General features: G+C 39.6%; 2 protein-coding genes across 5 annotated transcripts; both read left to right on the top strand.

The window, feature by feature from the left end:
* The first annotated feature begins 2,140 nt into the window (after positions 1–2,140).
* On the top strand, positions 2,141–27,088 carry VPS39 (VPS39 subunit of HOPS complex). 4 transcript variants are annotated; one of them, XR_009933273.1, is made up of 25 exons: positions 2,141–2,216; positions 3,889–3,954; positions 5,197–5,261; positions 6,070–6,112; positions 7,105–7,199; positions 8,325–8,423; positions 9,104–9,196; positions 10,712–10,895; positions 11,429–11,549; positions 11,901–12,021; positions 12,781–12,910; positions 14,082–14,224; positions 15,077–15,220; positions 15,793–15,934; positions 16,209–16,295; positions 18,234–18,307; positions 18,879–18,977; positions 19,227–19,344; positions 19,805–19,933; positions 20,401–20,503; positions 21,436–21,481; positions 21,801–21,950; positions 22,108–22,242; positions 22,319–22,918; positions 24,188–24,242. XR_009933273.1 is itself a non-coding variant. In XM_062494201.1 (25 exons), the coding sequence occupies exons 1-25, from the start codon at positions 2,144–2,146 to the stop codon at positions 24,261–24,263; spliced, it is 2,628 nt and encodes an 875-aa protein (XP_062350185.1). In that variant the 5' UTR covers positions 2,141–2,143; the 3' UTR covers positions 24,264–27,088. The 4 variants fall into 4 exon arrangements, 2 of the variants coding, with proteins under 2 accessions (XP_062350185.1, XP_062350186.1); XR_009933274.1 differs by lacking the exon at positions 24,188–24,242 and having other exon boundaries at positions 22,319–22,407; positions 22,827–22,863; XM_062494201.1 differs by having other exon boundaries at positions 22,827–22,918; positions 24,188–27,088.
* A 2,481-nt stretch (positions 27,089–29,569) lies between these two features.
* PLA2G4F (phospholipase A2 group IVF) lies at positions 29,570–52,585 on the top strand. Its single transcript, XM_062494383.1, has 20 exons — positions 29,570–29,680; positions 34,006–34,078; positions 35,400–35,536; positions 36,830–36,958; positions 38,361–38,401; positions 38,963–39,005; positions 40,196–40,262; positions 40,554–40,723; positions 42,398–42,511; positions 43,020–43,057; positions 43,938–44,073; positions 44,604–44,740; positions 45,820–46,042; positions 46,587–46,701; positions 47,881–48,018; positions 48,494–48,601; positions 49,515–49,709; positions 50,022–50,188; positions 51,238–51,424; positions 52,057–52,585. Exons 1-20 carry the CDS (start codon positions 29,570–29,572, stop codon positions 52,284–52,286), a joined length of 2,559 nt encoding a protein of 852 aa, XP_062350367.1. The 3' UTR covers positions 52,287–52,585.
* The last annotated feature ends 2,122 nt before the right edge of the window (positions 52,586–54,707 follow it).

Raw genomic sequence — 54,707 nt, 5'->3', positions numbered from 1 at the left:
TTAGTTAGTTAGCAATTTTTGTTTTTTCACTTGTTTAGCAGAGTTTCTGTATTGTTGGAAAGTAGCATCTGCTTCCTAGCCTACAGCAGGTGTGTGCTGGGACTTGACTGCAGTCGTTGGGGGAAGCCGTGTGAGAGCCCAGCTCCCACAGAATGGTGTGGGCTATGGCATTGCAGGAGAGATGGCAGTGGATGAGACGTGGGTGAGGAGCAAAAGGTGTGTTTGCAGGTTGCAGCAAGGTGGCCTCTCCCTCAGGAGCATGTTTGGTCGGGTGTGCTGGTTGTACTGAGGGATGTTTGCCTCTTTTGAAACTCGATCTCGCTCCTAAAGACATATTGGCTCCATAACTTGGAAAAACTCAGGAAAACTTCAGTGAGCTAGCTTGCTTAAATGCTGGAAACCAGAAATCCTGCAGGTTGTTATCTTTTATTATGTAGTCAGGGAAGACAATTCAAATGCATACCCCTTCTTTTAAAAGAAAATCATGCAAACTGTTCTGAAGACTTGGTAAGCTAGAGAAAAACAAGAGAGAAAAGATTTAGTCTTAGGTCTGGGGTCTGCTAGAGTTCTTCAAAAGCTGTTTGTAATAATGTTCTACTTGCAGAAAAAGTAAATGTCTGACAGGAGTATTTTGGAGTTCTTGTGCCTGATTAGTTCTGTATGGATTTATTGTTTATTTGTGACAAGTGGCTGTTGGAATTGTAGCATATATCTGCATACCATATAGAGAACTGGGAACATAGTGAAGAAGATGATGCTGACCAGCTTTTGGTTAGGGTGAAAAGATGTCCCTGTTAGGAACTCCAAAAGAGGGACTGAGTAAGAGATCACATGCCCTGGTAAAGAAATGCAAGAGGCTTGATAGGCACAGCGTGAGTCAGGATCACAAGACCTAGGGAAGGTTATGTTTATCTTACTCTGGGGATGTAGGGCTGTGTGAGTTTGTGGGCTTTATTTGTCCTCGTGTTCGCTTTATATGGAATTTTGTGTTGTTTGCTACATCTTAAAGTCTAAAGAGGGTAATGCTTCACAAATCATTTGCTCTCTGGACTACAACCATGTGAAGTCATTATTACCCAGTGCTATTGAAACATTTCATTAAATCGGTGCCACGTCTCTTTTCCTTTTGTAGGGATCCTTGATTAAAAACACCATCTATATGCCTGGGCCATAACACCTTTGGCAATTTGCAATTTTGCTATCTGTGAAGGGAGGTCTGACTTAGCACAGTTTTGTGCTTTAGCACAAAATGTTCATTCCTTAGCAGGATGCAAGTTGGATGGAAGAATGCCAGGCTTATTTTCCCATTCCTGTGCTTTGGTCTTCCAGCACAGAGCATCCTCAGTCCCTGTTTTCTAAAACTGGTCTCTTAGTAAAGATACTTGAAGAATTTTGTACCATTGTTCTTTTTTAGTTCGGTTTAGTTCGTTTTGTTTCTAGGTCAATGATTGTGAATGTTGCACCTCTCTATGACAAACATAAATGCAACCGTGGCCGATTCTTGAAAGGACAAACTAACAAGTAAAGGTTTCCTCCTGGAGACTGATATTCACCGGCCAAGTTCATAGGATAAACTCATTAAAGTAAAACTTACGACCTCAGAAAATGGACATGTACTTGCAAGATACGCCTCGCTGTTCTCATCTGGTTGCCGCAGGTTATGCAGGTCAATTTTTGCCATTGCATCCCGGGTGACTTCCCTACTTTCTGAGGTTTATGGTAGCCAATGGCAACCGGACACCTCCTGTAGTGACGTTTTGGGCAGACGAGTGTCTCCTACAGCCTGTATGAAGATGCACAAGGGCTCTCTATCAGTGCCGTGCCGCCCCGCGTTTCCCGTTCACGCCCGAGCCCCCGGGCCGGGCTGTTTGATACCGGCGCGGAGCCCCGTTTGAGGGGCTGGGACAGCGCGTCCTTCCTGGGGGAACAGCCCCGGACAGTGCCGGCACTGAGGGACGAGCGGGGCGAGCGGGGCGGAGCCGGGACCGGCGGGGCGGAGCCGCGGTGCGGAAGCGGCGCCGGGCGGGCGGGGCGGTGCCGGAAGGGGCGGGAGCCGTGGGCGCGGGGCCGTTCCCCCGCCCCGCCGGTGCCGCCTCTGCCTGGGCCGGGCGCTGCGGCAGCGGGGGCCGGAGGAGCCGCCGCCATGCACGACGCCTTCGAGCATGTGCCGATCCTGGAGAAGCTGCCGCTGCAGATCGACTGCCTGGCGGCCTGGGGTGAGCCGGAGGGGCCGCGCGGCAGCCCGAGGGGCTCCGCTCTCCCGTCCCGGGCGGCGTTCGTGCGGCTGCGGCGCCTAACCCAGCCCTGCCCGGCCCTGCCCAGCCCTGCCCGGCCCTGCCCAGCCCTGCCCGGCGGCACCCTGAGCGGCCGCGGCCCTGCCGCCCCCGGGCCTGTCCCCGGCCCCGGCGGTGCCGATCTCTGCTCCCGGGGCCCTGCCCGGCCCGGCCCGGCCCGGCCCGGCTGTGGGGGAGGCTGCCAGGACTCCCGGGGCTGTAACCCTGGGCTGCCTGCTTTCTTGCTAACAAAGCATTCGCTGTGTTTTGACTTAAACTTAATTTGGAGGGCCGGTGATGTGTTGACATCTTACATTTCGAATATGTTTGCACGTGTTAATGATATGTAATTGTGGGTTATATTTTTGGGCATAGTTGAGAGTCAAGATTTTGGTCAGGTGACTGCACCAGCTGTCCGGACGATTAGGCTTGATAAGGCTTTTCAGAGCTGTGAGCAGGTGCCATCGGATGTAGTACTATCGCGCAAAATCGGCAGTTTGAAAAGCTCCACTCACTCTGGAATTCTGACCCCGATTAATTGTTTTAAGAGTTATATCCTGAATGATAATGCTCCTGTTATACATGGATTGTTTACGATGGAGTTATGTGGTGGAGAGGATGTGATGATAGTTTATTCCTGCAACGCAGCTTTTATCTTGTTCTCTCTTTGAAAGCATTTATTTTGCTGAACTAGGGAAAAAAGCCTAATCATACAGACTTAGAGTGGCACAGCTCTGTAAAGAAGATGTGTAACCCTGTCTCTACAATGTTTCTACCAAGTAGTAGAAGAGAGGTCTTGCAGGAAATAAGATTTTATTAAAATGCAAATTTCTTTGGTGATGAGGAAGTACTAGATGTAGGAGGAAATATTCATATGTGCTGCTTTCCAATATGATATTCAGTGAAGAAGAAATTCAGTCATATTTCATGAGCCTGTAAAGATTCTATGCTTTTTGTGTGGTGTCAGTGCTGTAAAGAAGAAAGAGTTTGTGCCACAGAGTTTGTATATAAAGGCCTTCTTTTATAAATATTGAATGATTCTTGGTTGTCCAACCAGTCCAAATGTTATCTAAGCAAATCTGCCACTGTCCTTTCAAACATAGCTGACTATTCCAGAGAGACATTTTAAAAGCCAGACTTTAAAAACTAATCATCAATCAAACTCACGTAAACTCCTTGTTTTTCTTTCTTGCAGTGCTTCCCATTATATAGCACTGTTCCTCTGTGAGAGATAATAATGTCTGAAGAGTAGTTTGTTGCCTCTTTTGATTGCACACAAGATGCAATGGTTTGCTTCTTTACTTTTACGTAAACTAGTGGAATGTGGTGGCCAGGCTGTTTATTCTGTTTTACTGCCTCATCTTTGGCTATCCTCTCTTGAGAGCTGAAGTTACTTCTGTGCACTTCCACTTAAGAGATGATAGGAGACCTGTATAGTCACTACATAAAGTCCTTTTTGGAGTTTGAAGCAAGTTTCCAAATGTTCTGATAAATGTAACGTAGCTCCATAATAGACACTGTGAAGAAAATTAACTGTACCCCAGCCAGAACCAGCACAGCTGTGAAGGTCAGTATTTGTTGAACTGATTAGACTCTTTCTCTCCTGTCTTTGTAGAGGAATGGCTCCTTGTTGGTACCAAACAAGGGCATCTTCTGCTTTACAGGATCAAGAAAGATGTAGGTAAGTTGATTTCAAGAATAGCACAAAAAAGTTGATTGTTACTTTTGTTTCCTGCGCTTTTTAGAGGCTGTAGTAATTTTAACACTAGTATGATTAATTGCTGATTTTTTCCTATGTAGAATTTAATTTATGTGAAGTATGTTTTATTTCAGGTTTCTCTCTGTTTAAATTTATAGTTAGTGACTGTAATTTTAATGAATATGGTGTACAAATATGTATAAAAGCAGTGCAGCGGGCAAGTTGCCAGAGCTTTCATGTGTGTCATCTTTTAATGACAGACTGGATTAGTGAGAGAGCAGATCTGTTCAGTGGGTCCATGAGCATCATGGATGGGGAAGAGAGGGATACATACTAACTAGTTTTGTCACGTTTTTCCTCTTTCCCTGCCTCTTTGACAGTGCTAAGTGCTCATACTCTATTCTAGAAGTGCCACAAATAGAACTGTTCTATTTTAGCCGTAGTTAAAATTGATTTTCACTAAAGAGGTTTGTATTTCACACTGCCGACTATTATGTAGAAGCTAATGTTATTGAATGTAGCAATATTTTGTAGCATGGCACAGGAAAGTAAACACCAAATGTAAGTTTCCAAGTGCCTCAGCTGTTGGAAAGATACTCATTTGTAGCTACTTTGATTCTGGAGACTGAATTCAGATTGATTTTTCTGAAACTTGCAAGATGTCTGTCCAATTGGTACATGCTGGTCTTGAGTTGTTAGCGTCTTATCTTACCTGGTAAATTTCTCCCCCTTTTTTGCATCAATGCCAGGAGAGGTTATGTCATCAGAAAGTGTCTGTAAGTCTTTCTCCCTATAACTCCTTTTAAACCTTTGTGGTGTATTGTTTATTCCTTGTCTATTTTGCAGTGATGTGCACCCTAGCAATTAAAGTTGCTGATATTTGATTAGTGTGGATAAAGTCTGTATGGGTTTCTCTGTATTTCTAGGTTTCAAATTACTTAAATACGCTTGTAATGTAAAACTTAGGCAAGGCAGAAATGTAACTGGTGTTGAGGCCTTCAGCTGGCTACAAGAAGTGTAATTTACATTTTCACCTGACTATGTAGAAGACCCTCTGATGTATTTAGCTGTGATGTAAAAGTTAGCACAGATATGTTAAAGTCTCATTCTTCCAGTGATAAGTGGCCAAGTTTGCTTTTATAATTATTTGTAATTTACTTAATGTAAGATATACGCAGTCATGAGCAACTTCAGTTTATATACCTTCTTCAATCTTTCTGATAGGTTGCAATAGGTTTGAAGTGACATTAGAGAAATCCAACAAGAACTTCTCAAAGAAGATTCAACAGGTAGGAAATGCCATCTTCTTGACATGGGGACAGTTTTCAGCCAGTAAATGAAATACCATATGTACATCTGTTATCTGTAATCTCTGCTGTGTTTAACAAAAGATTTCCCAAAGCTGTAGATTTTCTTAGAGGTGTAACAGCTAGATGTTTTTGCCCACTATTCCCATGACAGGAATAAGCTTGGTTTGATTGCTAAAGCAGAAACCAAAGAATTGGAACTTGCAGGTTTATTTTGATAGTAATAGGTCCTTGGTTGTTCTGACTGAGAATATTTGTAAAAATGGTGGTAATACATCAACAAACTGTAACATATTATTTGACTCTCAGATGATATCCTATAGGAATGTGGTTGTAATTCCACTTACTTGAAATGTAGAAGTAACTGCCAGTCTTGCTGGGTTTTTTTTGTTTTGTGGTTTTTTTTTGTTGTTGTTTTGGTTTTTTGTTTTTTTTTTTTTTTTGTTTTTTTGAGAACTTGCACTCAATGATTATATTGATTACAGGAAAAACACCTGAAAGATTATGCATCCTCTTTCAGGATGCAATACTCTATGTATGCTTTAGAACTATTTTTGTACTAGTAGCATACCAATGTTACAGCTTTTTTTACTAGCTTAGGTTGCAAGTGCTGTGTACCAGCTTGAAAAAAGTGAGTGTAACTGAAAAGAGTTACAATAGCTGAAGGAAGGTTGTGCATGGAAAGCTGCCTTGCTGTTCTCAATATTTTGAGATTTTGTTAGGCTATCTATAAGCCTTGTTCAGAGTTTTAGTTTATGAATGGAGTCACTAACAGCATTCTCCCTTTCAGATCCATGTTGTTTCTCAGTTTAAAATTTTGGTCAGTCTATTAGGTAAGTGAAGAAAAGTGTTTGATATTTAATGAGTTCTTCTTGATGCAGTGACTTGTCTGAATGGGGCACCCTTTCCACACATCTGCACGGTAGTCTGGTTGTTGAGAAGTCATTGTGTAAAAGTTAGCTTTGCATTTTGCAGAGGAAGCATTAAGCAGCATAGATTGAGTAGCAGCTTTGCCAGGTTGGAGAATAAACATTAATGCTGATTTGTGATTAGGAACGAAGAAGTACATGTATGCTCTAAAGTGTCTGTGTAAAATAGAGTTTGTATTGACATCTGTATGTGCACCTATATGCGTGCATGTGTATGTCTGTGTATTGTATGATAGGAACTAAAGCTTCTGACTAAATTAGCTTGATGTATCAAACTTGCCATTGATATATTACAACAAATTCACTTTATATGCAGATGTGATCTTTTAGTGTCTCATGGAATTTGCTAAGTTTGCTTGGCTCTGGCTTTCTTTAACTTAGGATCTTCTGATGGTTTTTTTTTGCTTATGTTACTACTCCTTTCTTTATGATCTCCAAGTCCTGGCTCTTCCAGCTCCAGCATATGTAGATTTCTGCTGCTTGCATCCTCGTGCATACCAAAACTTGACCACACTACCCTACATTTTCAGCTGTTCACTTTCCACTAATTTCAGGGGCCAGTTCAAAATGATCTTTGTTCATGCCATCTTCCATCTTCAACTTGGTCTGTTCTGGCCTGCTTGCTCTCCCTCCCACTCTGCCTTCCCCTGCTTGGTTAGCAGTACCTTCCTGTGGTTTTACCAATGCTGGTGTTAGTCTTCTTTTCTGCATTTGTTATATTTGTATGTGCCTTAGCATTTTTCAACTTTTGAGAAAACACTACTTTCCTTTTTTGCAGCTATTAGTTTCACAAGTTTTTTTTTATTTAAACATAAAATGCAGTAACTTGTTTGAATTAGCTATGACTCTACATATATTAAATATTAAATAATAATTGGAATTTTTGTTTAAAACAGAAAATAACATTTACGTCCATGACCTATTGACGTTTCAACAAATCACCACAGTTTCCAAGGCAAAAGGTGCATCCCTCTTCACTTGTGATCTCCAGGTAAGGGGGGGAATACAGCTGCACAGATCTTTCTGTTTGTAATAAGGATTCCTTTTTCATGTGGCTGTATAGATGAGGTTTGTTAATTTTGTGTCAGATGAAAATTTCTTGGGTACTAGTGCTTTTTAAAATTAACACCTACTGCATTTGCTTAAGGCAACAGTTTTTAATTATTTTTCTTACTCTGCTTCACAAGGTATTTTCCTGTGACTGTTGTGATTGTAGCTTTTGATACAAGACTTCAAAGCATTTTTGTCCTGTACTAACTTTGACTCTTCTTTTTTGAAAGGTCCCCTTAATATAAAAGCTATTTCCTTTCCTTGCATTGCCAGTGTACTAGCTCACTGTGGTTTCCTTCTGCAAGCAGTTCTGTCACTGGGTAGTTTTTATATTTTTGTTTCTCTTTATTGGCCCAAGGAGTCCTAGAGCAGTTGTGGTAAATTCAAGCCCTATAATGGTTCTGTAAGATGTTGCAGTTCTCTGTTCATATGCTCTAGTTCATTAAGTGACTAATTTCTATTCAAGTGAGTTTCTTGGCTTGCTCATGTTATTCAGACACCCTCTTCATAATCAAGAGATGGTTTAGTGCGCTTCATAATTTTTTTGTCTTTTTGCCCTGTGGGAGCTTAGTGTTAAATATTTCTTAGGAAGTACTTGGGATTTTTCTTAACATGGAAACTAGTGTCTTTCAAAGCACCTGTACAACAGGTTAGAATATCAGATTGTTCATGGTTTTATCTGTTAGGATAACACATTCTTTGTGTTATTCCATTTTTCCCCACCCCTCCTATATTGCATAGAGTTCCAGCTATTTATCCTAGTTTCAGGGTTAGCTCTCTACTTATCTTCTGTTTGTGTGTATGTGTGTATGCCTTTGGTGCTTTCTTTTTTTTAATTTTTTTTTTTTATTTCCTTGATATCACAATCCCTATCCAAGTTTGTTTCTATGTATCCTGCCACCTCCCCTGCCATGCTTCCTTTTTTAGGGAATGCTGTTCTGACATGGATGAACAAAGCTGCTCTTCAGTGGATAGCTTTGCTTCTAGCAGAGGCTTCTTCTGGCCTTGTCTTGCCTTACTTGCCTCTCTGTGAGTGCCTGAGAGTTAGGCCTGTCTGTTTTCACAGCAGTCAGATTCAGGGGAAGAGGTGCTGAGGATGTGTGTGGCAGTGCGTAAGAAGCTACAGCTTTATTTCTGGAAGGACAGAGAGTTCCATGAACTACAGGTGAGTTGTGTTCTTTCTGTAGCCAGGATGTCTCAGCAGGGAGGGTAATTGCTCTTTAGTGCTTGCCATGCAGTCCCTGTTACTCAGAGGCATTGCTGGCTTTCAAAACATTGATGGTTGGTTCTGCAAAGTTTTAACAATGAAACTGCAAATAGAAGTGAAAATGTTTGAAATCACAGTCTCATTAGTTAAAGTAAGGGCTGTGTCCTATATTTTAATATTCTGGTTGTAGTACACTTTTAATTACTTGACTTTTAAGTCAGTGAAATGTATTTGCATGCATACCTTACAAAAACATAATGGAAGTGGGTGCACTTCTACTTGAAGTTTTTCAAGCATGTCTTTAAGTCAGAAGATAGTTACTGAAAAGTGTAGAGAGCTACAGTTGTGAATACTGGAATGAGAAAAATAACTAATTGAAGTGGCTAGAGGCTTTTCAGCTACAATGCTCTACTAGAAAATTTTCTACTAGAAAATTATCAGCAAATTCAGAGCACACCTCTTTACTGTACATGATTCTAGCCTTTTTGCTTAATACTGCCATTCCTTGAACAGTAGATGCTGGGCACAGGTGCTGGGGAAATTTGGTGTGGACAAGAGAGCAGCCTGTTATGCTCTGTGTTGCCAGATTTGACTTTTGCTTTTTGTTCATAGCAACCAGTTTAACCTGTTTTCCTCAGGGGGACTTCAGTGTACCTGATGTGCCCAAGTCTATGGCCTGGTGTGAAAACTCCATCTGTGTAGGCTTCAAGAGGGACTATTACCTGATACGGGTAAGATGGGGCTGTGTAATAGGGTTTGAAGATGATTTGGGTAGCAGTAGTCACTATGGAGGCTCCTCCTGTGCTCAGGAATTTAGCTAACATGAAAAACATTTAGCTTTTATGAAGAACAGCATTTGGTACTCCTGCTATTTGTGGTTTTGGAAAGGACAGCGTAAGCCTGTCCTTTTAAATGGTATTTGTCAGGAAGAGATCTTCTCTTTGTTGCTGTTGAGACGAGTGTTTGCAGGTCTTGCAGAAAAAAGAAATTGGAGAAGATACATTTTGTTTTGGCAACAGTCTGTGTAAGCTCAGTTTGTATTTTATTTAACGTATTGAGAAAGGAGATTAGCTCTAAAAGGACAAAGAGACCAAGAATAACTCATCTGGCATACAGTGAAGCTTGACCATTCTTTTCATTTTTCATTCTCTAGCTGAACTGTTAATGGAAAGTCTCTGAACTTACTGTTAATTTAATATTACAGTTTCCACTTAGACTTCATTTACAGCTATAGTTTATTCTTTTTTTCTGCCTTTACAATTGGCTTCTGCAGATAATATAGGAAAATAAGATGAAGATGAGGTGCACCATGTATGTACATGTACATACATGGGTGGCAACATTGATCTGTAATCAAAAGGAAAACCACGCATAATTTTTACAGACACGTAAAACTGATGCTGCTCACAAAATAAGGGGGTGCCTTTCTGCAGTAGTCTCCTAGATGTTGATTCCTGCCATTCTAGTGATGGGCGTAGTTGTGCAGCTGCTCAAGCAACCTGGGTGGAGTGTTTACTTTGGGCTGGCTCTGGTGCTTGACTAACCTGTCCTTGAATAACTTAATTTTACGGAATAGGCAGGAAAAGTACATTTTTTATGGTGTTATTTTCTGGCTAGCTGTTGATGTATTTAAATGCTTGAGCTGTAATGCAAGGGAAGTAGCAGGAACATGTAGCTGGAGTTGAAGAAGTGTTCTCTTGGGTTTTGGTTGTTACATCAGCTCATGAAGCAGCAATCTTTTGTGTGAGTTCAGTTCCTGCTTATAGCAAGTGGCCAAAATAATGGGTGGGCAGGGGAAAATGGCTAGGCAGGTTTCTAGGCTTTTAGTTAGTTTTTTGTTTTGTTTTGTTTTGTTTTTGTTTTTTTTGTGGCGGTGTGCACTCATGCCAGAATAAAACAGTGTTAAAAGTTTTGGCCTAAATGAAGTGTTTGGACACTTCAGCTGATTCTGTTCTTCTGCTATTATACATTTTATGAATTGGTATGAATGATGTGGTCACCTACTATCATCATCTCAGACATAAATGCAGTAATTTTTTTTTATTTCAGAATGATGCTAAGCAGGATAAATTATGATGTGCAGATGTTTTCATTGATTGTCTTTAAATTTGCACTCGACCTGTTAGTGATTAACCTGGGCTGCAAATTCCCTTTAGGGGTTTTTGCTTTAGTTTTACGTAGCTTTGAAGAAAAGGTTATTTGGCAAAACACTTTTTTTTTCCCCTTTATGTTCTTTATTATCCTAGGTGGATGGAAAAGGATCCATCAAAGAACTGTTTCCCACAGGGAAGCAGCTGGAACCACTGGTAGCTCCTGTAGCAGATGGAAAAGTTGCAGTTGGCCAAGATGATCTGACAGTTGTTCTTAATGAAGAAGGGGTCTGTACTCAGAAATGTGCCTTGAATTGGACAGATATTCCTATAGCCATGGGTGAGAAGTAGCTGTTTGTTTTTTGCTTAAATTTACTTATTTACTCTTGTATGCATGTGATAAAATCATTATGTCCACAGTATTTTGAAACCATCAGGATTTGGAGTGTGACACTTTCTACAGTGTTCTAAGTTGTACTCTGGGGAAGATTTCCCACATTTGTTTTTGCTTCTTAGCCTTCTTTGCTTGTGGTCTCTGGGTCTCTCTCCTCATAAAATAGATGTGTTCCATATCTTTTATAAAGGGACAAGGTCTGAAATGGAAGGTAGTGTGTTAAAGCACTGTAGTTCTGGGCACCTGGGTGCTTCAGAGTTTTCCTTATGGTGAAGGATGAGCAAAAGGTTTGGTAGTAGTCTGTTAGCAAATTGCTGTCAGTGTCAGACACTGAATTTTGTTTTGTTTATTTGTTTTGAATATGAAAAATGGCACATTTCAAAGGGATGAAAAATTAAAGAGAAGCCTTAAGTTCACAGCTTGTTTCAAGGAATACTTGAGAACAATCAACTGAAAATTTTCACTTCTTTCATAAATAGAACACCAGCCTCCCTACATCATTGCTGTTCTGCCAAGGTACGTGGAGATCCGCACTTTCGAACCCCGGCTGCTGGTGCAGAGCATCGAGCTGCAGAGGCCACGCTTCATCACCTCTGGAGGGTATTGATATAACTCATTATCACTGCTCTCAGGCTGGCTGGCTGTGTGTAGCACTCTGAATAACTGGGAGAAGAGCAGTTTTTCTAGCTCTCACCTTAAGGTGTAGCACTGCAGCAATCTGTTGGGTTTTTATGGAGATTGGTGGAGGCCATACCTTGAGGAGGAAAGGATGGAGTTGAGGGTCTTTAAGAATTTGTGACACTGAAGATACAGTCTTCTTTCTGCTTTGCAGTTATGCTCCAGTTGCTCTTGGATGTTTGTATTATTGGATTTGGTTTCTTTTAAGATAGGGTTTTAATTCTTTCTGTGCATTGAAACTTAATAATTGACTTTTTTTTTTCTTGTTTACAGCACAAACATTATATATGTGGCAAGTAATCACTTTGTTTGGAGGCTCATTCCGGTGTCCATAGCCACACAGATCCAGCAGCTTCTGCAGGACAAACAGTTTGAGTTGGCTTTGCAGTTGGCCGTAAGTATTCAGGAACTTGAGTTTGCAGTGGATAAAATCGTGCAAAAGTACACAAAAGGATGTTTGCCATCTGCTTAACTGTAGTGAGTCCACTAATCAGTCAGTCACTGTAACCTCCAAGCTGTCCACTTTGCATAAGCTGGTAGACTTTTTTTAAGTTTTAGTTTTGTGCTGCTTTTATTCCATATTTATCTACTGTAATGTGGATTTTTTTAGATTATTGTAGATGAAAGATTCTCTCTCTTAGCTGTTTAATTGGTTACCTTTTTTTAGAATTTGAAATCATTTGGACTTCAGAGTCTTCAGACTGCCTGTAAACAGTGTATTTTGGAGTTGTGAGTTTTGTCACAAGACCTTTTTTGGGGTAATAGTAATCCTGAAGCAGTATTGTGTTAGAGATACTGATGCAGTATCTTTAATTATACTGTTCATACTGTGTTAGAGTTTTTTCTGGAAATTCCCCCAAACTGCATTTTGAATTGCTCACTTGGAAGAAACAGTTTGAAAAGGCAAATAAGTGAAGAGACATTTGCTGTGAGGGAGCAGGTATACAGGTAACCAGAGGTAGCTTTCAGACCTTTCAGGTTATCTCAGTGACACAATAAGCATAGACAGGCACCATCAGTGTTCACTTTGAGAGAGTGTCTTTTTTCTTCCTACTCTCTCCACAGGATAATGCTCCTGTTAATTCTCTAGGGTGTTTCACTCTCATGTACGAGGCCTGGAGCTTTTAATGTTTGTTAATTTTTATGTATGCAGGAAATGAAAGACGATTCAGATAGCGAGAAGCGACAGCAAATTCACCACATAAAGAACCTCTTTGCCTTCAACCTTTTCTGCCAGAAGCGTTTTGATGAATCCATGCAAGTTTTTGCCAAGCTTGGTACAGGTAAATGCTTGGGTTGGCATTGAATCCCTTAAGTTAGGAAGAATGAAATCAAGTTCACTGGCTATTTTATGGGTTTTTTTTGTTTGTTTTCTGTTTTGTTTTAGTTTAAAACAGTGCTATCTGGTGCAGATCAATCCCCTTTAAACAGCATCAAGCCTGGGCAGCTATTCAGTTATTTTTTTGGTGGAGCTGGTGATTAATTACTTAATAACTTAATTAACTACACAAGTACAATTAAATAGTTAGTTAACTACACTTAGTAAATTAAGTTAAGTCAGGTGATTGCCCTTTTTACAGAATATGTCTGTATTCTAGGGTATTTTAAAGCATGCACAGCATGTCCACAGACCCTTTGAAGTTGAATGTTTCAGCAGCTGTGAAAAGCCTACTTGTAGCTTGGAAAAAAAAAAAAAAAACGAACATCTGTAGATTTGCAAAATCATTGTACTCAGATGAGGACTCTTAACCTTTGGTTTACCCAAGATGCTGAAACCAGGAGACTTTCCTGTGCTTTTTGGAAGTCACAGTAGTCTGATACTAAGTCATACTAGGGCTATTGGAAGAATGCTTGAAGACTGAGCTGTACTGTGGAATAGTGCTTAAGACAGATTCTTTTTACTGGTGACAGAATTCTCATGTGCATTTAAACCTAGAACTTACTTTCATGGCATGTAATTTTTACTTCGGAAAACTACAGTGAAAGACAAGGACTGAGAACTCAAAGTATTTTGAGATTAATTAGAGGATAGTAATTTTGAGTTTACTTAAACTCAGTGAAAACAAGTGTGTGTCAGTTACAGATGGTACTACTTAGTTCTTGTTTCAAGAGGAAAGTAAATCTTCTCTTAAAACATTGCTTGTACCTAGAAATCCTGTCTTACTGTCAGAGTGGTTAATGCTAGGATTGTGCAAGAAGAGCAGCAAGATTGTAATAATGGCTTGTCCTCCAAGTGTGCCAAGTGCACAGGTTGGAAGGGCCTGTGCTTGGACTTTGAATACGTTTTACTCTTGTTTCTTTTGCATTGTTACAGCTTCTTTTTTGTAATGAGCAAATTTTATTGAGCCTCTAGAACCTTGTGGATGTACAAGAAGACTAAGGACTGCTCTGTTAGAAAGATAAGTTTGCAAAAATAAAATGAATGGTTACTAATACCAGTTATTTTTTGCGTAGATCCCACTCATGTGATGGGTCTGTATCCTGACCTCCTGCCCACAGATTACAGGAAACAGCTACAGTATCCCAACCCCCTGCCAGGGCTTTCTGGGGCAGAGCTGGAGAAGGCACATTTAGCTCTGATAGACTACCTAACTCAAGTGAGTGCTTCTCTACCTGGTTTTAGGGCAGCGTTATTCAGACCTAGCATGCTTTGTTGGTTAACTTTGATGTGCAGCAAGCAGTGCACCTAGTCCTGCTCTGTCATGCTAGCCTTGATGGGCTGTCTTCATGGCTGGAAAATATGGCAGCAGCTCCTGAGTGAGCAGAGGAAGCAGAACGTGTGAGATACCCCACACATACATGGAAAACATCATGTATGACTGGGCAAAATTTCCTTATGGATTTGATCTGAATACAAGTCCAGTATGTTATTTCTAGTATCCTGCTGAAGAGAACTTGAGCAATGTTTCTTTGTTCTTGTGCGATGATTATTATTAAGGGCACTCTGTCCAGGGGAGAGGTTGAGGGCATGTAGTAAAAGGTGGAATGGGAATTAATGGCATTGTAAATTCCTGTCCTCTTTATTTTGTCGTAACTGGAACCTGAATTGTTTGATTGCCATCCTTACTAGAGTAAAAGGAAGCTTGTGCCTGAAGTAGGATAGGTTTTATGCCTAGTAGTGCAAAATCTAAATTGCTTTCCAAGTGTTTTAAATGTTTCCTGACTTCTCTAAAATTTCTGTTTAGGGTAACAGAATTTCCTTGTTAAAATTGTTACAAGACTCTGGACATTTTGCATAACTATAAATGTGCAAAATAAATATATATACTTGAATACGGTTGTTAAGTTGGTGTTGAAGTTAGTGACAATAAAATTTGGGAAACAGTTGATTAAGACAAGTGATTAAATTGGCTTAATTTGGTCTTTGTAGTTGGTGGGTTGTATATGCTGAGGTGAGATGTAGAAATCCATGGCCTTTTCCTGTTAAAATTTCATCTGATGTCCTGCAGAAAAGGAGTCAGCTAGTGAAGAAGCTGAATGATTCTGATCATCAGTCCAGTACCTCACCCCTCATGGAAGGAACGCCCACCATCAAATCCAAAAAGAAGCTGCTACAAATCATTGATACCACCCTATTAAAGTGTTACCTGCATGTGAGTTTCTGTCTGACCTAGAGGCCTTGCCATGTGAGCTCTGTTGGAGTTTCAGACTGAAATATTTAAGATGGAGGATAAGGGGCTACTTCAGAAATGCTCACACAACTGTCATTCTTTGATCCAAAAATAATGTGTAAAATCTGAGCATTAACTAGCTTCCTCACTGGTCAGGAGGCAGTTTCAGGGAATGAGGCAGATATGTCTGTTCCTGATTGCTGCCTCTGTCAAAAGAAAGTGGCTCTGGCTGTGTATTTTGAAGGTCTAATGAATGCTTTTATTGCCTTATACTGTTAAAAGCAGGAAAGTATGATTTTGGCTGTTAAGATGTTTTTCAAAACCTGACCTTTGTTGTTGAAGGGGAGTAGCTTTGATGTGTTCTTTCCTTTCTGTCCTCAAAATTATGGAAATTAACATCCTACTTACTGTGAGATGTTAAACTGTCATTTCTTATTTTTCTTAGACTGTGAGGCTTCCTTCCTCCCTTGCCCCCACTTCCAACTTGTGTTTTGTACTGTACACTTAGAAGGTGCTCTTCCAAGGAAGTTTAAATGCTCCCTTTTTGCTTGCAGACAAATGTAGCATTGGTGGCACCACTGCTACGTCTGGAGAACAATCACTGCCATATTGAGGAGAGTGAGCATGTACTAAAGAAGGCACACAAATATAGTGAGCTGATAATACTGTATGAGAAAAAGGGTCTGCATGAGAAAGGTAAGTATCAGGTTGGAAGAGGAGGAGTAGAAGCATGTGTTCTTTGCACTGTGTTTTGACTTCAGTGAGCAGGCAGTATTCCGAAGAGGCTGTTTAATCGCTATCTTGTGATTAAATCTGTCTTTGTTCCTGTTACAATTTAGTAATTTTTGTTTTGTATGCTCAAACCAGAACTTTGTTTTGTTTTCAGTAGTCTAACAGGAAAAATATACTTTTTTGTGGCTCAAGTTGGAAGTAGCAGTTACAAAGGAATTAACTTCTTTTGTTTTGAAAGCATTACAGGTACTGGTGGATCAGTCAAAGAAAGCCAACTCACCTTTGAAGGGTCATGAGAGGACAGTGCAGTATCTGCAGCATTTGGGTGAGTGTGAAGAAGAGCAGTATTTTTGTCAGGTTTTTATTCTTGTTTGGCGTAGTAGTTATTCTACTGTTAGGCAGCTTTCTGGAGGCTATCAAGCTGAAAGGGTATTTGTGTTGCCATGTTTGGTTTCTTGCATGATGCAACATTCAAGTGTTAGCTTAAGGGATTCAAGTTTTGTTGAAACTTAAATATCTTACTGGAAAACATTCCTTATTTCTGATTAAAATAGCCACTGTGAGAAAATGGACCATAGTAATTTGAATTTCTTCCAGTGATGGTTTATCATTCTGAGTAAAGTAGAAAATCATCTTTAGTTGACTGTTTTCTATCAGTTTTTAGGCATGTGATGAAATATTCTTAGGTAGTTCTCAAGTAATTACTAATTCCTCCAGCCTTATAGCTGTGGTCTTTTTAACTCATCAAGTATGTATTGCTGAGGAGTATTTGGTACTTGCCTTGTGACAATAGAGTAAGCATTTGTTTATTGCTTCAAAGCAAATATTAATTGTGTGGTTGGCCATCAACAGTGTGCTTTATCAGTGTGCAGGAGAATTATATATTTACTGGGGTGGTAGGTAGTTTTCTGTGTTGCATTATTCTTTTGTCTTTTAAAATAGTGTTATGCAGAACCTTTTTCTATTGTAGCTCATGTTTAAATTAAGGATTTGTTGCTGAGGAAGTTTAGAAATTCCCTGCCTGTGGTCTGTGTGTATCCCCATGCAGATGAAATGTGCTGAGGGAGCCAGTTGTTCTGTTTTGTGGTGCAGTGTGGTGTTTACCTTTTAGTATACTGATCAGTAAGTTTTGGTAGTTACTTAATGAGCTCCTCCTCTCCTCCTGACATTTTCACTATTTTGAGTAGGTTTTAACTTCATGTTTGATTTGCTTGGGATTTCAGCAAAGACAGCTTGATTGAGTGTTTTGGCAGGGAGTTATTAGAATATTGGACTTCTTTATAAGGAGTTAGACTCTGTTTTATATGGAACTTACTTCCATGACTTGTCCTGTCTTTTTTAAACATTTTCTCTGTGAAGCTAGCATGCTCTGTAAATTCAGAAAGTTAACAGAGTTCAGCAAAATTCAGACCCACAGGTTTATTACCATTGCCAAGTCACTTTTGTTACTGAAACTTTGAGATTGGCTCTTCTGGGACCTGTTTCCATTGTTCTACTTCACAGTGCATACCATCTGCATTTTTATAATTAATTTTTAAAATTCTGCTAATATGAAGATACTGCTTGTTTTAAATATTGTGGGATGGAGAAAAGCAAACAATGACTTCCATATAAGGTTGCTTTGTTTCTTGTATAGTTGTGTTCTGTTCTTCAGGCAGTGAATGCCTCAATGATTCTGAGCAGGAGGGTGAGGGCAAAGTCATGTTTTCATAACATGTTTTATTAGCATTGTGCACCAAATTGTCCTAACTATAGTATTCTTTTAAAAAGGGGTAAGTCCTACATTTTTGCTGAGAAGCTGTTACCTCTCATGTAGTTTCCATGCCAGTTTCTTCAGTACTATGATGCTTCAGTACTTGTTATAAAGTATTTGACCATTTGCTGTAGAAGTCATTAGACTGACAGGCTGGAAGTGGACTGGAGGAAGTTACACAAGTGAAAACTTGACTGCCTTCACCCTAATAAAAATAAGTTGAAAGGAAAGACTTTTGGAATGTGGTTAAAACAACCAATCTTGGTTTTGGGCTGAATTCTTTACATTTGGTGACACTTAGTATTTGAGTTAATTTTTTGTTTCTGTTTGAAATTATGTTTGTGAAGAAGTGAAACTGTGGCTTTGGAATGAGCAATTTGCTTGACTTGAGCAACAGCTGAATTCTTCATATAAATTAAGCTTTGCTGGCTCTGGAAGCATCTGTTTGTGTTGTGAATAGATAGATATTTAGGATTTTAACATTGAGCAGTGCTGCTTTTTGTATTCCAGGCACAGAGAACTTGCACTTGGTATTTTCCTACTCTGTCTGGGTGCTAAGAGATTTTCCTGAAGATGGACTGAAGGTAAGTGTGTTGAAAGAGGGACCTTGTTGACATTCTTAGTGCTGTATATGGAAATTAGATAACTCATTGTAAGAAGCTGATGAATGCTAAATCCAGTTAAATACATAATTTGTATTTTCTGTGTTCAGTACTGTGCTAATGTTAGCAGTAGATAAAGCAGGTCAATCTCACTTTTTCTTACACTTTTCCATTCTTGTAACACCTTATAATAAATAGCTAGGAACCTTTGATACAACATGTCATGCTAGTGATGTCACACTTTTGCACAAGTTTTTAAATGAGTATTTAAATGTCAAATGTTGATTTGCCTATAAAATTGTGTCCCTTTATTTGGGAGGTGTTGGGCTCTGTAAGAGAAGAGTGTTCACTCGGGCAGAAGTGGGGGTGTTTGTTAGTCTTTTCAGATATGAAATAACTTCTCAGTGCCTGAATAAGGTGCTTGAATTTTTTTTATACTTCTTGTTCTTACTCTTTGGACACATGATGATATGCTGGGCTTCAGTGCCTCAGAGAAAAATATACTGTGGCACTTAAAGAAAATTACCAATCTAAATATAATTTTATTTAACAGATATTTACAGAAGACCTCCCTGAAGTGGAAGCTTTGCCACGAGACAAAGTGCTCAGTTTCTTGATAGAAAATTTTAAAAGCTTGACTATTCCTTATCTGGTAAGAACTCAATCTCTACTAGTGCATTTTACCTTCAGTAGAAAATGTTACCTGTAAGTTCTCCAGGAGTTGAAGCCTGATGCTGTCTCACAGAATGCTAGCTGTGCCATAAGTTGTGCAAAGAAAATGTAATTAAAATACACTAAATCCTGAAGTCAAGCTTGGTAAAGGCAAACATGGAACTGTTGCTTATAAAGAATTACTTCCCAGAGGAAGTGTCTACAGCTGATCCTTAACATGTATTTACAGGAACACATCATTCATGTCTGGGAAGAAACTGGTGCAGACTTTCACAACTGTCTGATCCAGCTGTACTGTGAGAAAGTGCAGGGCTTAATGAAAGAATATCTCAGTTCTTTCCCTGCAGGTATGTTTAGCCTTTTCTGCTGGGAGGACCAAGGGTATTTGGGAGCCTTCATATTCACTGTTGTAATCCTTCCCTGTTGAGATCCAGCATATGGAATCTTAAGTGATGGAGGGAACTGGAAAACGGAAGTTGTCACTTTGTAGGGCAGTCTAGTTTATTGCCTCTCAAGAAATCTTGACGGACCAAGCAACACTTGGTTCATAATTAAGTGGAAAGGCAGCTACTGCTCCCTGACTTCTGCATGTTAAGGGTAGGGAAGAGTTTTGAATAACTTGAGTATTGCTTTAACCAGCCATGTGATGTGTTTCTAGGAGCTGAAATTAGTTTGACAGTCCCAACACATGTTAACAGTACTATCACCATTTAGTTCCTCTTCATAATTATTTGTTTATCTTCTTCTATGTACTAGTGTAGTGAAATAGTTGTAATAATTTTGCTTATGTTGTTTTCTTTCGTGTAGATAGAGCTCCAGTGCCTGCTGGGGAGGAAGGAGGAGACTTGGGGGATTACCGGAAAAAGCTGCTTCTTTTTCTGGAGAAGTCTAGCTGGTATGAACCTAGTCGACTTATTAGTGACTTCCCCTTTGATGGTGAGTTCTGTTTCCATAGGTTAACTAAACCCTAGATTACTGCATTGTACAGCTTCCTTACTTAACATAAAATCATGGTAACTAGAAACAGAGAAGATGACTCTATCTCTAGTTGTAGGCCACTGGTGTATATACCACCAGCTCTGTTTCTGCTGGCACAGTTGGTTTTACTAGTTTCTTCAGGATTCCTCTAACTGTTGACCTAAGACCTTGTGGCATCTCCCAGCTATTTAGCCTAACTTTGTGATGATCCTGAATTGCTCAATAGATCTGAAGGTTGTTGTTTCTTAAGGTGACTTAAGAATTCATAAAAGGCTTCTGAGACTAGTGTGAAATGTAGACTTAGAGTGTCAGTGTAACTTATACTGTAGCCTGAGCACAGATTAATATTCCCATCTCTTAGTCTGGTCACGAATTTTGTAATTTCTCTGTGTAACTATTGATTTAATCCTTCATGCTATCACTAGGTCTCCTAGAAGAACGTGCTCTGCTCTTAGGTCGAATGGGGAAGCATGAGCAAGCTCTGTTTATTTATGTTCATATTTTGAAGGACACCAGCATGGCTGAAAAGTAAGGGTTTCTTTATTTTATATTTTTGCATTTTTGTAAGACTTATTTTGCTGACTGCTGTGTGGATGGGATGTGTAGTGAAATGTTGCTATATGTGGAGCATGAACATTGTAAGTCTTCAGGATCTTCTGGGTTTTCACATTTGATTGAAAAAAAAAGCCCAGCTGGTCTGAGTGTCTGTTTATTACAGATGCTGCTGCTGTCCCCTTGAGGTTTGCCTTTTCATACTCTTCTGTCATTGTGCTTTAGAGCAATATCACCATGATAATAAATTACTACTTTCCGCCCATCATTAGTCTGTGATCCTGTGTGTTTTTCTGCTTCTTTTCTGTTAGGAGAGATGTTCACAATCCTCTTTAGTAAAGATGTAGCATTTTTTGACGTGTTTGTGCCAGGGAACCTCCTGAGTGAATTAGACGTACTCAGGTAAAAGTAGAATTACCTAACACTGGCAGATATATCTGAATACTGGGACCTGTTCAACACAGTTGCTTTTAAATCTGTTTTCAGCAGAGACTTGTTGGAGGCGTTCAACCCTGGTATGCAGTGTATGCTAATGAACAGCTTCTTCCTGTGATTCAGATATACTAATTAGATATATCTACACATAGGTTTTTATGCCTTAATAAAATATCTTTCCCCCCTCTTTTTCTTACACAGCTAAATTAAATTTGGCTTCTGCATTAAAGCTTTTTAAGTTGATTGGAAGTGGGAGACTTGCACAAAACTTTACTTCTCTCAGCACTGTGATGCAAAGTAAATGGTGTAATCCTGCTGTGCTCTGTTGATGAATTGATCTGAATCAGATGTACAGTCATCTAACTTGGATGACTTCAGTAGTCAGAGCACTTAAATGTTAATTTCAGTAAACTGATTCTTTGGGTCTTAAACTGTTTCTGTATTTGACTTGATTCTTCTGTTGATTCTTCTAGCTACTGCCATAAACATTATGACAGAAACAAAGATGGCAGCAAAGATGTAAGTAGCTTCTTGTTCAGTACCTTGTTCGACATTTGAAAGTTCTTGCTCTGTATAGACTTTTTCAGGGTTTGTGTAGTGCATGAGTACTTATGTATGATCTCTTGGAATTTAGAAATTACTAGATGATCATGGGGTGTTCTTTGTTGAGAATGTTACCATATCATTGGATTTGGGCCTATGTTAAGAGCTGTTTAAACAAGCAGTTCAGAATTGTGGATGGCATCAGTACAACAAAAGTACCATTGCTGGGTTTTGCCAGCACTGTCAGTTGTGGATACGTGCAGCAGTTTTAGAACTTCCCTCTTGTGTGCTACAGGTGTATCTGTCTCTGCTCCGCATGTATCTCTCCCCACCCAGTGTTCATTGTCTGGGACCCATCAAGATGGAAGTGCTGGAGCCTCAAGCCAATCTGCAGGCTGCTCTGCAGGTTTTGGAGCTGCACCACAGCAAACTGGATACTACTAAGGTAAGTCAGACCTGTAAGTACTCAGTTTTTGCTGTTGGCAGGAGATTACAGAAGGTAATGGAGTAGGCAGGTGAATGGATTGTGTTAATCTAAGCGTGTCAATTTCTATTCTGTTTTGGTCTCTATTCCTTTTTAACTTTTTTAAACTTTGTTCCAGGCAATAAACCTACTCCCAGCAAATACACAGATTAGTGAGATTCGCATCTTCTTAGAGAAAGTACTTGAAGAAAATGCTCAAAAGAAAAGATTTAATCAAGTGCTCAAGAATCTTCTCCATGCAGAGTTTCTGAGGGTAAGCATCCACCACCTGTTATTTACTGGAATAATGTTTTAAAATACGTTCAATATTGAAATTTACTGTTTCTTAGGGGGAGATGGGTGTCCTCTAGATGGTGCTGTAATTCAACTGAAATTAAATGGGAGCCATGTAGCTTGAACATCCTTCCTGCAGGACATGGTGTGTACATTCATTTTAGCTTGGATGAGGTGTTTATCTTTGCTCGATGTGCTGTGGCGTGCACTGCAGAACCATCTCAGACAGCTTGGACTGGATTTCTTTCAAATGAAGTGAACCAGAGGAAGCACTTCAACTGTTCATCTTAACACCCCTTTAGCAGTTGAACACCTTAGGCTGTGGTGAAGGTGAAAGTAAAACCCTGCAATTCATATAGTGTGGTTTTTGGGTGTTCAAAACCACTTGGTCTGCTCCACAGATCTTCACAGACATTTCCAAGTTGTTCAGCTTCTTCTGTGCTGCACAACTTGGTAATGTAGATACAGCCACTGACAGTTAAATGTTGTGATGGTTTGCAGTTTTATCAGACCAAGGTGTGGCATCACTTTTTGAGCAGCTCAGGTTTTTTTATCTTTCTTTAGGTCCAGGAGGAGCGGATCTTGCATCAGCAAGTCAAGTGCATTATTACAGAGGAGAAGGTGTGCACTGTTTGCAAAAAGAAGATAGGTAACAGGTGAGAGAGCTACACTGTGGGTAAACTGAACCAAATATTATATATATATATATGTATGTATGTATGTATGTATGTATATATGTGTATATGTATGTATATATGTATAGCCAGAGAGAACAGCAGTATGAGGGAGCCATTGAAGAGTCTTTGAATTACAAATTACATTTGTTAGCTGGATGGTTAGGAATGCTTTAAAGCTTTGGTCAGTGAATTTGCTGCAAGAGTTTAATCCTCCTTCAGAAACTCCCAAGAATTCTTATTTCACAACTCTAGAAGGCATAAAATCAGTCCTTATACTGAATTTTGAAAACTTTGTAGAGCACTGCTTTTCTAAGAACCTGCTTCTTAAGTAGAATTGGGGAGGAGGATAGAAAGAATTTTAAGGTAAGTTACATGTGTAGTTTTCTATCTCTGATGGCTTTATGGCTTCCTGACTGATATGTTTTGCAGCCTAAATGCAGTAGGATGTTTAAAAGAAGAACTAATTTGCTTGATGATTTGGATGCCAGTGTGACCCTGGGATGAGTTCAGTTCGTTAGAGCCTGGTGCTGATAACACCAGGATTGTGGGTTCAACCCACAATCCACTCTACTGGCTGTTTACTTAAGAGCTGGACTCTAATCCATGTGGGTCCCTTCCAACTAAGAATATACTGTGAATCTGTGAACTTTTCTTCTACATTCCTAGTACCTAATTTTGCATTAATATAGAATGCAGATTTTCTTTGCACTTGGGTTTTTTGTCTTTCAGCTGGAGGGAAATGCTCCATGACTTAGTCAGTATTTTCTTCTTGATGTGAGGTTTTCTGTCACTAGCATTAACAATGATAGGGAAAGTTCTTTCCCCAAAACGCTTTAATAAACATTAGTCTAAATATTACTACGCATTAAATTTTTTGCTCGTAACATGCAGCATGTAGCATCAGAATTGAAATTTGCATATGCAGTATTGTTTTGGTTGTCTAGAATTTTTCTAGTGCTGTTAAGTTCAGCAAGATGTTGAAGGGCAAGCATGTCCCCCAGTCTTTAACTTGTTACCAGTGACTTCAAAGTAGAATGTGCCTACAGAAATGAAAATATATTTTAAAAACCTCTTAAAAATACATAGAATTCTTTTGTCTGTTTTTCTTTAATTATGTTCAGGCTATATTTTAAAAAAGTATCACTATCACATGTCTCTCTCTGATTCTGCCCAACCTGGATGCTCTTGTTTGAATATGGAAAACTGTTTGTCTTGATAGCTGATATTTGTGTTTTGTTCTCTTCACAGTGCATTTGCTCGATACCCTAATGCAATAGTCGTGCATTATTTCTGCTCCAAAGAAGTCAGCACACTGGACACCTGACCTTGTCATGGCAAATAATCCTGACATTCATATGAAATTCAGTACTGATGACTGAAGAAGTTGGTGTGTCTCAGATTTTTAAGACTTGTTGCTAGGTTCTCATACGCTGGGTAGAAGTAATTTGTATCTGTGGACTGACTGTACCTACCCAGCAATATTGATTTACTAGAAAATGACTTTAACTGTGTTGTTACAGTGCTAGCAACTACAATGAACATCTCAGTCCTCAGATGAAGAACAGAAACTGATTTTTGTAGTGAGTTTTATAATACACTCCAGCCTTGCAAATGAACCATTAGACAACTCTTGGATGTTCACCACAAATCAAGTTTTACAATAAAACGTACTTTCTTAGGGTGGCAATGTTGTGATTTGGCCTTGCATGTAAGTATTTATACAAAAAAAAGAAAATTCCCTGAAAGTCTTTGCAGCCATATCAGTGTTGCATGGAGATCACCGGGTGTTTGCCATAGAGAAGGCTTCTCTGTCTGTTTCTAGATATAGGAAGTGTAACTTCTATCTCAGTGACAGAAATTACTTTAGTGTTGGCCAAAGGACTCTCTAATGATATTCAGTGTTTTTACCTGAACTTCTGGTAAGTTGTTTCACAGGAGATAGTCAGATAAATGGTAGATACCACTAAGAAGCTTTTTTTTTCCCGCTTTTTGTTTGCTTGAGAGCTATAAATTGAATTAACTTGTGTGTTGTTTGCACTGACTATACTCACTCATAGCGTGAGTGGAAGATTTGAAGAAGTTAACATCTGCATTCAAAGAAAAAAGCAGAGAACACCCTGTAAAGCAATTTCTGGAAGAAGTGAACTCTAGTTACTGCTTGAGCTTCTGGACTATGCTTGAGACTTTTGTATATAAATTCTTTAGTCTCTGGTTCACTTTCTGACATTGAAGTAAAATCCAGACTGTTTCAACATCTGTATTTTAAATCTTGTAGAACTGTATTCTGCTCAGGCTGGTACTGTTCTTAAATTACTCTTAGGCTAGAAGTCTTAAGAGCTAAATTGTACCATACTCACTCTAGAATGTAGTATTTTTGTCTAACTTATTTTTTTCAGAAACATTAATCAGTAGCAGACTGGTATGTGGGACAAAATATTTCTTGCAGAAAGAACCCGTGGAGTGGTAATGAAAAGGCAGCAGTAGCAAAAAACCCAACAGAGTGGCTCCCAGCATCCTGGTCTAGCAATACTTATTTATGCAGTATAGATCATGACATATAACTACCAGATATCACATCTTAAAGAACAAGCTGATAAATCTTATCCACCTAAAGTGTAGTTGAACCTCACTTAACTTCATAGGTTTACTTACATCATGTGTTTTTTAGGAACAGATCTGCTGGAGGCTGACAAGAATCTTAATTCACTTTCATTTGCCAGTGTTAATAGTTTCCCCTGATAACTGTGGTTTCCTTGTTCATATGCGTTTGTATTTATTGTTCATGCGTTCTTCTGGATTTCTTAGTCCAGTGTTTTGCTTGGATGTCTTGGGCAGTATTGCTACTGAAGTCTTTCTGCAGAGGCTGGATAGAGGCAATCTGTGGTGTTAATGTTTTTAAACTTGTATTTCTTCTGTTTGAAGAAGAGAGCCTAAAAATACTTACACTAGATTTGCACATTCTGTATAGATCTTTATATACTAGTTCAGGTACAGAGGGAAGATGGTTTGGGAGAGTTGTGTTTACAGATCATAGAGAATGGAGAGGGTATTTAAAAAGACCCTACATTCTTTGTATACAGATATAACAACGCTATATTGATTTTTACTTATCTTATGTTCAGTACTGGTAATATGATTTTTATTTACCTTCATTATCTGTTAACCAGGATCTTCATTGTGCTCTTACTTACAAGACTATAGTTGTGCCTCTGTTCATCTCTACTGGATACCTTTTACAGAGATGTGGTTTGTGCTGTACTTTTTTTTTTTTTTTTGGTTCGTATAATGTGCTTTGGGTTTACTAACCATACAGCAGGTTTGTCTAAAGCAATAGGTTGTAATAAATATTGTGAACCAGTGTGTGTTTCAGTCACTGTGCAATTAAGCTTCTCTGGGCTGATGTATATTTTATTTTTTAGTTGTATATTAGACCTAATTTTCTCCTGGGCGTCAGACCCAATGCAGTATCTCAGTATCCCTCTTGCTTTAGGATGTGTATATCAAGTATGGCCACGTCATCAATTCTCAGTGTAGGTTCTTAAATCTACACGTTTATACATGCTTGTGAATGTTCTCAAAATCCTACTAAAACTACTTTTGTATTATCTCTTTGAATAATGTTTTTGCAAGTCTTACACCATTATATCATTAAATATGTACTTACTGTATAACACTAAAATTACTGACAAATTTTTTGAGTGGTGATACACTATTTTGTGTTGGGGAGGGATGTTGAGTTCTGTCTGACCAAATCAGGAAATGTTTAGATTCACAGGTTTGCACGTGCTTGGGCTGTAGGTCATAGTCTGGTGTTAGAAGTCAAATACAGATCCTCCGTTTTTCTGTTCTGTAGTTATGGAAGCACCAGCACAGAGGAAGTCTTTTGTCTCCATGTTCACAGAATCATGGAATGGGTCAGGCTGGGAGGACCCACAGTGAGTCAGTGCAGGCTCCCTGCTCAAGCAGGGGCATCTCCAGCAGGTTGGCCCCCAGCCTGTGGTGGTGCCTGGGGTTATTCCTGCCCAGGTGCAGGACCTTGTGTTTGCCTTGGCTGGATTTCAGACAGTTCTTCCCTGCCCACCTCTCCAGCCTGTCGAGGTCCTTCTCAAGGGCTTCACAGCCCTCGGGTATCAGCCACTCCTCCCAGCTTTGTGTCATCAGTGAACTTGCTGAGGAGGGATCTGCTCCTTCAACCAAATCACTGATGAATCAAGTGAACAACTGAGTATTTTGGTGTTTCTGGAGAAAACTAGAAAAGTCCCCAACAAACACAAATCCTATCCTTGATTGCATCCTTTCAAATTTTTATGTCTTCTAGTTATATACTGTATCTCAGTTCTCCTCTTAGTGCTACTAATGTGACCAAAAGGGGTCCCTTGTGATATCTACACACATTTTAAATAATATAGTTGGTGATTATGTCATTAAATGTTTTCTGACAAAAAATGCCAAAACTGCAATGTAGATACACATCTACCTTTACCCCTGTGGGCATGCATAAAGTAAGATTACCAGGTGGGAGGTTTTCTTTGCCTCATCTTTTGATGCCATCGTGCTTGCTTGTTTTTCTAGTCTGCTGGGAAGTAGCAAAACCAAGTAGTTTCTCTTTGGATATTAAGTTTGCTGATAAGAGTGTATGTAGATGGCTAAAACTGCATGCAGACACTGCTAATGGGTGATCTGTTGTTGACAAGCATTTCTAAAGTATATGTTCTAAAGAGCTTTCAGTTTTTCTTGGGAGATTCAAGAGAAATTCTGTAAACATGAGATGCCTGTGCTGAGTGAGATTTCGTTGGAAGAGGAGAATGTCAGAAGGCAGGTAAGCCAAATTTATATGCAGTTGGGCACTCGACAGAATGGAGGGCTTATACACTGCCTGTAATGAACTAGAATAAGGTGATTTCTCCATGCTACTGAACTGTGAGGCTGCCTTGATTTTCCTGTAATTCATAGTCAAACTATTAGAATAAATGTAAAAAATAGCACACTTACGGTTCTACAATCTTTTTGAAGATAAATAAAACCTAATATAATCATAGAATGGTTTGGGTTGGGTGGAAAGGAGCCCTAAAGCTATTCTGGATTCAGCCCCGGAGCCCCAGCCTGGCATTGAACACTTGTAAGATTAAGGCATCCCCAACTGCTCTAGGCAACCTGTTCCAGTGCCTCACCATCTTCTAAGTTAAGAGTTTCTTCCTACTATCTAGTCTAAGTCTACCCTCTTTAAAACCCTTCCCCTTTGTCCTATCACTATCTGTTAGTGTGAAAAGGTACTCTCCCTCTTCCAAAGCCCACTTTAAGTACTGGAAAGCTGCTATGAGGCTTCCCTGGAGCCTTCTCTTATCCAGTCTGAATAGCCTCAGCTCTCTCAGCCTTTCTACATAGGAGAGGCACTGCAGTCCTTCACGGTCAATGCAGTGGTGAGTAGAAAAGCATAAAAGAAAATAGAAAAGAAATAGGTTTTTCAGCCCAGTGTCTGTTCCATTTAGTAGGACACGAGGGCTTTACAGCAGTTGCTGGCAGTTTCACAATGGCATTATGTTTGCTTTTTGCTTGTGTGTTACCTTCTTTCTGTGAATTCACCACCTAGTGCTTACTTGTTTGTGTTTGAAATGTCAGTGCTTACGCTTTTATTAATTTTCTTGAATTCTAGTCTGGTGACTGACGCTAATGACAGGAAGTGATTAATGAATGGGACCTTGCTGAGAATGTGACACATTCTCACATGGAGCTAATGACATGCTGCATTACTGGCTTTCATACATTTTCTGCCACTTGAATTGTTGTAACACTGAAGTTTGGTACTTGGTCTGCAATTCTACTTTATAAATTTCAGCACTTTGGTAAAAAGCTCCAGCAAGACAACTGTCAACAGCTGCTAATTGCTGTTAGTGAACTACTTCCTTCACTACTTCATTATCTTTTAAAGTGTGATAGACCCTTAAAAAAATCTGTCTCTTGTGCAGTTTCTTGAGGACCTTTGGTGGAAGAATTAAGACTCTAGTACATGGAAATGAGCAGGAAGGGGAGACCTGCAGGCCCCTCAGAGAGGGGAGATGTGACGGGGAGTTGATATTCCCTAAGGCATCCTGTGGCAGACCACAGGAGAAACCATTTCAGTGTGAAATATAAGCCAAATAATGAAATACAACATCTCTGCTCTGGGCTCCCTGAGCTGCTTTGAACAGCTACAGTCAGTGACAAATTTTGGGATACTTCAGGCTTGTAAGATGGGAAATTTTTTCTATTTTAAAATACTGGTAGGTTGTGCTGAAGCTCCGAGGAGGATTTTAAATGGCCGTAGTTGTACATCAAGTTGCTGGAACTCTCAAAAAAAAAAAAAATCTGGATTGGGGATTTAGGCATCGTGGCTGGATCACAAAGTGGTGCTTCCCTCTGCCCAGGGCGTCGCTCTTGGGTGCCCTTACCTTGTAGCAATATTGGAAAAACCTGCCAGCGAGGCTCGGAGCTGGCTTGTTTGGCAAGTGCGGGCCACACCTCCGCTTCTCCCAGCGGGAGCACAGCCCCGTGCTGCGCAACACCCCGGACGGGCCCAGGCGTGTGGGTGCTCTCCGTGGTCTCGGCGATTGCCCGTCGCATTTCCTGCCGAGACAACGGGACGGTTTTCCCATGTTCCATGAGGTGCTGCGGGGCCCCTTCCCACCCAGAGCGCTGCCTTTTGTGGCAGCGGTGCTTTTCCAGAGGAAGGAGAGGAAGGACGCCGGGCTCCCTCAGGGGCGGGTAGGACAAACCGCGCGGCTCCCTCTGCTCCTCCGCCCGGGCGATTCCCATCCTGCCCTTCCCCGGGAATTGGCACACTTGCTGTTGGACAAACCGCGATCGCGCTAATGAAGATTTCGGGCTTTTATTAAATTTAGGGTCTGCATGAGGAAATCCAGAGTAGGTCCGTGCTTCCTTAGGTTTTGGGTAGCAGAATTGAGCTGATACCGAGTACTTTTTGGGGAGAGAGTCCAGAATACTGCGCTTTTCATCAGTAGAGACAAAATCATGCTTATGCGTTTTCATGCAAAATAACCTTCGCCACCACAGTTGCCTTCTGTTCTGCTTTCTGTCTTATCCTACAGGGATTAATGATCTCAATTACACGGAGACTAATGATGGCTTCGGCTCCCGTTCGTAAGGCAGTGCAACCACAACAGATAAAGTGGTTTCGACGTGTTTGTCCTTTAACTGGAGCAAAATAATTTCATTCTATAAGACGGTCAAGCTAATAACCTCAATTTTGAATTAAGCTAAATGCTTATGAAGGAGCTTTTAATGGAGATTTGATCTATAAGCTGATCACCCTTGTCGTGTCCTGTCACGCCAACTCCTCAATATACAACTTAAAATTGAGGTGACTATTAATTGTCACAAGATAACTTGCTGCTTGTACAGCTTTCTGCACTTCTGCATGCTCTATGATAAAAGTAAACTTCTTGACTTTAATATTATTGTTTAGTACTTAGGAGATCAGGTTAGAAGGGGCTCATGTTAGCCTCCATTAATCTGTAAACCACTGAATATATTTTCACTCAGGCATTTGTTATTTAATTTTTTTAAAAAAAATTAGCATTGCTTAACAGAATTTTTCTGGCTGTAGGGAGAGATTTTTGTATTGACTAGTTGACAACAACTGAGCAAGGGGTGGGGCAGCAGATCACCCTTTTGGCTTTGTAGGTAAATTTAACATGATGAGACTGCTTTAGTTTTCCCGAGTTTAGCCTTAGATTCACTTCTAAAGGTAAACAGCAATAAACTGAGAGTGAGCCTGGTGTTTGCCACTGCTGTTGTGTTACTGAGCTGCTGGCACTGCTCATGTCCTGGCTAGCTGTAAATCCTGCCTGCCAGACCATGGTTCCTAGGGCTGGCTCTGTAGGTCTCCTTCCACAACTACAGATGTATACTCCCGAGGGAGGAGGGACGGTGCAAGGGGTACCCAGGAAAGCCAGGGGTTTGCTCTGGATTTTAAAAGCAAACTTGTGATACTTTGGTTGCAAGCTAGGAAAGGAATGATGTGCAGCAGTGTTTCTTTGGGAGCAGGAATGAGATGGGGAGAAAGTGCTTCTTTGGTAAACCAGACATTTCTTTGAGCTACGTGATTTTCCCAATAGCTGTGAATAAAATAGGTCTTAGAAGCTGTGGTTCTATTGGCCATGACAGCATTTTTGTAATGAATCTGGCAGGCTTATGGTGAGCCTTCCACATTTACTGAGACTTGTGGAGTAGGTCCCACCACTTACATCCCACTGTCTAAAGGCAGGTACCCTGGACTATATGGCAGTAAAGACTGCTGGGTCCCGTAGCTGGCATGACTTGTTTTACAGTTGCGTCCTGCTGCATCAGCATCATCAGTTTAGGTGAAAGGTACAGACACTTGTTCGCAAAGTTAAGTGTGTGAAAATTCAGCCTTGAACCCTCATTTTATGATTTAAATGGGGCTTTTTTTTTGCTTCAGATGCACTCCTGAGCTCTGGAAAAGCAGTGATTCTGAAAAATCATTAAAATGCAAAGCAGAAGTTAGCTGCTTGTGTCAGTCACGTACATTGGTGTGCTGTCATGTACAGTGGTACAGGCAGAGCTGTCACCAGTATTTGTTGCCCCTTGCCCATACAGATTTCTTGCCTGCCTTTTCCCTGACCATTCAGATAGGGCATATTTGATATTGCCATGCTTCATGACTCTGCAAGCTCACCTGGCAGCGTGTTGTGACCTTGCTGTGCCTTTGCTAAAAAATAAGCACAAAAAGCAAATGAGGAGGTTCTGGTATAACTGATGGCACAGGTTTGGGAGCGTGGTGAAATTTCTGTTGAGTTATATGCCTTTAAATTATGATCTGGGTGTGGAATGTGTATCCTCAGCTGTGTAATGACTGGCTGCAAATCAATGGTGTTAGAGACGTTTGGAAAGAACTTTTTTTTTGAGCACATAAGTATGTTTTTGACAGATGGTGTGCAATAAAAGAAGGATAGACTGTCTTCATGGTGCTCTGCACTTGCTCTGATAGTGTCTGATTTCCAGGCGGCAGCCATGCTACGTGAGTGAAGGTTTGCTTTCCCAGCCATGGGGGTGTGATTATGTAGCTTCATGTCTCAACACACAGAAGAGTTGCAGGAACTTTAGGAAGTTGGTGAGAATAACATAACACAACACAATCTTGAATTTCTCTCTGTAATCTATTCCCCAACTTGATGAAGTAGAAGGGTGGTCAGCCTTTGCCTGAGAAACTAGTGCCAGGGATTAAATAAAAGAAAGGTGATTAGGAAAGGTTTGAAGAGGAAAGAAACTAGCATCTGAAGTGTGGAAGTTGTGGTGAAATTTGCTGTGAAGGTGTGTGTTATACACAGAAAAGAATAAAGGAATGAGTATCTTCAGTATGTCATTTGTATAAATAAGTGTCTTTAAGATTAGTAACAGTATAAATGGAGTTTATTTGCACAAATTTAATTTTGTATCTATGTGTGAGAAATCTTAGGTGACACATGTAGTTTTTGCTTTTTGGTTGTTGGTCAGGATGGATGGTCCCTGCTTAATGCAAAAATGTTCAGTATACTGTGTGTGTCTTGATTTTGTTGTGTTGTTCAAGCCCTGTTTTGCAAAAGCTGGTAAGTATCTCCAAGAGATGAAAAATAAGGAAAACTCACCAAGCATGTGACTGTTTAACAAACATAGTATAATTCCATTTATCAGATAAGGAACATTCAAGAAGAGTTCAGAGTTCACTGGTTTCTGTGAGATCCCAGTCAGTGATAATGTAGACCCTACGTTTTTATCTAATATTTCGCACATCATAGAATTAAAGAATGGTTTGGGTTGGAAGGGACTTTAAAGGTCATCTTGTCCCAGCCGCCCTGTCATGGGCAGGGACACTTTTCACTAGACCATGTTTCTCAAAGCTCCTGCCTGGCCTGGAGCACTTCCAGGAATGGGGCATTCACTGCTTCTCTGGACAACCTCTTCCAGTGCCTCATTTGTCAGTCTGAGGTATTTTGTTGTAAGTGAAGATCCTGTTGAATTTAATTATAAATGAGTACTTAGCATAGCCAAAATTGAACTCTGGTCTCAAGCCAGTGGTGTTGAAAATTCTGAATATTAAATAATGACCATTTATGAAAAGCATTTTGAAAATGTGATTTAAGAAAAGGTAAAATTCTCAGCTGGCCAGGATTGTGGGATTTCATCAGGATTTCATAACTGGTGAAAATGAGGAAAAATCCTGTTCTGTTCCTGAGCCTTACACAATTACTTCTGTGCAGTCTCCGTACTAAATCACCTCAAGCTTTTTTTTCTTCTGCCCTGCCTTCCCCCCACTTCTCCTTCATGATATTCTAGGATCTAGTCAGGCTTTTTTTTTCTCCACTTCATATCCTGGTATTTAGATACTAATATTACTTTCCAAAAATAGTCTCCCAGAAGCTTTCAAGAGTAAGGATTACGTTTTTATCTGTGCTGGTGAAGCGACATGCATGTTTAGAATGCTGATACCACTTAACACTCCAGAATGAAAATGAGTTAAAGTTTTGTCTTTTCTAACTCAAACTGCCATGAAATGTTTTGGCAAGCAAGCAATTTGTTTTTTTTCCCTCATTGTAAACAGTCTGTGCCTTTTATGTCTTTAGACCCTGCTGTTGAGATTCTTGCCATGTCTGCGTTTACTCAAACATTTGTGTGCCCTTGGCCAGTAGTCTTAAACTAGCTGTCATGAATGTGTTAGTTAGAGCAGCTTTAGCATCTGTTCTCCCTCAGCAACAATGTACTAAAAAAGCAATTCAAAACTGATCTGTAATTAGAGGAATCCTGAATAAAGGACTTAATTTCTGAAGTCCATGAGGAGTTACCCTAAGACATAGCTCATTGCATTGCCAAAAGGGAATTGAGTTTCCTTCTAGGCTGTTTTTAATCATCATCCAGAACACTGAAAGTGCTGTGTGAATTACCAAACTGATTCATTAATAGCTTATTTTGGGCTGCCTGGTTCTGATCCACTTCTCTGGTCTAATACCAGTGTGGTTAGAGAACAGGCATTCCAACTGAGCTAAGTGCTGAGCTTTTTTCTCTCTTTTCAGTGGGAAAAGCACCCTTACTACAACCTAACAGTAAAAGTCCTTCGAGCCAGAAACATCAAGGGTACAGATGTGTGTAAGTATTTACTCAAGGTATATGAAAACATGTTGGTTCCTTGGTGCATACCTCTAGCACAGAGTGGATTGTTAAGGGATCCTCTTATCTCCATATATTGCATTGCCTTTACATCTGAAAAAAAGCTTCTCATGTAAAACATCAAATTTATAATATAAAGTATATTAAATATATTTCAAAGCTTTATGTGAGGCCAATCTTCAGATTAGGCTGCAGCTGTTCTTAATTTGCAGAACAAGATCAAATAAGTCCTGGTAATGTTTTACTTCCCTGCTCCTGTACCTGTTCTACTGTGGCCCATTCTGTATTCCTTTCTCTGGATTCAGCCTTATGGTTATGGCAAGTTTCACCTTTGCTCCTGCTGAACAGTCTTCCTGAACCTAGAACCAAAAATAAAGCTTTAACTCGAGCATTCAAATATTTATTTTCTTAGTTGTAGTATTGCTTTGTTTCATGTACGTGCTATTTGTTTGTCATTGCGGACTTTAAAGGAAGTAGACGTTTGATTCCAAGATAAACTGCTTTTTATCTGTTCCTGGGTTTGATAGCATGGTATATATTCCTGTCCATTTACACACCTGTGTAAAGGTCGCAGGGCTGTTTGTGGCACTTGGATCTTTAAAACTAATTTATATTAAATTATTCCACATTAAATCGAGTAAGGTAATCTGCCTTAAGTTTATATCTGGCATCCAGCATTGAACAACTTGGAATGCCAAATAGCTGTTCAGGGAACAGAAAAGCCTCCTGAGGGGCTGAGGGCTAGAATCATGCTGTGAGGAGTTCTTTTCTATGGCCTGTCTCTTCAGCTGAAGTGAACAATGGTCCCTATACTGACATTGTTGAAGGGGCCCTAGATAGAAGAAAGAAGGACTCCGAGACAATAATTTATTTTCAGGGAATGGAAAGAGGCAGCCCAGCTCCTGGCCAGACTAAACAAGGGTATAGCAGTGGTGGATGTTGTCTCCTTGGACTTCAGTAGGCTTAGGCTCTTTCAGTGGTGCCTGGTGACAAGACAAGAGGCAATAGGCCTGGTATGAGCAGTAATCTTTTTTTTAGAGTTGGTCTTCTTCGTTTTAAATACTAGCCTTTTTTATTAAGGGCTTTATGATTTGATGAACCAGAAAAAAATAAATATAGGCACCTAATATTCAATTTGCTTCTGTTTAAAGACATTTACTTAAAGGCTTTTGCTTTAGAAGTCCAGCCTAAAATTTGCACTTTTCTATGATGCAATGAGATCTAGAAAACGAGGAGCTCATGGGAAAGGATATGTTTGAATAAAGTTTTTCTGGTGCCTGTCTGTCACTGTCTGCTGTAGTGTCCAAGGCAGACTGCTATGTGGAACTAAAGCTGCCCACTGCATCGCCCAGTGTCTCTCGAACTCAGGTGGTTGACAACTCTGAGAACCCAGAATGGAATGAAACTTTCCAGTATCGAATCCATAGTGCTGTCAAGGTAAGGACACTGCGTGGGGTGGGTTGGACTTCCTGTATTTTTGTACTGGCTTGCTTTTGATACTTCATTCAAAACCAAGGGTTCTTTATTACGCTCTAAACTAGTGTTGTTTGTAAGGTGTCAGTTGTCTTCAGTGATATAAATAGCTGTACTGTGCATGTTCAGTGATACAAACTGCTGTGGTTAATTGCTCTCCCATGTCAATTGCAGCTAGAATTTTCCATAAACATCCTTGTGAAGCTCCTCAGGAAATGGAAGTTATGGCACTACCTGGTGGAGTTCAAGGAAATTCCTTGGTTAAGAAAGTTTCTATTTGATGTTTGCTTCTTCCTTCACAGGAACTAAATTTCTACTCACTGCCACATAGTTGATTCAGTCAAGTTTTACCATCAGTTCCAATGATTGAGAAAACCTAATTCATACTCTTGGATAGAGACTGTACATCTACTGTCTCTGTAGGACCTAATACGGTATTTAACAAAGTCTTCAGGTTGTCAGCATTCATTCTCAAAGTAGACACTGATGGTAAGGGGAAGGGAACTATACTTTAAAAGATCAGTTTTAGTGGGGCACTATGGCTTTGAATAACATCCCAGGCTTTGGAATAAGGTGTCTCTTATTGCAAGAAACTTAGAAGAAACTATCCCCCTCACTGGAGTACCTTCCCACAATGGTTGGCGATAAATGTGGAGTGGTAATTGTCTTGACTGGTAAGGAAATAGAAAGCTAAACTTTAGAGTGTGGGATCTTTTTCTTTCACTCCAGGCTCATGAGACCTCAGCCTGGTTACTACTGGAGACTGCCAGCAAAATTCTAACTTCAGTCTTGTCTCCTTGAGAACTTGTTGCTGCAAAGCTATTGTTTGGGTACCATATGTCCTCACTCTATCTCTTCCAGTTTCTCTTGAAATTACCATCTCTGAGACAGTGCTGAGCAGCTAGTGATTGGTCACTATAACATCTTGGACTAAATCATCATGAAGGAGTGGAAGTTGCTGTTGCTTCCTAGGGCAAATCTGTGCTTAGAGCTGGTGGAGAGTACTGCCACATGAGTTCAGCTGGAGCCTCCCTCTAGTTGGGAAGCTCAGAAAATACTTCAGCTAAATGGTGTCAACTAGGAGAATTTTTTGCTTAACTATGCTGTAAGCCCTGCTGAAAATACTGAATTTTCTTTAGGACTGGGAAAGGGGAAGGGTGTTGATTAATGCACAAAGCGTTTGTTGTATACAGCTACCCAGGTTTGCCAGTGTTTCTGCCCCTTCATCTTAGGCTGTTTGCTCCTGTTTGCTTCTAGAACATTCTGGAGCTGACCCTCTATGATAAGGATGTCCTTGTCAGTGATGAGCTCACCTCTATTGTCTTCGACGTGGGGGGCATGGGGCTGGGCCAGCCCCTGCTACGCACCTTCAGGCTGAACTCTGAGGTGAGCTGGCAGGGCTGCAGCTCATCTGCACACATCTGGCAGTGCCTGCTGCTTGGTTTGTCTGTGTGGGAGTATCCAGAAGGGAAAGATGAATCAATTGGTGCTAACATCACTTAGGGTTTTACTGTCAACTGAGATGCTTCTGACTTCTCTAGTAACTCTGTGTGTTTTCCACATTTGTGTGTGGGATGCTCCAATTAAACAAAATTTGGGATTACTGCTGTCTTTCAGGAATATTAAAGCATCTTTAAGTGGAATTAGTTTTTCATGAGACTTAAAGGAACATAAACTGGTTTTAAAATGAAAGGCATTTGCAGTCAGTAATCATTGTGGGGACTGTCTTATGTAGTTTGGCATCATCAGTTTGCAATAAACAAGTTTATTGCTGCGAAGGTTACCTCTATATCTATTAAGTCAAAAGCTTAAGAGAAGCTTATTTTCTCTGGACTATGTTCAGTACATTTAACCTCTGCTTCATGTGGATGATATTGGTGATCAGCTGCTCTCAAGCCCTGTTCACCTGTTTATGGATTTACAAAACAACCTGTTTTATGTGGGTAAAAGCCACATCACCAGACTGATCTATTTTGTAATGCCACAAACACATTGTACAGTAGGTCTGGATTAAAGGTGAGCTAATGATGTGTTTTCTTGAGGAATTGGGCTTCAGTACTGTTGTTGTGGTCAGAAGCAGACTAACTGGTGTGCAGTTCACAGGGAGGTATTGGGCAGTGCCACAGGCACTCCAAATCATTTATGGTCATGGAAAAGAGGCTTAGTAATTCCATTGTGCCCACTAGCTCTAGCCATTTGCTGAATGCTTAAGTCATCTTGATCTGTAGTTAAAGAGACTGGAAATTTCAACTTCGGCAAATAAAGTTGCCCAAACGAGCTTCTGCTTTGTTATTTTAAAAGTTGTGTTAGGTCTGGTATCAAATATTTACTGTGTGCTAGGGGAGGAGAAAAGACTTTGGCTGGAACAAAGTCTGTAGAGGACAAAGACAGCAAGGAGCTAAGAGTGCTGGATGCTGAAAAAGAACTGGGAAGAAGCCCAAAGCCTCATGTAGAAGCTGTTTGCAGAGGTTCTTGAGCCAGAGGAGGTTTTTTCCTCTCATTAGCAGAGTAATGGATCTGAGAGACAACTCTCACTTCTCTGCGCTTGTGTCTTCAAATATAGATGTGTCTGGTCATACAGGTCATGTCCAGGATAAGAGGAATATTGAAAGGCTAAAGGCTACATTTAACCATTTCAAAGTTTAACTGGAGCTTTTATAAAAGGAACAAACACAGTTATTTTAACCGGCAGTTAGGAGGAGGAGAAAAGCTTAATCTCTTGGGAAGATGTCTCTTAATTGTATATTCGGGATCAAGAGTTGCCAATATCCAATTTTTATTTTCAAAGGCTAATGAAGAGCTGGATGTAGAGTTTTTCTTGGAGAAATGGTGAGTCTTACCTGAAGAGTTGAGTGAATTTGTGCTCTGCAGGTATGATGTCAGTTGCTTTTTCTGTTCGGGGGTTGTCTTGCTCATAAAAGGATAATAATATTTCTCTGTGGTGATTGGCTTGATTCACTAACAACTGACCAAAATTATCCTTAATACTCTAGTCACCAAAATTTTTGGGGTACCAAAAATAAATAAAATTTTGCTAGACTTCATGGGAAATAAGTGAACACTTTATGGATTAGTTATTTAGGAGTGAAAAATTTTCAGTTAACCTTGCAAAATACGTAAGTGTATACTTTATCTGATAGTCTAAGTTCACCTTTTCTCTAGGTTATCAACTGAGATGGGGAGATCTTACAGCACATGTTTATATTTGTAGACAAATTTTTTTCTTCAATTTTAATAAGCCCCCTTTATTTTGTGAAGGGAAATACACTTGGTGTTCTCCTGGATCTCCCACACTGAGGACCTTTTCACCCCACTGCTTATTCAGCCAGTTTGTAAAGTAGGATGAAGCAAAATTAAAACCAGTCATCACTAAACCCCTTGCTTTCACAGCTCAGATGCCCCTACAGAAGTGTTGACCAATGGAGTCCTTGTGGTGAGTACATGGAAGCCAGAATCATGTGTGTTGTGATTTACTCCTGATGGTAAGTTTTTAGTAGAAAGAGGGGAAGGATTGTTGCGTATTACAGTCCTACTTCCAAATAGCTCCTAATCTCTCCAAGATCTGCCTCTCTTTTTCAATTAGTTGATTTAAAAATCTTCCTCAATTTTTAAACTTGATGCTAACTTACAGAAAGCTGCAGTTTTTTTATTTTGGGGTTTTTGGTTGGTTGGTTGGTTTTTTTCCTTCTAAGGTTGCCATAAAAATTGTAAAAAATCTCTTTAGGAGGCAAGTGAGTCCTGAAGATTGTACTGTGTTTTCTAGACTTGATGCTGTCCAGGAAGAGTTTCTCTTCCTGTTTTAACACATATTATTTCTAAGCTTTTATCAATGCCATTATTAAGTAGGGGGAATCACTCCTTGTTCTTTTGCGTTAAACAATCTAAGAAAGTCAGTGTGTTATACATTAAAAATAAGTGTTACTGGCTCTTTTCTCCCGTGAAAGAAAAGGGACTGGAGTCATGTTTCTTTGTACAGAGATAAGGGTAATGGTTGAAATGTAGAGTTTTAACTTTTTCTCCCCTGAAAAATAGGTGGCATTTAACATCACAGTTCTGAAAACTGTTTCGTAGGAAGAGTTCCAAATTTCCAAATTTCCCTTAGCAAGTCAGTCTTAATTCAAGCAGTGGACTAGTTTCTTATCTTTTAGGGCAATTGGGTCAAAATCAATCTCTCATCTGCTGTCTTAAAGAGAAAGCTGATGGCTGAATGGTGTGAGAGACTAAATTTCGTGAGGACATAGACAAACTGGGACAGATGTTTATGAAGTGCTTGCTTGGCCCATAACAGGTTCTGAATAGGTACTTACACATACTTTTAAAAAGGGCAAAAACCCAGAAAAACCCCAGGTGTTGATAACTTGTTACTGTGAAGTACTAGTTGTAAAAAACCCGAGTTCCTGGATTAGAAAGGGTGATTTTTATTTTGAAACAAGAACTTATTTTCTTGTCCTACTGAAACAAAACTTGGTCTTTATTTGAAATAACAAAACATTGCCTGTTTTTTTTTTTTTTCTTTTAGAGTTTGCAACTGTAAACCTACAACTAATATAGTAGGTGAATTGAACTTAAACTAATAAATGAACTAAAAATTTTATGACCAGAGTTGGTTTCTTTTTTTCACAGGTTCATCCTTGCTTGTGTCTGCAAGGCACTGTCAACAAAGAGGAAAGTACAAAAGAGAAACAGCAAGGTAGGGCTGCCTGAAGAGTTTAAGACTACTCTTCAATATATTTGTTCCTTGAGAGAGAGGGAAGACTTGATTCTCTGTCTATACAGTGCATTTTAATTTACTGACTACAAAATTGACTTTTAAAGTAAATTTTGTTTTTATTTTCAAATAATCAATAATACTGGGTATTTTCTACTGGGTATCACACAGTATAATTTTTGCTTGTGTTTTCATGGTCTCAGCTACACTTAATAAGTACTTGATTTTCAACAAATGGCCCCTGTGGTCTAAACTTCTTTTTCTAATGCACAGGATGCTGTGAGGTCAAGGTGTCTGTCCCAGGGGCATATCAAAAGCAGTTGTCTATTCCTTGGACACCAGGCAGTGAGAAGGATTATGGAACCTCGTTTGTCTTTCATGTGGGTAAAGAAGTATGTCCAGAACTGCAAGTGGAGTTGGAGCAAACCATATCTGTCCTACAGGTAAGCATCCGTGCTGATTCCACAAAGCTTACAGAGAGAGAAGTTTTTCTCTATTGTTTTTTACACACTACCATATTTTTTTTGGTATTCTAAAGACAGACTGTGCATTCTATCTTTGGCATTGTGTAAGAAGGTGAAATTATCTCAAGAGGATATGCTCTCTGAAGATTTAACATCTGTTCAAACTCAGGGATTAAGAAAATATTACTCTGCACATGCTTGCTACATGTAGACATCTTTAGTTTCACCTCTTAAGATACTCTGTATGAACTCTTTTCTATTAGAAACTTGGAGATCAGTTGCCACTTGCAGAGGTTTATTTAGCTTTGTGTTTTACTTTGCAGTTTCTCCAGGTACCCTAGTAGTGACTGAATATTCATTTTCCAAAAATGAGAGGAAGGAAACTCTTTATTCTGTGATGTTTTTTATCCCAACAAGCAGTTGGGTAGCATGATTGCAAATGGTGATCTTGACTACTATAGAGGCAGCTGTGGAGAAGAAGATATAAAAGGATATGGAAGAACAGCTTTGCCAGGGAGTTCCTTAGGCAGCAGACATGAGCTGAAGAGAGAGACCTGGGCTTGAGTGGTCAAAAACTCGGAGCCAGGCAAGCAAAAATGCTGTAGAGGTTAACCGTGGAGATTGCCCCAGGTGGTAAACCTCAGCCAAACAACTCTGGTAGCTAGCAGAGCGTACTCCTTCAGCAAGTGGCATGGACCACAAAATTCTTCAGTCTGACCTTTTATCAGATATAGAAAAGTGCCAGGAACATTGCAGTGTTGCTTGCCCTGTACCTGAATGCATGTTATTTGCCCCTGGTAGGAGGAGGACAGTGAGCTTAGAGGGACATTGGACTCAGAACAGCAGTTACTGGTCAGAAGACATATGTGAAGTCTGTGTGTAGTTCCTGGTCTGACTTCAGCTCTTGGTGTGAGAAGGGTGACAGCCTGTTTTTTTCTCTGAGGTGCAGCCCCCACCCCTGAGGGCTGAGCCCTGTGGTTGGTGTGTGGGCTGCAGCCCACCTGGAGGCTCTGTAGGCTTGTGTGACCCTCTGATACGAGGGTCTTTTAACATTACATCCAGGAATCTGCACACAGCTCTGTGTTAAGAGATCTTGTCATTTGCTACATGGCAGAAAACTTAAATATTTGCTGGCAAGCTTTAATTTGCTCTGCTTTTTGAGGTTTTTGAATTATATACTGCTACATGTCCCTAAGGTGATTATCTTACTTATTGTTTTGGAGAATTTTTTTATGTATGTCTAGTGCTGCTGCCTTTTTTGGTATCTTTCCCAAATCTTGCTTGGAAGATGGAATGCAAGTTTGTGAGTTTTCTGACACATGCCAGAACACAGTTATTTGAGGGGAAAATTTTGTACTTGAAGATTTTATAATTGTGGCAGACAGGTGTATTAAAAAAATCCCAATAATAACAAACAAAATCTGCCCCTAAAATTAACCAAACAACAACAAAAAAGAAACTATTTGAGAGAAAGAAATACCCCTGCAAAGACCTGTCAAGCAGGTACCAGTATGCCCTCAAAAAGCCTTGGACTTCTGGTAAATATTTAGCTATTGTGATATTAAGAATTGTTTGCTGTTGCAACGTATGAAGGTCATATATTTTTAAAACTTTCTAATGTGAATCTCAAATAAGATATTTTTTTTTTATTAGGATGGTGTGAACCCTGATATTGAAAAGCATACTACAGTTCTGGGACTGGGGACTGTACCAATTAATTCCCTTCCTATTGGAGAAAAAGTTGATAGAATCGTTTCTTTGGGAGAGGTAATGTCAATATTTTGCCCTTGCTTTAATGTGCATGAGATAACCTTTTCCTCCATTGCCTCTAGGTATTTGGAAAGTTAGGCAACATGATTCTCAGGAGTGCTGTTTTCTTGGATGTCTAGAATGAAGTAATGAGATTACTCAATGCAATTCTTCCAAATATGTTTTCATGGTTGGGTCTTGCAAAATAAATTATGAAGGAAGGAAAAAAAATTTTCTGAAGTAAAATCTTTTCAGGGTGTGAAAGAAAAATATCAGAGATGGAAAAAGCAAGACACTAGTAGGAGAAATAATTTCTTTCACACTGCCCTCTTGAGTACGTTTTTGCTTTGTGCAGAGACTGATAAAAGTGTCTGAAATAGGTGCAGGGAAAGGTGTTCCAGAGGTGTTTTGTTGGTCAGGAGCTGTTCTGGATAGTAAATGGTGACTCTGTAGATGTCATAACTTTTACTTTGTAGTTCCACTTGCATAATTGCTATTGATTTCATGATGTATTCTGTCTTCGCAGGGAAAAAGTTTGGATATGAGTTTGAAAGCTGAAGAGAGGTGAGTGGGAACCCCAGAGTCCTTTGAAAATCAGCAAAGGCCTTTATTCTCTGTTCACTCCATTGACTTCTTGGGATAAAGAAAAATAATTTGATTTTTTAAATACAATTTTATGAAGGCTGTGACTCTTCACTTCACAGATATTTTCTATTGGATGGACTGGTGTTAATCGTGCTGACATCTCTACAAATTTTGTGTTCCTATTACTTAAATGTAAAATAGCTGTTGTTAAATATTAAGTAGTTTTGTCAGACACTGGCACTTCCCAGAATATGTGCTGTGATGTACTGAGAGATAGGAAAGGACATCTTTGTGTGTGAAGAGCTTGAACTATAAAATGGATGAAGGGTCCAAGAAAGGAGTAAAAAGGAAAAAGAGCAACAGAAAAGAAAGAAGCTGGCCTGAAAGTTGGTTGGGGTCATTTGGTATCTAGTCATCAACTGCAAATCCTGCTCCTCTTGTACAAATTCATAACAAGTTAATTGTATTCAGTTTCTTCCTTCTGCCTCTTGGGTTCAGAATCTTCTGTTTTAAAATCCCTGTTCCCCTCATTTCATGTTCATACAGTGATGTCAGTTGCTCCTTACACAATCTTCTTCACCTTCTAAGAATCTTTTCTTCCTTTGTGAAATTCCTGAAGCTTAATCTGAGTACTGTTTGTCAGAAGCTTCAAATTTAAACATTAAAGGAGAAATGCAACATGGAGAATTCAGTTTTTAATTCCAAAAGGTGTTTTACAAAATAGCTGGTGTATACCCTAAAATTTTACCCGTTCCTGTTCAGATCTGCGCCTAGATTGTGTGTTCCCAGAAATTGCTTTTCCATACTGATTACAAATCCCCCAAAATTTTGAGGTTTTTTTGCTTAACTTCTATTTCAGCACTTGGGATCTTGATATACGTCTGGGTTTCGATCTCTGTAAAGAGGAGAAAGAATTTTTGGACAAAAGGAAGAAAGTAGTTTCTGAGGCACTAAGGAAGATTCTTTGCTTAAAGGAATCCCCTCCAAAAGATGAGGTATTGAGCACAGTCCTGTGGTGAGATTGGTAAAATCCTTTAGGATTGGTTGATAATTTCAGAATATATGTACTTTACTGGAACTCTTATATCCTGAGCTTTGGGCTTGGAATTGTGATGGGAAATTTTGTTTCAGAATGTTTAAAATCAAACTTGCACCGCAGGAATAGATTCTTAGTTGCTTATTTGAGGAAACTTATATCTACATATCCTGATACCTTGTTCAGTGGTATTTAGCTGCTGTTACAAGAATAATTGCCTCTTATGTGTGTATTAGTATGCATAACCATTTCAGTAAGTGACTGTCCCTGAGATGACCATGCTATGCTTTACAGCATGCATTATATTTCAGTTGCAAAATAGAGAAGTTCAGCTTGAAATCAAACTCAAAATTACTAGTAATGTAGCTAGAAATAGAAGTTTGTATCTCTGTTTTTTTTTTTTTCAAATGAGACTGAAATGGGATTAATTCTGTAATTTATTGGCAGTCAGAAGCCTGTGTTTGTGACTCCTGAGTTTGCTGTCTGCAGGTTCCTGTTGTGGCAGTACTGGGCTCTGGAGGTGGGATGAGAGCACTGACATCATTCTATGGCAGCCTTGCTGGGCTGCAGCAGCTGGGCCTTCTGGATGCTACAGTATACGTCTGTGGGATTTCTGGCTCTACTTGGTAAGCTACATGCAGTTTGGATTCAGAAACTAAGAGGTTAAATGGTAGTGTTGATGCAGAATAAGGCCAAAATTACATTTGTGCCATCTGTAGGCAGCCAGCAAATCAAGTATTTTACCAGTTTTCACCTGTGAGTTCTGTTGGGGATCCTGAAGCGTCTAAGAGGTCCAGTATCATATCATACAGCTACTAGCTAAAATTATGAATCTGCTACTTGTGCAAGTCTGACTGTTGAATATTAGAATGTATTACACAAATAAAACTGCCTTATAGTACCTCAGAGCACTGACTTAAAAACCTTCCTCATTCCCCTACTCTTGCCAAGAAGATAACTGAGGTGGTGCAAGTCACTGGAAACATTTCCATGCAGGCCACTGTGTCATCACCTTCCAAAATGGCATAGAGGCTGAAGAGAGGCATAGCACTGTCTTCCCCTTTCGTGGTCTGGAACAATGTGCTGAAATATTAGACATGTCTAGAATGTCTCAGTTGCTCAGTTCTTGGAGTTTGTGATGAAGTCATTGCTTGTTTTTGTGGAACAAAACTCCTTTCATAGAGGAGTTGTGCAACCTGACAGCGTAATCCTTTGTTCCAGGCTTTGTGTGTTAAATTAACTCCTCTGTACCTTGTTCTCCTGCCCCTTTTGATTCAGACACACTTCCAAACAAGTGCGGTCATCTCTTTCCAGGGATAGTCAATGATCCAAACTAGCTTCTCCTTTAATCAGACCTGTCTTCTTGTGAAGGCCATGGCCTCTATTGCTGCACGCTGCACCCTTGTCATCAGCCAGCATGTCACGGCTGTTTTGTTTGGGAGTTAACATATGTTCATGAACTGGTTCACGGTGCTGGCACAGGATGCTTGGAGCATCTTTGGAAGGCAGGTTAGCAATCAGGATGATGTCCTGTAAGTGTCAGGGTTTTCAGCACAATTTAGAGTTCAGAGATACTTTATTTATGGATTCTTCACTCTACTTTTGGCTAGACTTCCCAAGTGCTGCAGCACTAATTATAACTAGCTAAAATTATTGTTTACATGAGGGTCTTTATTACTGATGACAATAACAGAGGCATTTTCAGGTGTTTATCAACACTCTATCAAGACCCTGACTGGTCACAGAAAGACCTTCAAGATGCAATCAGAAGAGCTCAGAGTACTGTGTCCAGCAGCAAAGCAGGGGCATTTTCCCCAGAACGACTGAAATACTATTTCCAGGAGCTTAATGCCATGGAGATCACTGGACGGAACGTCTCCTTTACAGATTTGTGGGGCCTTATTGTGGAATATTTCCTGCAACAGAAGGTAAAAGAATTCATGTTTGGATGTGTACTGCTGTTTGTCTTTCAAATGGGAACTCTACGGAGCCATGTATTTAGAGTCAAGAAACCAAATACTCTCCACCTTTGTAGAGGTGGTGCTGTGGAATAAACACAGTATCTCCTTTAGTAAAGAATTTTTAATTCATATAGATCAGTGTTTCAGGAAAATGCAGTGCTTATTTGGAATGACTATTATTAAAAGAATAGCTTTTGTACTGGGCAGGTTTAGCCTGACAGAATGATGTTGGTTTTGCAGAATGGAGTTACTGTGCCATATTTTTTTATGTAATTGAGATGGAAAATCAGAGAGATGGCTAGTTTATTAATAACATTAGACATTGTAAATATACAGCTGCAGAAATATCTTGGACTAATCTAACCATATACTTGGACAATAGAGATGAAGAGGGACTTGGAATTAGTAGTGTTGTTAATCAGAAATGCTAAGCAACAGCTACCAGTTATCAAACTATGGGTACAGTATATACCTGTCTTAAGTGAGCTCCTCCTTTCTTGCTTGTGACCAGGAAGATCCATCAAAGCTGTCTGATCAGCAGGAAGCAGTGAAATGGGGCCAGAACCCTTATCCTATCTATGCAGCTGTCAATGTGAGACCCAATATGAGCAGTGGTGACTTTGCAGGTATGAATGTGGAAGTTTATTTTTGTTTGCTGAAGTCCATAAATTTATTTCATCTATCCGGTTGCTTGGGTAGTGAATAGCTAATAACAGGAAATATGGCTCAAGCAGCAGTTGGTAGTGCAAGAGGCAGTAGGAAACTGATTGACAAAATATTATCATCCTGATAGCAAATGCCTTCATCATGGCTAAAATGGTGAAATGAGATTCAGAACTGTTGACCACTCCACATATTTTGCTAGAAACTGCCTGAAATTTTCAGGATCTGAGAAGATTTCTGTAATACATGTGTCTCTGTCTGAATCAAAGAATTATGATTCCTTGGTGATAAGGAAACCACTTTCTTCTATAGTCTCAGATAAAAAAAAATCTATGTAGGATTCATGTAGAATGATGGTTTGGCCACCTTATAATATGCATCATCAGAATTGTATGTTTTAGTGACCTGAGTTCTTATAGTAAAAATATGAAGATCAGTCCTTCATTGAAACTTTAAATATGATGCAACAAGTGGGGATAGATGAGTGAGAGAAGAACACAAATGCTTGTGTCCATCTGTGTACCGTTAGGGGACTTGTTTGTTTTATTCTGGAGGAGTGTGTGTGTATGGCAGTGAATTCAATTTGATCCAACCTGCCAGAGTTCAAGAAGCATTTGGATAGATCTTGCAGATGCATGCTGTGTTTTGTTGGGTTGATCTGTGCAGGCCCTGGAGCTGGACTGGATGACCCTTCTTGACCCTTTCAGTTCTTTGTGGAAATATTTCAAGCGTGAGGGGGCACTTTGATAAGCAGACAATAAAGTCTGATGCAGTGGGTCAGTCGAGTTTTCAAGCCAGTAGTGTAGTAGTTTCTGGGAGATGGTTGGTAGTGCAAAAAAAAGCTGAGAAAAATAATGTAGCTTCCATCTTGGATGGAAAAAGGAGCCATCAAAATGGTTTAAAGTCAAAGTAAAGTAGGCAGGTTATTTCCATAGTAACGAAGTCAAGATGGAGTGAAAGCCTTCACAAGAGTTTTTGTTAATCATATGTACATAGAAACTAGAGAAGAAGGGCAGAGAAATCCATAGTGATTGTGAAAAGTGTGGGGAGAGTCCCTTCTGTCTCCCCTGCGTGAACAGATATAAATGTTTTCACTCATGTTTACTCTGAGATGAGTAAATATCCTGTTGGCTTGCTCTTAGAATGGTGTGAGTTCACTCCCTATGAAGTTGGATTTCGCAAATATGGAGCTTTTGTTCGAACAGAGAATTTTGACAGTGAGTTCTTCATGGGACGGCTTGTCCAGAAACATCCAGAGCCCAGGATTTGTTTTCTACAAGGTATGGTCTTAGGAAAATTACTAAATTATCACATAAGAAGATGGAAAGGAACTTTGCTGCTTTGGGGACTTAGGAACTCCTGTCCATGTCTTTTTTCCCTTCCAGAAGAACTTGAAGAAGTGAAATGTGTCCAGTGTTTCTCCAGGGCTTTAGGTTTATAGTTGGATCATATTGTTACAGTCTGATGTCCTGAGTCTGCAAGATGACTCTGTTATATAGCTGCCTGTCAAAAATGTCTACTGTCAGTCTCTTCTCTTATTTTCTTTTCCATGCTTTTCTCCTGGAAAATTTTCTGCATTATATTGTAACATCATGATTTGTCACATGATCAACACCAAGGTTTTAACTCAAACTGTCAATATAGTAGGGATCAAGATACAGCCCCCTCCCATGAAAAATGTCAGGTGAATTATAGGCCTTTTGGTTACACTGAAAAACCTTGTGAGTGTTAAATTCTTCCACATTTCTTCTGCAGGAATGTGGGGCAGTGCCTTTGCTGCGAGCTTGGATGATATCTGCCTGAAAGTGGTTGGTATAGGACTGAGCTTTCTAGATTCTTTCAAAGATGTTATCACAGTTGTAGGTAAGAACATACATAAAAATAATTGGATTATTCAAAAGATTGCTGACTTTGTAGTGATCACAAATAATGCAATGCAATAATGTGCTGTTTGTAGTTTTCAAGATTAGCACAAAGGGTGATTTGGACAGATATCTTTTATTGTGTATTATTCTCAGTGATCACTCTTATAGTGAAGAGAGAAATTCTTTCTTTAGAACACTTCATCTTGTTTAAAAAAGAATTTGTATCTGAATTCAACTACAAATTTGGGCTAGTTCTGGGAGCTGTCTTAAATACATATTAAAGTGTAGGCATTTTAATCCTGAGAAGAGGAAGAATAGAAGCTGGATTGCTAAACAGGATATGGAAAAAGAGGCTTTCAGTGTCCCCCATGGTCTGCTTTTTTGTAATATTGGATAAACTGGTTGTATGCTTATCCATTGTTCTCCATTTGTTCATTACAGTGAAAAGAAAGTGTTTTAGAGGCTGGGACTTGTTCATGTGCATAGTTATGACCCTATAGTAACTAGTGGAAGAAGAGATTTTTTTTTTTTTTTAATTTATTTTGCCTTTCCAGCCCTGACTCCCCCAGTACACCCCACCCTTTTTGTTTATGTAGTTATAAATGCTACTGTGTGTGGTTGACTGATGTCTTATGTGACAGAAGTGGTTGTCACTTAGTAACAAGGGTTTCTTTGTGTGGGTTTGAAATTAATATGGGCAATGTTTTATGAATAATACTTTTCCCATTAAACAGGGCTAGTAAATCACCCAGATATGGAGTACACATCTCATTTGCACTTCATGACAATATCCTTACTAGAGAACAAATTTAGCCTTAAGACAGCTGATTAAATATTGTAGGAAAAGATCTGGTTGAATTGTTGGAGCTGGCGTGTTGTGTATGTTCTGCATCCTTCTGTGAATTCTGCAGATGACTGCCGGAGATTCCATTTCCGAGACCCAGCGCGACTGAAGACTCGCTTGGTTATACCTGGGGGCCCCTTGCTACAAATTTTTCAGGATTTCTTCAAGTCCCGGGTCACATGTGGCGAAACTTTCAACTTCATGAAGGGATTGTATCTTTATAAGGATTATGTTAACATCAAGAAATTTGTGACTTGGAGAGGTAAATGAGTTTTTGTGTATCTATCACAAAATATTAACCACTGTACAATACCCTAATGTCAGGGAACATAAGTCAGCTTGACTTTGTTCTGCAAAGCCAGGGAATATATCCCTTCTTACACAATAGCAAAAGTTTTGATCCACTGTATTTGTTCCGTCATATAAGACAAGCTTATCACCAGACTTTATAGGTCTGTCTCAGTTGAAGGTGCATATTTTCTTCTTATAACACTAATATGAACTTTGTTTATTTCTTCTGCCAGGATGTGTAACGAATCAGTACAGTTATTGTGTTACTTGGAGTGTCTTACAGGTACTCACCTGGATGCATTTCCCAACCAGCTGACTCCCATGGAAGAGAGTTTGTATTTAGTGGATGGTGGCTTTTCCATCAACTCTCCCTTTCCTTTGGTACTTCAGCCAGAGAGGGATGTGGATGTTATCTTGTCATTCAATTTTTCCTGGGAAGCTCCATTTGAGGTGAGATGTAGCTGAGCATTATTGCATGAATGTAAAAGCACAGACTCATACTCAGTGGCAGCAGATTGGTTGAAGCTGAATACAAACACTGATGGTCAAATTAATGAAAATAAATCCTTATGTCTTTCATGGAATCACAAAATGGTTTGTGTTGGAAGAGACATTAAAGATCATGTAATTTCAACCCTCCTGCCATGAGCAGGGACACCTTCCACTAGACCAGTTTGCTTAAAGCCCTATCCACCCTGGCCTTGAGCACTTCCAGGGATGGGGAGCCCACAACTTCTCCTGGCAACCTGTACCAGTGTCTCACCACCTTCACAATGAAGAATTTCTTCCTAATATATAATCTAAACCTACCCTCTTTCATCTTATGGCCATATCCCCCTTGTCCTATCACTCCATGCCCTTGTGAAAAGTTGCTTTCTAGCTCCTGTAAGCCTCCTCTAGCACTGGAAGGCATTGTAAGGTCTCCCCAGTGCCTTCTGTTCTCCAGGCTGAACAGCCCCACCTCTTTCACCTGTCTTCCTATGAAAAGACATTTCAAATGTTATTTTGCTGTGCTTTTTTCTGTGAAGGTCATGAGAAAATAGAAAGCTGAGAACTGTAAGAAGATTAAAAAATTTTCAGAAGCCTAAACAGATTAAGTAAAACGAGATAATTTGTTTGGCCCATAAGATCATTGCTATTTAGATACGGGCTTCTAAAGAAAGACTGTCTATTGGTGATTTTCTTCATGCAAACAAGTTATTTTCTCTGCATACAAATGTTCATTATTAAATACAGAAAAGTCAAGGTGAATAGATTTAGAGTAGGAAAGCGTAAAAAAATTCAGCTGCAATCTGTTGATATTTGTTGTGGTTCTGGTCTTCATTCTTGTATATTACCAGCTGGAGAAATTGTTTCTCCTGATTTGAAGCTGTGTTTGTCACTTCTTTTCATTTTTTTTAAATGAAAGCCTCTTTCCCTTTGAAGATTGTAGTTTGATGATCTTAGAAGTGTTCCTGGTATTCTGTTGCAATTATCTTTTTTTCTCTCTCTTATACCAGGTTTTAGAGCTGACTCAGAAATACTGTGAGGAGCGGGAAATTCCTTTTCCAAAAATCAAATTTAGTGAGGAAGATGAAAAGAACCCAAAAGAGTGTTACATGTTTGTGGATGATAATAATCCAAAGGCTCCAATTGTACTCCATTTCCCACTGGTGAATGACACCTTCCAGAAATACAAAGCTCCAGGTATGCAAGCTGCATCTCAAAAGTACTCTTCTAACAATTCTTTGGGTATCCCGATGGGGAAAATTGAGTGAGGTTGATGTTCCTCTTTTCATTCTTCTTAATATTACTCTGTAATTGTTAAATTGTTTCTTACATTTAAGGCAGAATCAGTTCCCACTAGTTTTTTGAAGGGCAGGATGAGAGAAGAGGCCCCCTTCCCCCACAGAAGTGTTTGTAGCAAACTACTTTAATGTTCATCTTTTAAGACTGGCATTTAAATTTATGGGGCAAGGTACTCCTGGGGCCAGCTGAACTTGAAATCTGTCTTTCATTTTAGTGTAGAGCAGCACTTCAGGAAGAATTGGGCTTTATATTCCATACTTTGAGCATAATAATCAAAGATGAACATAACAATTTATCGTAATGAAAATGTATTTTAGTATTGTATTTTGGAGCCTAGTGGAATTAGAAAGGATAATGATACTTTGCCCCTTCAACTTCCAAATATTTTGGAAGGAGCTGATATCTTCTTTGGGGAAAAAGTTAAGTTTCAACAGAATTATCTCTGATATCCACCTAGCAGAATTCAGCTAAAATTATTCTACCACAGTGGAAGGATTTTTGTGATTTTATTTTTTTCTTTGTTGTTGCAGGAGTTGAACGTGAGTCAGAAGAAGAGAAATCCTTTGGTGACTTCATCATTGAGTCAAAAGATTCCCCTTACCGTACACTAAACTTCACTTTTGAGCCATATGATTTCAGCAGGTTAGTGGAAGTGAACTGCTACAATGTTCTGAACAACAAGGACACTCTCCTCAAAACCTTAAACTTTGCTCTGCAAAGGAGGAAGTTGAAGAAAGTCATCAATAAGTCAAATGCATGAGCAGTTTCCAACACTGAGGATACAGAGGGGCTGCAGTGCACAAAAGCCATGAGGTTCAAGACAGAACGCTGAAAGTGAATAGCTGGAAACTCTTCCTGGGGAGGGAGTGGTATACCTGAAACTGAAAAATCATTCCAGGTTATGTGCTCTGATGAAAACTCAAGGGATGTACAACATGGATGTTGCTTCCTCATGTGGGGAAGAGTGAAGAATTATCTAGCTCAATATCTCAAGTCCAAGTTGCTGATTCCAGATGATTTGGGAGGCTTATCCAAACCATTCAAGCATCTGGAGAATAATCTTCCAGACTCTGAGTGATGCACCCCTTTTTATTAAAGGTGTGTTGGTGCTTGAGGAATCAGATTCCATCTGTGCTTTTATCTCTTGCTTTTGGACCTTCCTTCATGAACTTTTACAGCTGATACAATCTTAAAAAGAACTCCATGGATAAAAACAACACACTGAGAGAGGAAATGTCTCCTTTTGCTTTCAATTTACTACTGGCTGATGCCCATGTACTTTCAAGACTGAACAGTCATTACCAGCTTCCCATTTTGCCATTCATAGTTTCAATTTCTTTCCTACCCTTCTCAAGGACTTTAATGGCTTTTAGTCTCTCAGAAATTCTGTACAGAGTATCTTATTTTGGTAGATAATTTTTTTCAAGGAAATAATTTTTTTTTTATATTTAACAATAAAAACACATTGTGGGATTTTGTTACTACTTCCTATAGTTTGTTCATCATGAGATGATGAAACTGTGATGAAAATGCCAGAAGTCTCAGCTTTCTCTTTCTGTGTAAGAGGAAGGAAGGCTCCTTTGAAGAGTTTGAATTAGATATTTTTTCCTTACACTTCAGTTTGTAATTCACTCAGACCTTTGTTGAAGGAAGTTTTGTGTCTGTGTATCTTGGAAATACGAATAGTCAAGGCAGGCACACCTTATGAATGTGAATTAATAAAATAATATCAGATGCTGCTGTGCTGTGGGGTGGGATTCACCTCACTCTGCATGAAGCCCAGAGAAGAGTACTGAATGATGCAGTTGGAAAATATGTAATGCAGAATACTGGCAAATGAGTACTGTTATTTCTGTGGCTTTTACCCTGAGCTCAGTGTATCTATTCTGTATTTAATATTGAGGACAGGAGGTTTGACTTAAGAAATTATGTAAGGGCTTATGGATGGGTATGATTCTTAAGACATTTCTCTTTTGATAAATACTAGTTTTGCTCTTCACAGTTTTTCTTAGAGATAACTTCTTAGAGATAACTTGGTTAATAGCTTGCAGGTGAGAATCAGGGAATCGAGCCAAGGAAAAAAACCTTTTATTTACTGTTTACTACAGACCACCTAATCGAGGGGAGGATGAGCAAGATAATACCAGTTACGTCCTAAAGAGTCCTTAAAAATTTGGAAAGCCTATTTCAGTTGAGAAATTGAAAGTGACCAAGTTTTCAAGGTCAAGAACCGTGGTTTTTGCTATCTTAGTATGAGTTTGAAGTTGTAATGGTGAATACAACGGACTCAAGCTGAAATCACGATCACCTTGCTTTAATTGTCCCTACAGCAGAATAATTTTAAAAAGAGGTTGTAAAAACTTCATGGTGTTAAGTTGGACTAAGAGAATTAACCAGGTACTTCAGCTTCTGATCTGATCAACTATGATGACCCTGGAAAAAGAGCACACTGCCTGCATCTGCAAGACCATCTACTCACATCGACAGGTATTACAGGTAATCTTCCTTTTGTGGGGTTGCTAGATTGCCACAGACAAGGATCACAATAATAGGGGTTTCTTTTCCTCTGCAGATGATGACCATGTTCTACATAGCTGGTGAGCTCTAGCTGAATCTTATTTTCAGCTAAGTGCTTAGCAACTAAGATTTTTTTAAGTTCACTTGTTGATGCTGTTATATAAGGAAACAATTGATTCTCATATTTTTAAAAGAAAATACTTTGGAAGAGTTTTATAGTAATTCCTGTTGTGGATTTTTGAATCCTCAAGTAGTGAAGGAACAGCATAAAATAGCTAATGGGATATCATACTCATTTAATAAGAAAATAGTGCCTTCCTAGGAAAATTTCTGCTTTTTTGGTCTGCTCTTGCAATGTCGAAGACAAACTGCTGTGTGGCAGCAGATCTGACAGCACTTCCAGTCATTCCCCTAACACAGGTCTTATTGTATCTGCAGTGATTCTAAGAGGAATGAAACTTAAAATGCAAGTGCCATAATGCCTGAAGGTAAAAGGTGTGCATCTTTGTTAGGTTGCTCAGGGCAGCAGCAGATGAACAGGAAATCCAGGGCAAAGGAGGCAGCAGAATCTTGTGATGGGGTAGCAGAGAGGGCAAACCATTGGTGGCTTGCAGCTGAGTGTGTTTAAGCCAGTTCTGTGGAGCAGAAGTCTTAGTAAAAGTCT

Source organism: Cinclus cinclus, chromosome 6 (assembly GCF_963662255.1).
Source record: "Cinclus cinclus chromosome 6, bCinCin1.1, whole genome shotgun sequence".
NCBI lineage: Eukaryota > Metazoa > Chordata > Aves > Passeriformes > Cinclidae > Cinclus > Cinclus cinclus.
The sequence above is the reverse complement of the archived record's forward strand: the minus strand, read 5'-3'. Positions and strand labels throughout refer to the sequence as shown.

Bases quoted from the DNA above. Each gene is read 5' to 3' on its own strand.
- PLA2G4F (XM_062494383.1), top strand. From the start codon at position 29,570: ATGTTCCATGAGGTGCTGCGGGGCCCCTTCCCACCCAGAGCGCTGCCT. The intron at 35,537-36,829 runs GTAAGGACACTG...GTTTGCTTCTAG, and splicing joins GAATCCATAGTGCTGTCAAG to AACATTCTGGAGCTGACCCT. The intron at 51,425-52,056 runs GTATGCAAGCTG...TTGTTGTTGCAG, and splicing joins CCAGAAATACAAAGCTCCAG to GAGTTGAACGTGAGTCAGAA.
- VPS39 (XM_062494201.1), top strand. From the start codon at position 2,144: ATGCACGACGCCTTCGAGCATGTGCCGATCCTGGAGAAGCTGCCGCTG. The intron at 5,262-6,069 runs GTAGGAAATGCC...TCTCCCTTTCAG, and splicing joins TCTCAAAGAAGATTCAACAG to ATCCATGTTGTTTCTCAGTT. The intron at 12,911-14,081 runs GTAAATGCTTGG...TTTTTTGCGTAG, and splicing joins TTTTGCCAAGCTTGGTACAG to ATCCCACTCATGTGATGGGT.